The sequence below is a fragment of the Marmota monax genome, unplaced genomic scaffold, assembly GCF_021218885.2.
Source record: "Marmota monax isolate L192 unplaced genomic scaffold, Marmota_monax_Labrador192_F-V1.1 WCK01_AAM20220418_F8-fsc00007, whole genome shotgun sequence".
In the NCBI taxonomy this organism is placed as follows: domain Eukaryota; kingdom Metazoa; phylum Chordata; class Mammalia; order Rodentia; family Sciuridae; genus Marmota; species Marmota monax.
This window is the reverse complement of record NW_026692781.1, coordinates 16,553,869-16,625,957: the sequence shown is the minus strand read 5'-3', so window position 1 is coordinate 16,625,957 and position 72,089 is coordinate 16,553,869. Positions and strand designations below refer to the sequence as shown.

Below are 72,089 nucleotides of genomic sequence, written 5' to 3'. Positions count from 1 at the left end.
AACATGTTTGTGTCAAAATTGAACAGGGGCTTGTGAAAGTTTCAGTGTCAGTAATCATGGCCACTTAAAAGGTGAATGCATTAGAAAATTAGTATGATATCATTAGCAAACAAAATTAATTATACTTAGCCAAAATTCAACAATGGTTGGACTTCCTTTCTCTTCCCTGCCTTCCACACGCAATATTGTCCTAGTTCACAAATTTTAATTTGGTGCAAGGCATGCTTGACAGAATAAGTGACAGCTATAAATGTTGGAGCATATATTTATTCCAATGGCTAAAGAGTAATAAATCATATTGTCAAGTTGCAATCTAACATTTAAGTTCTATCCTTACTATGAATAAGTAGCAAAGCATTTCAATTCTCTACAAAATGAGACAAAAAGTACATTAACTTATCACAGTGGATCATTGAACTTGATAAATGTATTTTTCCTAATTCATACTTTCTCCTTTCTGTTGAGAAAAATGTCTTACCTGAATGTGTAATTTTTACATTTTACAGGTTATAGGAAAAGAAAACTGCACAACAGGATTATTACTATGTGCTAAAAGATGGCACTTGTATCTGATTGACTTGTAGAGGGCTCAAGTGAAACCTCTTTGATCTTTGGGGGCTTTTTAACTGAAAGGTTTTGGAAATCCTTTTGGCACTGGTAAAAACAGAACTGTCGAACTGTAGTAGCTGTTTATACTCGGTCAATTTTTAGCAATGGATAAGAATGTCTTTGCTGAAGCCAATTTATTAGTACATAATTGGCAATGTTGCCTTAAAGGCAAAAAGCAAATTTTTCTTTTATCAAAAATTCCCCAAATTTTTGCTAACATTCAAAGTTATATAAAAGGTCTGCATTTTCTTATTCAGCCTTTCATAGGCTGAGAAGTGGGAACCTTCTGAACATTTTTAGGTAAAAGGAATTTTTTAATGATGTAATTAATACCACATCTAGTTAGTTGGACACACACTTTCAAAGCCTAAATCCATTTGCTGAATTGTTTCTATTCAAAGACAAGAAGTGTCCATTGTGAAAAATGGATGAGTAATGCAAAAATTATTCTCAAGTGTTCTATCAGAAAAGGTACCAATGCAGGTACCGCTTTCTAATGAATTTGGGGGAAAAAACTGAAAAAACTGTACCCATCTCAAATTTGTTGAGATAGTTGTAAGAGAATATAAGGACAGTTTCTCCTAAAGTATGGTAGATTTTTAAAAAAAATTGTTTGGTTGATTGATTTTTGTTGTTGTTTTTGAGATGCTGGAGATTGAACTCAGGCACTTTACCTCTTAGCTATATCCCCATCTCCTTTTAAATTGTTATTACAAGTCAGGGTCTCTCTAAATTGCTCAGGCTAGTCTTGAATGTATGATCCTCCTGCCTCCCAAGTTCCCAGGTAGCTGGGATTAGGCGTGTGCCACCACACTGTTTTTTTTGTTTTTGTTTTTTTGTTGTTGTTGTTGTTTTATTTTTTGTTTTTAAGTTATATCAACTGCAGAATTTTTTCACAAAGTAAAAAAGCAGGTGCTGTTCAGTGTAAAGGTTCAAATAGCTTAGGGCAACAAAAAAGATATTGCAAAACTAACTGATGAATTTGCTAACTTCAGTGACTAAATACTTAAAGTTTGACATGACAATATCAACATATTTTCATGGCTTGAGATTTTATATTTCAATTTTTTCATGTAGTCTATCTAAAACAGTGTATAAAAGATATTAACTATGTAAGTTAATAAAACCATAGTTTATTGCCATTTTTGTTTTATTCACACATTTTAGGCTGGGCTATGAATTATCCCTCTCCATGTACTTAATTCTCCATTGCATCAAGCTTGGTGAGGTATAGAGTTTGCTACTCTAGGGATCCACTTCCCAAGCTGCCCCTGCACTTTTGTAGGACATGTGTCTCAGGCCAATTCAGTCACACATCACTACTTGAGATGTGAATTGGAGACTAATGATACAACTAGTCCTTGTTTGTGGCAGAGGAGGTTGTAGCCTCATCCTATTCCGAAGAGCAGCAGAGGTCCCTTGTCCAGCTCTGGCAAGCTGTGTTGTATAATGTTCTCGGGAGTGACAGTGAAGTCCTCTCTGGACAATTTCTATGGCTTAATTTGACTACTTCTGGTGGCCCAGTGTCCAAGTCTGGGATGCTAACTTTCTTGACTATTCAGTGACATGATTGTTACTATTTCATGAAAATTTCCCTTTTCTTAAATTGTCCGTTTTTGGTTTTTGCATCCTTGAGGATTGTGACAGATAAACATATATATTGGTAAAATAGGCTGTCCTTGCACATTTTTAATGCATGAGAGTCTGTTCACTCCACTGGACCCATTTTTACAAGTTATGCCATCATAGTGTTGTATCAAAGTTGTGTACTTGGTATGGTGGGATCAGTGAGAGGAAGCTGCCTTAAGTGGAAAGGGAATCACTGGATCTCCAAAAACCTGAGTTACAATCATGAATTTCCCCCATGCTCACTCAGACCTCCAAGCCTCTGAAAAATATTCCTTCTACCTCCCAAAGAATTGGAATTGACCTGGAAACACAAACTTACAAATCATTCTGGATTTCCTACTTAAAAACTATCTTCTGTAGGCTGCTCTGAGCTCTTTGCCCCACCTCCGGAGCTGCAGACCTGTACCACCATGCTGAGACAGCTGCTCAGGCTCCTGTGTAATGGGGAGGTAGGGACACTTCACCCTTCCTATAGGTGGTACTCAGCTGATGGTGGTGGAATGGAAAGGGTTGTTCATGAGCAGATTTATTTGTGTCCCCAAATAATGAATGGTTTAGTAAAGCAGCTCTTTGAGTTTGTACTCAGAGCACCTACAGGTCACTGGGGTAGTTGAATGTAGACAGGTTAAAGAACCAGCTACTACACCTTTGCAGAAACCACTAATTCTCTTCAACTCTAGGGTCCAGCTGTTGAACTCCTTAGAATACATTTTTTTCTTTTGTTCATACTCTGGTTTGAGTATGGTTTATCTCTTCCAAAGCTCAGGTTGAGGATTGGTCTCCAATGTATAGTATTGAAGCCTTTAATGTTAATGTTAATGTTTTCCTGAGGGAGTGAATTCTTGCTCTGGAATGTGACTGGTTATTGTGAGAGTGGATTATTGCCAAGTGAGCCTGGCACCTCCCCTTGGTCTCTCTTGCACACATGGTCTTCCATATGAGCCCACTTACTACTCTCATATATACTGCTACCATGTAATGTCATCTACCTTGAGACCCTCACTAGAAGCCAAGCAGATGCTTGTGCCAAGCTCTCGGACCTCTGTTTTGTTACAGTTAATACAAAGTAGACAAATATAGGATCCTGTCATTTCCTTTTGTGTTTTGGTTTTCTCTGAATCCCCCACTCCATTTGATTGAGTGGACATGGTTACACGTGTCTGAACACCAAATTCATCAGAATTTGTGTTTTTTCACCAGAAAACTGTTTGACGCTTGTTAAATCAATTGTTAGAAATGGACTCCAGAAAAGGTTTTCTTAGCACTACCCACAATGCTTATTTTGACCTTCAGCCCATGTTAGATACCTTGCTCCATTCTGAGCACCGCAAATCAAACTCAAAATGGAGCACAGAAAACTCTCTATTTCTATTAAATTATTTGTATTTTGGTGCTCTGCACTCTGATCTCTGTGTCCAGGAAAAATTTGGCTTTAAAAGTGATTGTTCACTTAAATAAAACAAAACAGTAAACCCAAGTGTCCATTAACAGATGAATGGATAACAAAATGTATACACATACAGTGGATGATTACTTATCTTAAAAAAGAAAGAAATTTTGATATATGTGATAACATAAATGAATCTGGAAGATATTATGCTAAATGAAATAAGCTATTCACAAAAGGATAGATATTTATGATTTCTCTTAAATGAGGTCTTTAGAGCAATCAAATTCATAGTGGTTACCTGGGGCATGAGAGTCTGTAAAGGGAATGGGAAGTAGTAATGAGGACAGAGTTTCAGTCGGAGAACATGAAAAAGTTCTAAAAATGGAGGGTGGAAATGTTTGCTTAGCAGTCTAAATGTACTTAATATCACAGAACTGCACACTTAAAAACAGTTAAATGGCAAATTTATATCATATGTATTTTACCAGAATAAAAAATTCTCTCTAGAAGTGAGCACCATCATTTTTCTTGTGTGTTTCGCCAGGCATTTCCCTGTGCATATATGCATGTATGTGAACATTAAAAATGTGTCTGTATATGTGTGTTAACAAAGTTCTGTAGGCAGCTTTCTTTCTTATTCTGTCTTGGACTCATTATTTTTAATTTAATACTATATACCAACTGATACTCCACCTACAGTGTATGAAAACTATTTCCCCACTTCTCAGCAATGGATATTATCAAATTTTTTAACCTCTTTCAGTTTGATGGATGAACTGAATGAGGTTGAGCATCGCCTTTATATTTGATTTGTAAGAATTTTAGGTCTACATCAAAATTAGTTTTGTCTATCAAACATTTGGGAATTTCTTAATTTATCATTTGTCTTTGTACTTTTATGTTAATTTTTTAAAATTTAATTAAAACTTTTGTGGCACTGGGGTTTGAACCTAGTGGTACTCTACCTCTGAACTATATCCCTTGCCTTTTCATTTTTTTTTTTTTTTTTTGAGATAGTGTCTTGTTAAGTTGCTGAGGCCAGACTTGAACTTGCATTCCTTCTACCTCAACCACCTGAGTAACGGGGATTTTACCACCACGCCTGTTTTTTTGTTTTTTTTGGGGGGACCAGGTATTGAACTCAGGAGCACTTGCCTACTGAGCCACATCCCCAGCTCTATTTTATATTTTATTTAGAGACAGGGTCTTGCTGAGTTGCTTAGCGCCTCACTTGCTGAGGCTGGCTTTGAACTTGTGATCCTTCTGTCTCAGCCTCTGAGTCGCTGGGATTATAGGTGTTCCCCACCACGCCTGGCCATGCCTGGTTTTATACATTGTTGTAGCCATACAGAACTTTTAAATATTTATGTAGACAAACTGTACTCAGTTTTCTAAGATTAATAAGCTTTTCATGTCATTTCAAGAACTTTGATACTTTATTCTTTGCTTTTAAATCATTGCTTATTATTTGGGGTATAAGAATGGAGGGGAAGACACTTGGCTTTTTACAAAAATTATAGTTATTCCTCAAACACTTTGTCAAGTACTCTGCTAATTGCCTTCCATTCATTATAATTATATCCATATATATTTATATATAATTGTATCCATTATAATTAGATCCACCTGAAAACAGGTGAAAAAGTGAGTTCAGAAAGTTCCAGTCATTTGCCCTGTAATACAACTGGCAATTGGTAAAGACTGGGTCCAGGCTGGAGAAACGTGGCAAAGGTCTGAATAGCTAATCTGTTCACAGAATTTATGACCAGAGAGAACCTTAGCCTTCATAGTCTGTCAATTCCTTCATTTTAGACAAGAACTGTCTCTGGAGAGGTTACACAAACAGGAGAAGCAAATTTTAAAATCTGTCTGAACTCTTGGTTCCCAGCCAGCATATGTTTTTTTTTTTTCTTCTTTTCTTCCAAAAATTTCATTCTCACACTTTCTTGAGTCAACACAAAGGGATGTGCAAGACATTTCTGACAGTGCTGCTTGGTAATTGCACTGCCAGGACCTATGTCCCTTACTGGGTGACTTAGGACTGTGCTCCTTTCACACACACAGGCTGGAGGCAGGGTGGCAAGGAGCCCAGACCACTGATATTCAACCTGGGATTGAAACCAGGACTGCTAACCTGGCATGGATGAGGGGTCAGATCTCCTTTTAAGCAAGTTTGAGATTAAGTTTTATATTTATATACATGTGATTTTTCCTGGTGGAAATAGTCCATATTGTTCATTAGATTTTAAAAATTCATGTTGCTCATTATATTTGAAACAGGGATGTGGAAAAGCTTAAGAATTGTTGAATTGTAGGATCTGTGTAAAATGTTTGTTTAATAAAAATGTTTGCCGTGGACTGGATTTCATTCAATGTGTACCCTTTCTTCTTCAAAGTTTTCTCCATTAATAACTCCCAATTAAGAAAGGCCAGAGTCTGTATTTTATCATCTGCAAATGTGTAGACATTTTAAAAGATTGCTTCTTTTTCTAGAGTTCCCTGTTTCCTTTTTCTGCAATCATTCATGTTTAAGAGGCAATGTTCTTCCAGAGTTTGAGAAAATACATGGGTGAATTGCGGGGACACAGATCCCCCCAAACATAAAATCCTAGCTGCACTGCAGCCAGAAACAGCAGCCGATAATGTCATTAGTTAGCATGGCCCAGGCTGCCACATGGAGCCTGGATGTGCTCCTTAAGCAGCTCTACTGTTTCTTTGACTAAGTAAGTTACTGGTGATCGGGGAAGAGGGAGAGCCTGCAGAACTGTTCAAAATAACAAAACTTGAAATCCATCTAGCTGTAGCCTCTATTTTGACACCCCCCCCCCCCCAGTATTTGAAATACTCACTGATGTCTTTGGGGGTGGGAAATTAACATAACTTCCTTCTCTCACAGTCTTGTCTTCCAGTCTCCTGGTGGGGCTTTGCTTTGAAATAAGAGTTGTGTGTGTGGAAAGGATTCAGGAGCAAAGCTTGAAGGCCAAGAAGAAAAGCAACCGGCCTATTTCCCATCCAAAGTGTAACCAAATACAGCTGTAACTTTAGGCCGAGGTGCTTGGGAAAATGATTTTATTATTATTATTTGTTATTTTTTAAGAAGCAAGTGTGCATTGCTAAGGAAATGGCCTAAAACCTAACGGGGGAGATCTAGCTTTGATGTTATAGTTTTAGATAATGTAAAATTTAACAAGTGAGCTGGGTATTTTTTTCCTTGAGAAAGCTCACAGTCATTTTTTTTAAGACAAAACAATTAAATGTCAACTCAGAAATACAAACCAGAGATTCCACAACATACAGAGGGTAACAATAATAATGAGCAAAAACAAGTAAAGCAACAATAAAATATCCCAAGCTGAAAAATACTATTCCCCTTTCCTTTCTACTGTCTAAATTCAGTTCAAGCAATTATTAAAGGACATCAAAATTCTCTTGTGTTTTGTCTACCTGTGGGAACTATAACAAGAATTCAGCGGAAACAGGAAATGTACAATAAATCCCACTTTTATTACTGTAAGTGGATATGTTTTATGGTGTTTGCAATAGTCACATAATTTTGGGGAGAAAATAAGTAAATTAAATTGTAAACTATGTATTACTAAATAGCCTCTGCTGAATAATAACCTGTTTTTTTGCATTTAACCCCCCTTTGTAATAGTAGCTTGTGTCTGCACTGTAGGTAGCAGTTAATCACTGTGATATTGAAATGAAGAGAAAGGAGGCATCTGACCCTGAGTATGTGAAAGGTTATATGCAATAGGGTGTCCTAGTGAGCAGATTAGACAACAAGGACATTTTATATTTTATTAGTTTGGAAAGAAAAAAGTTTGGTGACCTAAAAACTAGAAAATCTTCCAGAAATATGGTTTATTAGTTTAGCAGTCTTTCAAGAAGTCTCTAATCCATGGAGTTGGACATTAGGGAGAGGAGAGGGACATCAACTGCCCTAAATAATGCCCTCTTCTGTCTTTTGTAATCCATGCAAGAGAATGTCATCAGAGTTATCTTTTAAATACAGTCACCAGAAAGCTAACTTTTAAAAAAGAACAGAAAGAAGAAACAGTCTTATTTTCTGGCCCATAAGTCAAATTCAAGAAAATTAAAGAACAAAGAAGGATTTCCTCCAGTGAGACCTCATGTTGAAATTCTCAGCTATATGCATTTCTAATCCACGTGCTGTTTTCTAAAGACTCATGTGGTTTGAGTGAGAATGGAAAACAAGGACTCAGTAATTGCTTCTGTCTGTATGTTTCAGGTACAGCATCTATGTCTTGTATCATGTATCTGGTTGAATCCCACTTTTCTAGAGCTGAAAAAGAAAGTTTCCGTATTTATTTCTTTAAAACATTTTACATAAGAGCTGAAAAAGAAAGTTTCCATATTTATTTCTTTAAAACATTTTACATAAGTGCTGACTTTCTACAGAGACAATTTTACCAGAAACATTCAGCTCTAAGGTGATATTCCCTAGAGGAGGCAACCGTATTTCCTTCTTTGTTATTAAACGGAGAAGACAGTCTCAGATGGATAAAGCAAGAAGCAATTGGATGCCAAAACAAATTTTCCTGTTCCCTGTGCTACCCAGTCCTTGGCCTGATACACTGGATCCCATTTTGCTTGCCATATAAAGGTACTGTCTAAAATTAGATTCCTGTTTACATTGAAAATTGGAAAAATTGAAGATGTTTCCCAAAAGAATACATTAAAGTGACCATTCTTAAGTGACTTTTCAATCATGTTTCTGATGATGGGGGGTTTCATGCCCTAGAATTGGTGTGAAAAGTCAGATACACCTCAAGAAGTCCTAGGAGAGCAAAGCGGCTAGTGCAGTTGTCCCCAAGTAATTTTCAGGCCAAGACTGTAATCATCAGCTCTTGTGGCACTGGAGATTCAGCTCTGCCTGCAACAAACCCAAAGGGCACATTTGTAAAATTGGGGACTGAAAAGCATAAGCACATAAAAATATCCATAATAATTTCCTTTTTTTCTATAGTCTACTAATTGGTTTGTATATGTTATTTTTTCTCCCCTAGAGATAGTCACTTAAATGATTTTTTCATCTAATAAAGTAATACTTGCATATTGGAAAAAAACAAGCATTACTTGTTTTTATATTTTATCTTATTGAGGAAAATCCATGTTTATTCAGGAAAAATACAGAAAAACAAAACAATAAAAATGTTAAAATCATCCCAAATCTTATTATTCAGTCTTTTTAAAGTTTACTTTCCACATCTGTATGTGATAGCATGCTATATGGGATGTTATACATTTAACCATATACATATGTGTGTGTGATTGTATTAATACATATACTATAGAGTTCTATGTAGGTCTGTATCTACATTTATATCTACAATTATATCTGCATCTACTCCTACACCTATATCCTTTCTCATCTGTCTCAGTAGCTATATCCATATGTATTTACATGAGATCATATAGTACCCACGGCTTGATGGATTTTAAAAAAATTTAACAAATTACAAACATTTTCTCATGTCATTCCTTTTCCTACTGTGTGCTCTGTTTAGTCATTTTTAATGCTTTAATGCATAGTAGCCCATATACTGTATCCCAAACCCCTGCTGTTTATCAGGATAATTTCTCAGAAGTGGAGTCATGAGTTAAGACTGCAAGCTTTTCTCAGTCAGTGACACTTTGTTCTCCAGACAATCTGTTCCTGTTTCCACCTCCTCCAGCAGGGTGTCACAGGGCCTGCTTCCCCGCCTCATGCCAAACGTTGCTTTTAGTTTTTATGGACTGTTTTTTATCTGAAGAGTTCAAAGTGCTCCACAGACAGGCACTTAACCATGTCTTCTATATTAGGAAGGGGAGTGAAAAGGGTCGTTTATGCTTGATTTATTGTAGGATCCTCAATATTTGGCTGAAATAGGAAACGAAGATTAGTTGAGTGAAGAACAAGAATAGACTCTTTGGTCAGAAGACTACCCAATTAGGTTTCTTTCCTTTAGCTATATCGCCAACATTTCACTTAACTATATAATCAGAAAAAGCTGTTATTTTAGTTAAGGGTGGTATGGTTAATTTTATCCCATTGTTTAGGAATTTCATCAGTTCAGGGTTTCAAAACAAATTCTAATATGTGAGAGTTTAGTGTAGGACAACTTCTTGTTACCAGGAGAAAATGGGTTTTAGAAGAAACTTGTAAAAAGAAACCGAAATAAGGCCGGGTGCGGTGGTATACGTTTATAATCCCAGGGGCTCGGGAGGCTGAGGCAGGAGGATGGCAAGTTCAAAGCCAGCCTCCTCAAAATGGAGGCACTAAGCAACTCAGCGAGACCCTGTCTCTAAATAAAATTCAAAATAGGGCTGGGGATGCGGCTCAGTCGTCGAGTGCCCCTGAATTCATTCCCCGGTAGTCCCCCCCCCCCCCAAAGAAACTAAAATAAATTCTTCAACATCAAACTATCCTTTAAAATAGAATTAACTAATCAAAATGTAGATTAAAATTTCTGAGAATAGTTACAAAATGGGTTCTTCTAAACACAAAATACTGGAAAAAAATAGCTTTAATTTGTGGACACAACACCTTTATTTAGTTTTTATGTGGTGCTGGGAATTGAATTCAGTGCCTCATGCATGCTAGGCAAGCACTTTTCCTGAGTCACAACCCCAGCCCTTAACCTGTGGTATTTAATAGCCTCTTAAAACAAACTGTCTGCATCTAAGAGGCACTAGCATAAAAGGGGTTGCTATATAAACTATGTGATACCAATGCTACAGGTTTAAAGATAGATTTGCTCCAGGAATTACTGTGAAATGGAATAATATGCATTGGACTGATGTAGAATATCAAGGGTATATGGAAATGCAGTATGTAAAGAGAGCATTTATGATAGGATAGGTTTGGTCTGGGTAGTGGTTAGCTTCCCAGGGTCTCCTCACCCCAAAGCGATGTCTGCCCCTGTTGCCATATGCACGTTCTCTGTTCACTGTCTTCTTTAACATTCTCCTCTGTGAAATGTTCTTTTATGTTCTCTCTTATATAAATTTTAATACTTACTTGCTCTTTTTTCTCTTCTCCTTTTGGTTTGGGCCCATGGAAATTTCCATATCCTGGTCCAATGGGGGAGAAAGAACCTACTTCTAATTATGATTTCTTATATTGACTCACTTGATCTCCAGTGAAATGTTGCTATGAACAGGTAAATATATAATGGAGGGGAACCTTAGTTCAGGTTGGCCTTCAGCTTTAGGTGGTGAAAGGGAATGCTGCCCCTAGAGTGGGTGCTATTGAATGAACTGGGTCAGGGGTCTGAGAGCCCTGAACTCATATGCAGCTCCACTGTTTACCAGCTTTTTGTTATTACTGACTTACAACTGTTTTCGTGATTATTAAATAACACAATATATCTTAAGCACTTGACACAGTTTATGATACTGAAAAAAGGCTGTTTTTAGTATAATGCTGTAATAGGAGATTATTTGGGAGTCCATTAAGTATGTTGATTCTGCTAGGAGTTACTGGAGGTTACTTTTCACCCTTAAGAGTCAAGTATCAGGTGGGGCACATCGGCACAGGCTGTGATCCTAGCTACTGACAAAGGAGGCTGAAGCAGGAAGATTGCAAGTTTAAGTCCAGCCTGGCAATGTAGTGAGACTCTGTCTCATAATAAAAAATGAAAATGGCTGGGATATAGCTCAGTGGTGGAGTGCTTGCATAGTGTGCATGTGGCCTTCAGTTCAGTCCCTAATACTGAAAAGAAAAAAAGTCAAACACCATTCTACCAACTGTGCTAATTCAATGCCTTTCCAATCAATGTTATGGATTCCTGAGGAGCTTAAGATTGGGATCACCTATGGCTCCAGTCTCTCACATCTGCCAAATTATATTTGTTAAGAGATTTAAAAAAATTTTTTTTTAGTTATACATAACAGTAGAATGTATTTTGACATATCATACATACATCCCATTCTTGTGGTTGTACATGATGTGGAGTTACATTGGTCATGTATTCATATATAGGAAAGTTATGTCCTATTCATTCTACTGTTTTTCCCATTCCCATCCTCTCTGCCTTCCCCCCATTCTCCCCTGTCCAATCTAGTGAACTCCACTCCTTCCTTGCCCCTGCCTATTGTGAATCAGAATCCATATATCAGAGAGAACATTTGGCCTTTGGATTTTGGGGATTGGCTTTTTTCACTTAGCATGATAGCCTCCAGTTTCATCCATTTACTGACAAATACCATAATTTCATTCTTCTTTATGACTGAGTAATATTCCATTGTGTATATATGCCACTTTTTCTTTATGCATTCATCATTGAAGGGCACCTGGGCTGGTTCCATAGCTTAGCTATTATGAATTGAGCTGCCTTAAACATTAATGTGGCTGCATCACTTTAGTATACTGTTTTTAAGTTCTTTGGGTATATACGGTGGAGTGGGACAACTGTATATACAATTCCAAGTTTTTGGAGGAATCTCAATACTACTTTCCAGAGTAGTTGTACCAATTTGCAGTCTTACTAGGAGTGAATCATCCGTGCCAACGTTTACTGTTATTTGTATTCTTGATCATTGCCAATCTGACTGTAGTGAGAAGAAATCTCAGTGTAGTTTTAATTTGCATTTCTCTGATTGCTAGAGATGTTGAACAGTTTTTCATATATTTGTTCACCATTTTTATTACTTCTGAAGTGTCTATTCAATGCCTTTACCATTTGTTGATTTGTTTTATTTTGTGTTAGTTTTTTGAGTTATTTTTTTATTTTTATTTTTTTTTAGTTGTTGATAGACCTTTATTTTATTTATTTATTTATTTATATGTGGTGCTGAGGAACGAACCCAGTGCCTCACACATGCCAGGCAAGTGCACTACTGCTGAGTCCCAGCCCCAGCCCATTTTTTGAATTCTTTATATATCCTGGAGATTAGCGCTGTGTCTGAAGCACAAGTGACAAAGATTTTATCCTATTATGCAGGTACTCTCTTTATGTTCTTGATTGTTTCCTTTGCTGTGAAGAAGCTTTTTAGTTTGGTTCCATCCCATTTATTGATTCTTGATTTTACTTCTTGTTGAGGAAGTCAGTTCCTAAGCCAACATGATGGAGATTTGGGCCTGTTTTTCTTTCTAGCAGGTGCAGGATCTCTGGTCTAATGCCTAGTTCTTTGATCCACTTAAAGTTGAGTTTTGTGCAGAGTGAAAGATAGGGGTCTAATTTCATTTTATTGCACATGTATTTCTTCTAGTTTTCTCAGTACCATTTGTTGAAGAGGCTATCTTTTCTCCAATGTATGTTTATAGTACTTTTGTCTAGTATGAGATAACTGTATGTATGTGGATTTGTCTCTGTGTTTTCTATTCTGTACCTTTGATCTTCATGTCTGTTTTGGTGCCAATATCATGCTGTTTTGTTACTATAGCTAATTTAAGGTCTGGTATTGTGATGCCTTCTGCTTCACTTTTCTTGCTGAAGATTGTTTTGGCTATTCTGAGTCTCTTATTTTTCCAAATGAATTTCATGACTGCTGTTCTATTTCTATGAAGATCATCATCAGAAACTTAATAGGAATTGCATTAAATCTGTGTATCACTTTTGGTAGTATGGCCATTTTGACAATATTAATCCTGCCTATCCAAGAACATGGGAGATCTTTCCATCTTTTAAGGTCTTCTTTAATTCCTTTCTTTAGTGTTCATTAGCTTTTATTGTAGAGGTCTTCCTCCTCTTTTGTTAAATTAATTCCCAAATATTTTATTTTTTGAGGCTATTGTGAATGGAATACTTTTCCTTAATTTCTCTTTCAGTTGATTCATCACTGATGTATAGGAATGCAATTAATTTATGGGTGTTAATTTTATATCTTGCTACTTTGCTGATTCATTTCTGAGTTCTAGAAGTTTTCTGGTGGAGTTTTTTTTTGGGGGGGGTGTTCTTCTAAATATACAATCATGTCATCAGCAAAAAGGGATAGTGTGCTACTTCAGCCCTGTCATGTCACTCAGTAATTTTTGTTTAATTTCCATACATACAAAAATTTACTTGTAAAAAGACATTTATTTGTATGTGGAAATTTGACAGGAGTTTTAGGAAGATGGCAGGATTTATGTCATAGACATGTCGGTGTAAAAATCAAATATCCTGTATTTCCAATGTTGAAAGTGCCATGGTGAAAGTATTTTATAAAATGATACTGAATAATAATACTTAGTTCATGGGGTTGTTGTGAGGGTTAAATGAGATAAACCATGAAAAGCATTTAACAATGCCTAGCAAGAAAAGGCTAGCCATTACTCTTACTCCCTCACACTTACTTTTGTTCTCTGGCCTGTCACTGGGTGGCTTGGCCCTCCTCTCTTGCTTGTCTTTTCTTTATCTTCTGCCACACACCTTTAGCTCTGGTATCCATCTGAGGCGTTTACGAAAACATTTCCGAAACAGAAAGTTTCCTTTCCAAGAATTATGGTGCCAGCTGTTAAGAAAAAAACATCTTGTTGTCCCACTGTTTATATATTTCAAGCTCATTTGGTAAATTTATTTAAGAAAGTAAGTTGCATATACATATCCTGAATAGGGCTCAGTTTTCAGCCCTGTGTCCCAGACATTCTATCCCTGCTTGCTTCTACCCAGTTTGCTTGCTGGCCAAGTAGTATGCTCCTTATCTTTATTACAAAAGCATAGACTCCTTAGTGACAAGGCTGTGTGTAATACATTTTCTTTTGGCAAAGATACTTGCATGTAAATGCATTCAATAAGTAATAACTGATTCACTCTCTTCCATTCTCCACCATCGTAGTTTGTGTGGTCGAGTTCTTTACTTGCCATGTCTCTTCTTATGAGACTCTCAGAAGCAAATGAGTTCTGACCAATAAACATCCCACACTCTGGTGGATTCAAATGAAAACTGGTAATAAAATCAGATACAACTCAAGAAGAGACAATGGAGAAGGGGGGTGGGTTATAAGAAATTGTACATGTGATGGCACATGTATTTGTGCTGTATCAAGGTCACTTGACTTTATCCTATTAAGTTGAAAAAGTTGCCACTATTAGGACAATTGATCTATTTTATCAGGAAAATAATTGTTCTCATTCTTCTTCACTAATAGGTTGTTCTAGTAATAATTATGTTAGATCACTTGTTTGGAAGAAAAACAATTGAATAGATTGAACAATATTAGTATATTCAGTTCCTAGGAAGAAATATATATATCTATATATTGTGTGTGTGTGTGTGTGTGTGTGTGTTGGAAGAAGTGAAAACAGTTACATGGAGACCACCAGTTGGTCCAATTTATTCCACTGGAAGGAGGGCATTCTGGGAATGATTCACTGAGGTTCAGCAAGCAGCAATTCAAATGCCAAAGAGACCACTGTGGGAGTATGAGGTCTGGAAGGCATGCCAGTGTGTGTGTGTGCGTGTGTGCATGGAATGTGCATCTGCACAGCAGGAGGGGTTCTTGTGTGTCACAGAGGCAGAGGTGGCATGCTCTTTGTCTTTCTTGTGTCTACTTGAGCCATTTTTCTGTAAGGTTGGGTACATTTGGCTTATTATTATTATGATTAATGCTGGGAATTGAACTCAGGGATGCTACATCCCTAGCCCTTTTTAGTTTTTATCTTGAGACAGGGTCTCATCAATTTACTGAGGCTGGCCTTAAATTTGTCCTGTCTCAGCCTTCCCAGCCCCTGGGACTATAGGCGTGTACCACCATGCCCAGCACATTGGGGATTCTAAACAATCTTGTACATGTCCATCCTTGAGCATACTGCAGCTTAGGGCATTTCATATGAAAGAGGGCATTATAGAATTCTTAACCCTCAAAGATCTATCTTCACTATTGCTAGAACCTATGGATTCAACGTCTCTTCTGCTTTTCATCATTTTCATAAAGACAGATAAATTTGTGTTTTTCATATTTTAAACCAGATGCAAAATTCTCTCCATCCAGAATGGTAACATGTGACTGAAAGGGCTGAGTTAACAGGGCTTTTCTAGAATCTCATGCCAAGGTGGATAACCAGAACCAACTTGACCCCCACTTAGATGGAGCATAGGTCATGGATCTGCCTGCACCTTCTAGTTCAGAAGAAGTAAACAATGAAAATCAGGGGTGAAAATTTCTAATGTAGATGTGAAAATCCTTCTATACACCATAGGTAGAAAGTATGATGATGGGCTTATCAGGAAAGAAGGGTACCACCAGGCAAGCTGTCTCATTCAAAGTCAGATTGCCTCACTGACAGCCACCAGAACTATTATTATATGGGGAAAACCTGTAGGTGATTCTCTGGATTTCAAAAGGAGGTAAGAAGCTCTTCTACAGAGGAAGATGGCAATTATATCTTTGATGAGAAAATATAAGTAATATGGGAGAAATACTTAGGTTGTGTCTGGGTAGAGCAGAGGCCTTGTGCATTGGGTACCATGAAACCTGGGATGCTTAGATAGGCCACATGCCCATGTGACAAAGGAACGTAGGATTTTTCTTTAGCATGGGAAGAAATGCTTTCAAGAACAAATAAAAATAGTAGCTAACATTTGTTATGCTTTACTATGTGCCAGCCACTGTTTTAAGGGTTTATACATATTAACTTATTTACTCTTGACAATATCCGTGAAGGTCAAGTATTGTTATTATTGACATTTGGGGGTGAGGAAATCCAGGCTGACAAAGGGTAAGACCCTTGCTCAAGGTTACACAGAGAATTGGTGCCTTCTCTAATGATGGGGAGGGACAACAGCAGACTAACGGAAGACTAAAATCCTAGGAGGCCATTCCAGAGGTGAGTCAGAGGTGCAGATCTCAAGAGTACAAGTCTGAGCAGTTTTCTAACTTTGTAATCTCTCCATGTTGGCTATCCAGGTTGTTTCTCTTAATTATCCTGTAAAAATTCTCCTTATAACATGTTAGATGAAAATCACTTGGATACTTATCTTCAAAGATGGTGGATGAAATTGAGTTTGTGACCAAGAAATAAGTCAGGGAAACACTGATCTGTTGCAAAAAAGGAAGACACAGGTTTGGGCATGCACAGAAGTCTTAGTAATGATCAGAATATTCCAGGAAAGGCAGAATACGTAAATTGTAAATTGAGGAAACTGACTTAAATCTTTGCTGACGGAAGTTATGGGATATTCTTTTCTGAAGGTGTTTAGATTTTGGAATTTCTTAAGCTTTGTTTTCTAGATCTGTTTTTATGTTACCATAAAAAGGGGATGGTTTCCTGATGCATTGCCACATCACCCAAAAGATTTTATGCCAGTCACTGCCAACCTCGGCATGCTGGCTTGTAGCAGATTTTACAGAATAGAGAATAATCAATTCTCATTTAGATTACAAATACTAATAATTTGCTATGAGAACAGTATACTGTAAAGAATGAGACAGCTGGGTGGATGTGGAGGTGTGTGCCTGTAATCCCAGCTGCTTAGGGGGCTGAGGCAGGAGGGTTGTGAATTTGAGGACGACTTCAGCAACTTAGTGAGAACTTGTCTCTAAATTAAAAAAAAAAATAAAGAAGAAGTTTTTGTTTTTTTTTTTAATTTTAAAGAGGCTGGGAATGTAGCTTGGTGGTAGAGCACTTGTCTGGCATGTACAATGCCCTGGGTTTAATCCCCAGTGCTGGGGAAAATAATAATAAGGAGGAGTAGGGAGAAGAATGGTGAGGGGCATACAAAATATCCTCTGAGTCAGGAGGATCTCAGTTCAAGGCCAACCTCAGCAACTTAGGTCCTAAGCAACTTAGGGAGACCCTGTCCCGAAATTAAAAAAATAAGAAGATCTGGGAATGTGGCTCAGTTGCAAAGCATCCCTGGGTTCAACCTCTAACACCAAAAAAAAAAAAAAAATTACATGTTCCTTTGATGTGAGGCATCAGAGATCTACCCAGGTTGATCTAATTAATGATAAAGTACTAAAGAGGTATAGACACTGCAGGAAGCCAAGGTTAGGAAAGAGTCCTGAAGTTCATTCTTATGTGTCAAGGTGGTTGGAGCAGAGGCTATGTATTGGGAAACAACCTTCTGTTGCCTTGGACAGAAGAATGGTGGGCTCAGTGGAGGGGAGTGGTCAGCCCAAGACCAGGGGAAGCTATGGTAGTTAGGGAGGGAAGCATGGCCTAAGTGGTGGGACAATGTCAGGGGTCTAGTGGTCCTGGGACCTAAACTCAAAGGGCTGTTACTAAAACTTCAAAGGGTAGAACCCACTTCTTGTGCATCTTTCAAGAAATGTGTGTGGAGAATGCTGGGCACCAGACCTCTGAGAACCTTCTCATGCTGAAGATAATGATTGAGCAGCCCCCCTGACCTTCCAGAACCTTCATGAAGCTTTGGATATGAGGGGCATGGCGGCTTACTTCCAAGGTCTAACTTCTTTTTTCCTTTCATCCCACTGGAGTTGAATTTAATCTCACTAGGGAAAAGTGAAATTTTAAATTTTATATCAAAATAGTCTTTTTAAAAATAACTTCTTTATTCTTATGCGGTGCTGAGGATCAAACCCAGTGCCTCATAAGTGCTTGGCAAGCGCTCTACCACTGAGCCACAACCCCAGTCTTCGAAATATTCTTAAAGAAAAGTTGTAACACTAAAATAAAAAGGATAAATATTCTATTTAATTTTTCATTTACTCACTAATTGATTAATTCCCATAATCCACATTTTCAAACATCAAGTATATATGGTCCCATGCTGCCCATTACTCAGCCTCCCTCTTCCTGTGTCTGATTTATTTCACTTATAATACCCTCCACATCTATCCACTTTACCACAGATGACAGGATTTTATTATTTTTAAATGACAGAATAATATCCCATTATGAATATTCACCGCATTTTCTTTATCCATTCATCTGTCAGCACCTAGATTGATTCTATATCTTGGCTATTGTGAATAGTACTGCAACAAACCTGGGAGTGCAGGGATCTCCAGTCCAGTATGCTGATTTCATTTCCTTTGAATATGTGCACTCAGAAGTGGGGTAGCTGGATCATATGGTAGAACTTTTTTTTTTTCTTCAATTCTGGGGGTTGAACGTGGGTGCATTCTACCACTGAACTACAACCCCAGTTCCTTTTATTTCGAGACAGGGTCTTGCTAAATTGCCCAGGCTGTTCTCAGACATGTGATCCTCTTGCTTCAGCCTCCCAAATCCCTGGGATTATAGCTGTGCACCACATTGCCTGGCTTATTTTTAAGTTTTTGAGGAACCTCCATAGTGTTCTCCATTAATGGGTGTATTAATTTACATCTGCCACCAGTGTGTAAGAGTTCCCTTTTCCCCACAACTTCCCCACTATTTGTTATTTTATGTTTTTTTTTTTGATAATAGCTATTCTAACTGGAATCCTCATTCCAAAATGCAGTTAAATAGAAGGAACAAGTTCTGCTGGTCTATGGCACAGTTGGGATACCATCGTTCACAATAACCTAATATATATTTTAAGAAGATCTAGAAGAGAAAACCTCAAAGTCTAGAAACACACAGAAATGAGAAAGAGAAGGAAATGTTGCTCATTCTGATTTAGTTAAACATTGCATACATGTATAGAAATATCACACCGGATCCAATAAATATGTGCAGTTACTCAAAGATTCCATACTGAGGACACAGGATGGATGGAACTTGGTTCTTGCCTTCTCCAGAGGTCTTTGGTTTGTGCTTACATCATGTTATGCTATGATTGGAACACCTTCTGGCAGGAAAATGTCATTTAAGTGTGTGTCTCATCACATGCACTCTTTATAACCTCAAAGCGTGGGTTTAACTTTATTTAGCTGTTCCCTTGCACCGGTGTGCCTCAGAGCAGAAAGGAATGTCCAAACACTTTGTTAAATAAGGTCAAACTGTTCTGGTTGCAATCAGTCATGGGGCTGAAATTGTCCATGTGCTCATCCTCACAGATAGTAAGTGGCTTACAGAGAAGACTAGTGCTAAAGTGATTTAGTTTTATAATTTTATTCTAATAACAAGTGATGGTTTGCACTGGACAGGAAAGAAGCATAAGGCATTTGTTGGGATAGGTAGTTTTATGACTTTTCTGGTCAAGACATTTTTTATTCCACTGTTAAAAACATTAGATTTTCTTTGCAAAAGTAGAACATCAGAATGTATCTGAAGTGTTATAATTGCTCTAATAAAACAGATAAACCCTGTTTACACATATTTCAATGTTTACTTCATGTCTTTGCTGCCCCACAAAGCCAAAATGAAATGAATGAGTTCCAAAACTATTGCTATAATTTATCTAAATTTTTTATTTGTTTGTTTTCTTAATGTTTAGGGATATAATCCCTAAATTATCCATTTCATGTTGGGTAAGTACAGCAACATTAAATTTGGTTTAAAAAAAAACCCTCACTTTTTTTAGGAAGAAGTTGAAATTTCTAGAACATTTCAAAATTTCATACTAAGGAATCATCTATCTCTCTCACTCTCTCTCTCTCTCTCTCTCTCTCTCTCTTTCCTCCAGTGCTGGAGAATCAAACCCTGGGCCTTATGTGTGCTGGGCAACTGCTCTGCCTCTGAGATATATCCCTAGCCCCTACACTAAGAAATCTTTAATTTTGGTAGTCATTAGGTTTTGAGTTTAGGCATTTGATTTTTAATATTTGGGAAAAAACAACACTGCCTAGCATACTTTTATCAAAAATCATCAAATACACAAAACAAACTAAATTTGTGGCTCCATATGCCTGTTGAAACAAAATGGTAGTCTAGGAGAATTTTAAAGTCGATGTAATATTTTTTGGGTTTCTGGGCAATATTTCATGGGAATCAGTTATTATATAGTCTTCAATTTTAAATTAGAAAAGTATCAAATTGCAAAGAAAAGCCTGATTCTTTAAAGTTTTTCTTAGCTTACTTTATACCAGTCAATTAGATTTGAAATTTATTGCTGGACCTTTTTACTTAGAATAGAATGCCTTACTAAAGAATTGGTCTTTTGCTCATGTTTTAATAGAAAGTCAGTTGCAAAGTCTTCTTCCTTCTCGGCAAGCTGTGCCACATAGATGAAGGCCATGGTCATCACATCTTAGCTAGAGTTGATTGCATTATTCTCTCTCCTAGAGTCTATGTTAATGAGACTAGGAATCTAATTTGAATCTTATAGTGATGTAATTGTCAAATCAGGACCATCTCATCAAGAGCTAGGAGGAAGGATAGAGGTCAAGTTGATATTTAGCTGATGAAAGGGCCTGGGAAGGCTGTTTTCTTCTCCCTGCTACTACTGCAAACTGATTCCTGCCTTAGGTAGTTTCTATACATATCTCCATGTCCTGCTTTTTTTCTCCTTCCTCTTTAACTTATTATTATCAGTGATGCAATTAACACATACTTCTGATCAAATAGAGTGATTTAAGCTACAAATATTTCATAATATTTTCTATTATCACTGAAAATAGTTTTGGAAAACCCTAACATTACCAGCAAAACAACCATGCAACAAAATTCAGCTTTTTGTTCTTAACTAGTCTAATGTCTTTATGAGCATATTGATTCAGTAATAAAATTGCGTAAATTGTTTCTGTCTTTTAATGATTTAATATGCATATATAGCATTGACCTAAGAATAAGTACAGAACATAAAATAGATGAAATTTAAAGGACACATTTAACCTAATAGTCTAATGTCAATAATTAGACAAGCAAATAATCCTCCTAATAATAAAGGATTTTAAAATGCATTAATGCTAATGACCACCTTCTTTGGAGTTTTTATTTTTATTTTATTTTTGTCTAATAAATACATATGTTTTTAAATAAAAGAAATTTCAAGAGATCAATTAAGGATTCATCATATATATAATAAAGAGCTTTATTATATACACAATTAATTATATATATATAATAAACTTTATTATATATAACAAATAACTATATAACTTTATTATATATATAATAAAGAACTTTTATAAACTAATTAATGAAAATGTATAAAAAACTTGACTCTTGAAAGTGTCACCATTTTGTGACCGTACCATGTCATTGAGAAACATATTTATGCCTTGATTTGATGCTGGTTCACAAGCCCATGTGAACATGATCCAAATTCATTAATTTTATCAGTGGGGAGTTGCAAATAAAGCAAGCAGGAGGGTCTAGGTGGCAGCAAATGATAACCTGGTAAGACACATATTGAATTACAAGCAGATTCACACAGGAGCTTAGCAGTTTCCATGGATCTTGCCGCAGAATATTATACTATTTTATAGCATTAGCCACAGTACAGATTAGGTTCCTGAAGAATACTCATATTATAAAGCATGTAACACAACTTTGGCCTTATGAAAATCAATACTGTATGAAAAACATACAGTATTCCAAAAGCACCTTCCTGGATTTTCTAGGGGGCAGGGGGTTATCCAGCACATCATCTGTTCCATCTTATATTCATGTAGTGTTTAATTTCCAGGGCATTTTTATTTATAGACAGGCAAAGAACATGCAATTTGAAGGGGAAATTGGGTTATGGCAAATATGAGAAAAATAAAAATTTTGAGAGTTGAAGCCCTTATAAACAATGTATATATTCTGTCATTCTGTGACTTATTCATTCTTTGTGATTCTATTGATAAAAATAATCAATAATATTGTTAAGAACAGCATGTTGGGCCAGGCACAGTGGCACAAGTCTGTAATCCCAGTAACTCCAGAGGTTGAGGCAGGAGAATTGCAAATTTTAGGCTAACTTGGGCAATTTAACAAGACACATGTCAAAAAAATTTTTAAATTTCATTTAATTTAAGAAAAGGGAGAAAAAAAGAAAAAATAAAGAAAGAAAGGAAAAGGCTGGGAATGTAGCTCAGTGGGAAGAGTGCTCATGGATTCAATGCCAGTTCTGGAAAAAATAAAAGAGAAGGAGGGAGGGAGGCAGGGAGGGAGAGAGGGAGAAAAAGAAAGAAGGAAAGAAAGAGAAAAAAATAGTACTTTAGGATCCACCTATCCTTTTGGAATTGTATCCTTTCTGGTGATAAATTGCAAGAGGCCCTGCACAGAGGTCTCACTACTATCTGTGTCATAGAGGAACTAGACTCTAGGGTCATACAGTGGTCCCTGAGGCCAATGGGGAAAAAAAAATTAGATTCCTGGGAAATCTTGAAAGAACCCAATAAACAAATCTACCAATCTGAATGAGAAACTAATTGAAAAATAAGTCACAGCAGACAAACTGATGGATATCATTAGTAATATAAGTTCATTGGAGACTGTGGCTGTAGATACATGGCTAACAGGTTTTGCTAGCTTTTGACCTCAGGCTTAATAAGAATTAAATATGTAGGCAGGGGAGTGCTGGACCACTGTGGACCTCCCCTGCAGGCTGGACTACTCCTAGACATGAACATATGAGGCACCTGAGAAGTCTTGGCATTCTAAAGGAGAAGGCAAAGTCCAGAGAACTTTCTACACTCAAAATCTCAGGTCAGAAAAATTGCTCCTCTGCCCAGGCTCCTCCCATGTTGTTAGTCATGAGGAAAGAATGGAAATATATTCTTATTCCCCCATTGGCATAAAGTTCATCCCCAATTCCTGTCTTCCCCCCACCCTTCACCTCCTTTTATTTTCTTTGTTCTTTCTATATCTCTCTCTCCCTGCCTGGGGGCCTCATGTTGTATTGATCAGGGGAAGTCATGAGTTTTCTCTGTACTTTCTCCTAATAATTTATTGCAATCATATCTAATAACGTTAGTAATATAATAGGAATATTAGTTTCAATAATTTACAAATGGAACTATGTGATTTACATATTTTGAGATCTAAATCTGAAACAACACAAATTTTATTTCTCTATATTTAGGAAAGAAAAAGTATGTTTGCATTTAGGTTGAGAACTTGAAATGTATGAATACCTAAGGAATATTATATTTCTTAAACAACAATAACAAAAACAACAAAAAACAGAATGAGTTCATTTATCAACAGAACCTAGAAATTTGTTTTCTCAAGAAGTCCTAATAGTTAAGAGCAATCAATGGGCTATTTGGATAATTATTTCTTCTCTAAATGTGATTGAACTCTTTTCTTTATAGTTACTTGATTGCCTTTTTCATAGTCTTACTATGAATTGAGCATTACAATTTTATGGTTTTTCTGTTTGGTTCTTCTTAAATACTTTAGGGAAAATCTTAGACCATTGTGGGCTTGACCACATTCTTTAGAGAGAAACAGGCTTGAAAACAAAATGCACAACAGATGTAAAGCTTTGCAAAGTTCCCCGCCTATCTTTTCACCGTGCGTGATATTTTTAACACTAGGCTCTCCCTACTGAATTGTTGATGTGGCACGGAGTGACAGAGAGTTCTGTGAGGCCTGCACAAACCTGGCAATTGTGGTCTTACACGTACTTCTAGTTAAAACTGTTTATACCTAGAGGAGGAAATGCAATTTTCTGAAAAAAGCATGTCCATGGATGATGTGGGTGGAGAAACAAAAATAAAATGAAAACATGGACCTCTAATTTGTTGAAATGAAATATCAAATGTGTCACCTGCAGGACAAATCATTACTTCAAATGTACACAGTTAGGCTCTTACCAAGACTGACTAAATAAATGTTCACTAAATAAATGTTCACTAACATTGAAATACGTCAGTGAAATGTAACCAGTTTTTCAAAAGCAGTTTGTATGCACCATCAAGAATGCCAAGTTAATCATTTTTCACCTGCCAGTTCTTTAGAAACCTTACTTTCCACATTATGTATAGATACTGTCTGAAGAAAATAGGGAGGTATGTGGCCTGGGTAGGGCCGTGTCATCTAAACCCTTTGGAAAGGAAAAAAAAAGGTGTTTATTCTTTCTATATAACTAATTTTAAAAATATCTTTATTTTATTTATTGTTATGTGGTGCTGAGGATCGAACCCAGCACGTCGCACATGCTAGGTGAGTGCTCTACCGCTGAGCCACAACCCCAGCCCCTATAACTAAAATTTTAAGGGACTCAGTTAAGGCTTTACCAAGGTCTACACTAGAAAATTCTTTGGATTGATTCAAATATTCTTGCTGCAATATAAATAAAAGCTTAGTAAGTTAGTCTTCCCTCCATTAAGACATAGGACCAATCATTGTAGAGTTTTTTTCATCTTGTAGAGAAAACGTATTAGAATTTAAGTTTTAAGATGGTCCAGACTCTGCTTTGCTTATTGCATTTTTTCCAAAACCTAAAATTGTCTGGTTTTTAGAAGGTGAGCAGTGTTCAGTGAATGAAGGAATGCATGAATTATCTTTTCCAGGATAAAAATATTTTTAAAGCCTGCAGAAATTATGTTCCACCACTACCCAGAAGAAATTTCATTGTTTCCTCCAGATCCTGTCCAGTTTGTTTGGTCCTATTATCGACAGCATTCTGGACGTGAATAGCTATATGGTCATGCGTCAGTCACTACTGTTAGCATCATAACCACAAACATTAAAATAGAATCATATAAATAGACTCTAATGGACATTCTACATCAAGTTCTTCTAGAAAAATCTATACTCCTACAAGCCGATTGTATTTTACATACAAATTAAAAGTGTTTTAGTTTCAAAACTGGAAAGAAAGGAAATCTAATATATTCTTTACTCCTACAAAATATTTAAGGGATTCTAATTATTTTTGTTATCATTTACTAAAGAAGTGTCAAAATGTGAATCTCTGTTAAGACAGAAGATAAGTATTTATAGAGATTCTGTACTTAGCATGAATCTCATGTTTGTTTTCAAAATTTGGCTGGTTTTATATTTGTCAGGCTAATTTTCTGTCTCCATCTCCCTTCCCATCTCAGGTAGAATGAATGAGTGATATCTGTCCATGTGACTCCCTTTCCTGGTTCTTTCTCTGGGATCTAAACAAATATCATTTATTATGGATTATAATTTTCTAAAGAGTATTGGAACCTATCTCTTATAAAAGAAATAAGTAAAAGTAGGTTTAAGCAATAGTACAGTTCTCCCCTTGATGTATTCCAGAAATTTGTGTGTATTATAAAGTTGTGGTAACTATGGGGCTTGACTAGATCTTTTTACTTTAGGCTCAAGAAATTATTTATTTTTGTGTTCACTTAATAATATTTCATGTCCAGTGTAGTGGTGAATGCCTATAATCCCAGCAACTCAGGAGATTGAAACAGGAGGATCACAAGTTCAAGACCAGCCTGGGCAACTTAGTGAGATCCTACCTCAGAATAAAATAAATTAAAAATGGGATGGGATGTGGCTCTTAGTAAAACACCTCTGGGTTCAATCCCCAGTGCCAAAAATATGTATGTGTGTGGCATGCATGTATATATCTCAAAAATGCAAAAAATAAAAAGGTTATGGGGTATAGCTCAGTGATAGAGCATCCCTTGTTTCAGTCCCCTGTACCTAATAATAATAATAGTAATAATAATAATAATAATAATAATAATAATAATGCATCAGTCATATATCTGTAAAATATGAGTGTAAAATATGATTAAATATACCTTAAGAGAGAGGCGAGATATCTGCATTCACCTTTTGAGACTTATGATTAGGAAATTCTCAGTTACTAAAGTTGTTAGCGCAGAGAGAAATCCACTCTTCAGACCTGAGCTTCATTGTAATGATCCAGTTCTTTGTGATAGAAGAATGAAGAGAAAGATTGAAAAAGAGTATTATTCAGAGGCGAAGTTATTATCCAGTGATTGGGGAAATGATATGGTTGAGGGCCACCTTGAGGATCAGGACCTCAATTAGAAGGACCCTGGGGAAAACACTGCATAGGATGATTAATACTCTTGGGTTAGCAAAAAGGTCAGCTGGTCAGGATTCACAGATGGGGACAATTAGTTGATTGGTGATATAAGAGTACTAACGCTATTCCTAGAAAAGGTTCTGTTAGCAATGGGAAGATCCATATTACAATTTAATCCCTTTACATTGGCTATTTTATTTTGAAACATCTCATTTTGATCCTAGAAATTTTTCAATATCCATTTCTAACATCATTAACTTTTATTCTTCAAAACTGAGGAAAAAAATCTTAGATTAAAAAAAAATCTCCTGGGGCTGGGGATGTGGCTCAAATGGTGGCGCACTTGCCTGGAATGCACGAGGCACTGGGTTCAATCCTCAGCACAACATAAAAAAAAAATAATAAAAATAAAGATATTGTGTCCACCTAAAACTAAAAATAAATAAATATTTTAAAAAATCTCCTAAATTTAATAATCAATATAGTTGCCATTGACTGACTTCCTGACTTTGGGTAAGTGGTTCTTTTATCTCTGAGTTTTTTCTTTGAATTAAGATATAGAGGGGACTGAGGAGGGGCATGGGTGAACTATTTGGTGGAGGTTCATTCCATCATTAAGGTATTAAGGCCCCTTCTGGAACTTCTTTCAAGCTGGATCTATTCTTTTGTTACAATGGGGATAGAGTGGGGCTGTGACCCATTAGGAAAGTACATTAAGGTCAGAGGGCTAGATGATTGCATGGTGAGTGTTATTGAGGCCATTAGTACAAACTTTGAATAAATGATGGCGATATCTAGACCTTTCCCCACCCCCAAGTGTTGTTTAGCTGTTAGGTTACGTTATTAGAAATTTTGTTTCTGATAAAGAGAAAAGAAGATCAAAATCATGAATCTTTACTGCACAGGAAGAGTTTATAAGGATAAATCAAAGCTTATCATCTAGTTCAAAGGGGTGATTTATAAAGCATTGTCCTTGGACATCAGTATAAGGTTCATCTGGGAAATGTTAGAAATGTAAATTCTTAGGCCTTACTCCAACCCACTATTCAGAAACTCTGGATAGGGCCTGTCAATCTATTTTTCCAGAAGCCCTCCAGAAGATTCTGCTGCACACATGTTTGAGAACCACTGCCCTAATGCTGCAGCTGCTAGCAGGTGGGATGCTTTCATCGAATTGCTTCAAGACTGGAAAGAATAAGATCTTCCTAAAGTGGAACTAGTGGATCTAGGGAATTACTAGATCTACAGAGCATCTCAGGGAGAGGCTCCAGGCAGGGAAGTCTTCCCACTTGAAGTCTAAAGCTTCTCATTGGGCTTGACACCTTGACAACTTTGTATTCTTGGCAGGGCAGAGCCAACACCAGGCCAGTGGTATGGTTAGGGTGCAGGCTGAGACCCAGGTTCAGAGATAATCCAGTGCTTCCCTTTCACAGCTCCCTCCTGCCCATGAAACAGCATGATTATTGGAATTGTGAAGAGAGCATGGATTCAAGTATCACTCTGACATGCCCTTATCTATTTGTGAGAACTTTGGGGAACCTCCTTCCTCAGAGCCTCAGTTTCTTCATCTTTGGAATTAATATAGTCTGCAAATTTGTGTGGTTTATGTGCCTCACAGGAGGTGTGTATTCAGTAACACAAGTCTCCTTGCTCCCTGGATACCTCGGACTGATACTTGCCATAGAATGACACTGGATTCAGACCTTCTAACTGGTACATGTCCATTGCTATAGTTTGTGCTAAGAGCCAAAGCCAAATAGTAATGATGCATGGCATTCTTGGTTGAAAGGTGACGCCAGCAAGCCATTGAGATGATATGATTATGTTAAGATCTGCATTCAAATGGATATTAGACCCCTGCTGTCCACCTCAGCCTGCTACAGGACTCCTGGAGAGTTCCCATTGGTTGGGGAAGTGCAGTAGGAGGGAATTCCGGAGGAGGGATTTCCTGTTGGTGTGTGTGTCTGGAGAATGCCGCGTATGTGGGTCGGCATATTTCCCGGGAGCATACAGGGTATTGGCGGGAGTTTCAAAAATAAAGTTTGTTCCTGTTTGAGTGGCTCGTGATTTTGTGCCCAGCCAGACTGTGGCAGTTTGGATCTAGAATGTCCTCCAAAGCCCCATGTGGAGCTTGGCCTCCAACCTGTGGAGCTATTGGGAGGTGACAGAAATTTTTAAAGGATAAGGCCTACAAGAAGGAAGTTAGGTCCTTAGGTGCATACCATTAGGGCATTCCCCTGAAGGGAATGTCTTGGTCCCTCCTCCTCTTCTCTCTTTGCTTCTGGGTTGACATAAAGTGAATAGGCCTCCTCTGCCACATGCTACTGCCATGATGTACTGTGTTGTCATAGGCCCAGAGCAACAGGGCCAAGCGACCGTGGACTGGAAACTGAATGGTGAGCCAAAATAAACATTTCCTTTTTTAAAGTCCATTATCTTCAGGTATTCTGTCAGTGATTGGAAACCAACTAACACATTCACGCTCTACCATTTGTTATTTTACATATAAGCCCTGTTTGCAGGAATATAAGCACATTTATTTTTTTATTTTTAATTGAAAACTAATAAATATATATTGTAAACACAGTGTGTGTGTGTGTGTGTGTGCGCGCGCGCACGCACACCATGTTCGGGGTCAAACCCAAGGCCTCATGCATGCTAAACATGTGATCTACCACTGAGCTATACCCTCTGGTCTAGCACATTTCCTTATAGGAAAGATGTGGGCAGTCTTAAAAAACAAAATCTTAGGGTAAGTTTAAAGTTTACTTAAACAGATGAAGAAATATTAAGTTATTTAACATTAAAGGTTTACATTATTGACAAAATAAAATATTGACATTTTGAAGGGGAAGCGTAAATCAGTCAAATTTAAATTTTGGTAATACGGTATGGCTATTTCAATAACACCTAGCAGTATCTTTTCTAGACATTGCCACAGAAATCCTTGTTAGGAACGTAGATGAAATGCTAGTGGCCATGGGCATGACTCAGTCTAAGAAGACTGGTCATGATTGGGTCTGGGTATACTTCCTAAGCTTCTATAAAGCCCCAATTGACCCATAGTTCCAACTAGGTTCTAGGGGCCCTTATGTTGCAGCTCTCAGAGATTTAGGAGTACTCAGTCCTGGAAAAGACATGGATATGTCTTGTGGAGTCTTTTGCAGAGTCTTGGAATCTGGTATCCAGGAGATTTTTTTTTTTTTTTTTTTTTTTTTGCAGCACAGTATTAGTACATCAATAATTTGCTCTTGCCATCTTTTTCAAAAGTCTAATTTGCATCCTTAATTTCAAAACCTGAGTTCTAAAAGACTACTAATTGCTCTGCCCATGAAATATATAATTTAAAACTCTAATTTTCTAGCCCCTTGCATATTACCTGCAGATTTATCTAGCTGAAAATTTCAGTAGTTATAAGGAGAGGTCTAAAGCAGTTGGCTGTCTTTTCTGTAGTCCAGGTGCAGTTTTATTTAGTGATCAGTGCACTATCAGTTAAATTCTGGTTATATAAAATAAAGCATAAGAGAAACAAATTACCTACAACCCATTTCTCCAAAGTACAAGGTTTCAGTGTTCTCTTGAATTTCTCTAAATTGGGGCCTGTTGAAGGCACTCACTTCTGGGGATGAAGGTCATCTGTTTCTGGAAACTCCATGCCATATCTAACTTGTGTTTCCTTCAAGATCATATAGTGTGCTTTTCAAACTTAGGTATAACTATTATCCCCAATTGTATATTATATCTATAAGACATTTAAAAAATATTTATGATGTTGTATTTCAAATTCTATCATCCCTCATTTTTTAAAATGACTTTTTCAAAAGAAACAGAAGATGAATTGTCTTCTTTCAAAAATTGTACATGCCCTTTAGGGAAGGCAGAGCACATCTGGATAAAATAATGAAAGATAATTTTTCAAAGTAACACATTGGCAGGTATTAAGCTTTTGTAAACATGAACAATATTCAAGGAGAAACAACGAGAAAAATGAACAGACTCAGAGTACTCAGAAAGGGTACTTAGCTACCTGAAGACAATGTAGTTTATTTTAGGTTTTGATAAAGACAAACTTGGATTAAAGAAAAGTTGCAAAGGACATGTTAGATAAAAGGGAGGGTTGACTTTTGCTCAGGGCAAGGAAACCAGACTTTATTTCAGACAGTGGTAGAACCACTAAAACAATGGGCTCATTTCTTCTTACACTGTAAATTTTAAGATGAACAGGAAAACATATTTGGCAATATTATATTTATGTCTCATTACTTCTTTTTAATTTATCACAAATCAGTGCCATACTTTTAAAAATCTGGATTAACTCCCAAATATTCTAATATTGACTTTTTAAATTTTGGGGTTTTTTTCCACTAAATTTTATGTGCTCAGTCATTTTTCCCTCTAATTCATCTATATTATTTGACCTTGTTTTCTTATGTGACAATAATGGTAGGCCAGGGAAAGCTTTTTTATATTAACTAAATGACTCCCTATCTACTATCTGTTGTTGTTGTTTTCCTCTCAAGTGGAACAAACTTCCTTTTAACACATTTACTGCAGTCACAAACTGCTGTTAATGGTCATTTTAGAGATAAAAATTCCATAAACTAAAGTAAGCAGTGACATTTTATCAGTGCTGTTAAGGCAGTGCTGGGGAATGGAAACTGACATCTCACTGTGTGCTGGGAAGTGGGGACTTATTTTCTATGCATGTTATTGACAGAAATGGATGAATTAAAGCAGAGAAATATTTCAATGATGCAGAGCAAAGGTGACTTCCTGTTTTGTTTTAGGTTTTGTTACCTTCCTTTCTTAATGGAGTCTGTGTTTTCTGACATTCTGCAATCCTTTCGCTCTGTGATTTCCCATTGAAAGGGCACAGCGCCGGGGTCTCCGCAGGTCATTCCATGTAGAATGTGCTGAAAGGAAGTGGGTGGTGGGACAAGGAGGGAAAGAGGAGACTTGTTAGTGTTAGGAGCAGATCAGGAGAGATCTGTTTTCTATTTTCTCCTCCTGGATTAAAACTCATCTGGATGGGATGGAAAGGGTTATTACTACTGTCATTACCTATGTGGAGTAGTTTTCCTAGACATTTCTTTCAAGAGTTAGGCAAAATTGTTGTAAGAGTTAGGTAGTAAAGGCTGTTTTATTTCAGGGAAGGAAGGGAGGGAGGGAAGGAAGGAAAGAGAGAGAGAGAGAGAGAGAGAGAGAGAGAGAGAGAGAGAGAGAGAGATAAACTGTTTGAACAGGTTAGTTTTCCCTCCTAAAAAGCAAAACTCTAAAGTTCTAATTCTACAGAGCAAATAAAGAAGAATACAGTCACCGGTTCTTTGCTCCTGGTGATCTACTTATCATCACCCACAGCATTTCTGCTCTTTACGAAAGGCAATTTCCTTTAGTTATTCGGAACGCAGACCTCTGTGGTCTTTAGCTCTGGGTTGATAAAGCTTCGTTGCTGCTCACTAGGTGGGTGAGGGGGGTGCTGTTTTCTGCGATGTGGACATTTAGTGACTGTTTAAGCCTTCCTTCCTCAGGTCTGATCTTAGAAGAAAAGCTGAGTTGTAGTTTGCTGAAAGGAAATACTCCAGGGAGTGAGGGGCCCCGGTGGGGGTGCGGAAATTAGTGGACTCCTCCCTGGGGAATTGGAGTGGGCTCTTCAGTAAGGGGCAGGGGCTCATCTTTGGGGCTTCCCATTGCTGGACTGAGGAAGAGATGCCCGGCTCTAGTGGGCACTGCTTGGGGTTACTGCATCTTCACCGCTTGGCAATACTTCCCTCCCCATCTCCTGCAACTCAGAGACTTCTCCCCCGCACACCCTTTCCCTTCCAGTGAAGAGGAGCAGGCGTTGGAGGCTGGGACTGCCCCGGGGGCGGAGCTCCCCCACCCGTTTGGAGGTGGAAGAGTGAAGAGCTGTAGGTCCCAGCCACAGACCTCGGGGCTAGGCTCTTCGCAGCGCACACCGAAAATTGATCTTTCTCAGACTACAGGACGTAGCAAACTCCTACTGTACCCTCCTCTCCCATTAGTTTCCCCCTGTTTTCCGCCTTCCTCCCTACCCCGTCCTCCGTCTTTTATCCTCGCTTTAGAGAATTTAATGCTTCTTGCTGGCACCTTTTTGGTATCCAGCGGACGCAAAACCCCAAAGCTCCAACTACCTTAGCTGAATGTACTTTTTATTTCTTCCTCTTGTGTTCCTCTCATCTGATTGATGTGCAAATTCTGATGCTTCTGCCAGAGGGAGAGGAATAAATAGATGCTGCTGCGCCCGAAGGCTTAGACGTTTGGAAAGAGCAGCCAAAGCGGCGGGAGCGGAGCTCGGTGAAGCTCGTTGGACCCCATTGGGGGAATTTGATCCAAGGAAGCTGTGAGATTGCTGGGGGAGGAGAAGCTCCCAGATCATTGTGTCCACTTCCAGGCAACAGGAGGAGACGGCGGAGCGGACCTCTCAGCGTCCACGGTGGTGCTGCTCCCTGTCCCGTTCTGCTGGGATCATGGTCTGTGGCAGCCCAGGAAGGATGCTGCTGCTGCGAGCTGGGCTGCTCACTCTGGCTGCATTCTGTCTGCTCCAGGTGCCCGGAGCTCGGGCAGCAGCCTGTGAGCCCGTCCGCATCCCCATGTGCAAGTCCCTGCCCTGGAACATGACCAAGATGCCCAATCACCTGCACCATAGCACCCAGGCCAATGCCATACTGGCCATCGAGCAATTCGAAGGTCTGCTGGGCACACATTGCAGCCCAGATCTGCTCTTCTTCCTCTGCGCCATGTACGCACCTATCTGCACCATTGACTTTCAGCATGAGCCCATCAAGCCCTGCAAGTCTGTGTGCGAGAGGGCCAGGCAGGGCTGTGAGCCCATCCTTATCAAGTACCGCCACTCATGGCCGGAGAGCTTGGCCTGCGAGGAATTACCAGTGTACGACCGGGGCGTGTGCATCTCTCCGGAGGCCATCGTCACAGCGGATGGAGCAGGTGAGTCTGGACAATGCCCACCCTGCCCCTGCCCTGACACTCCTTGTTATTCCCCTTTATCTTCTAACTCCGTTTTTTGTTGTTGTTGTTGTTGTTGTTTGTTTTTGTTTGTTTGGTTTTTTTTTTTTGATCTTTTAATCTCTCCCTTAATCACTCCCCTAGTGAGCACCATTCTTCTTTTCAAGTTTCACCTCATCACTCTTCCAAACTGTTGCACTCTCTTTTAATAGCTTTATTTGTCTTTCTAAAGCACTATTCATTCCACTCTCATCACACTTCTGCTCCACACTGACCCTTTATTTTCTACTCTTTCCATGTGGAAGCAGCCACATTTTGTTTACTAATGCTCTTTTCTTACTTGCTTGTTTATAATCACTGAGTTTTCTTGCCTGATTCTCTTGCAGTCTCAGTCATCAGATTTCTGTGTCTAGTGTTTTAGATGATTAAGATTGTATGGAGAAAACAGAAAACTGAAAACCTCATTTGTATCTGACCATTGAAAATACAAGATAATTTCAGTAACCTTGCTCCAATCTGCAGATGTTAGTGGTGTGTGTTTGCTCAAAATCCAATTTGAGCAATTACCTTCACCTTAAATTTCCCCTTCCTTCAATGAGATGAATTGTAATTCCATTCCAGACTAAAACAGTTGTGAAACATTGCTATGCACTGCTAATTAGCTTCTGTGGCTTGCTCCAGCCATAGAGTTGGCAGACTGAAATTACTGGACTCTTTTTCACAGTCCCACATGATTTCAAGTTATTCTGTAAATGGCATATGGATTAAAGGAGTTATATTTTAAGAGTGTTATCTTCATATACTCATGTGATGTTATTTAATCTCACCTCTTATCCTGCTCTTATGCTCTGCAAATGGTTTGTCTTTAATACCTTATTCATGCTTTGTGTGTGCATCATCCACACATTCATTTCACTCTTTCTCCACCATAAAACTTTATTGTATTTCTCCATTTAATGGAATAACCACAAGTTGGTTTCTCACTAGTTTTTGGCCTAATTATGACTTTCATAACTCTAAGTCCCCCAACTAAGCCTCGTACATTAGGGTCCATTTAATTCTAATTCAATATTACTCCCTCTGGCTAACCCAAAACTCAAATTTTACTCTTCATATGCTTTAGGAATGAAAAAAAAATTTATCATACTAATGGTCCTCTTTTATATCCTCCCCAGATTAACCTTGTTTTTAGTTGACTCAGTTGTCCCATCCACATTTGTTCAATGAGTATCAACGTTTCCTTCTTATGTCTTTTAACTTGCTCAGCTTGGGTTTATTGTCCCCAGTCCATTTTTGGTTAGTAGTTCTTAGTTATCAGGGAACTGATTCAGAGAATTACTTCCTATACACATTAACATAAAGTCAGAGGGGAATGGAAAATGCTTGTATGAACAGTAAAAAACTGAAACTGAATAGAAAGATTTCAAGAACTTATTGAACCTTACTTAGTTTATCACTCTTAGAATATACATATTGTATTCTAATGTTAATCAAGAACCAAGAACTGGTTGTATAAAATAATCAGAAGAAACATTTCTTAATCTCTTTGGGGTAAAAGAGCACCCTTGAGCCTTTACACTCAGTAAAGTTAGGGGCTCTACAGACTCTGGCAGAACTCAGGGCAGTTGCTACCTGTGGTTTGCCAGGCACTTAGAATCAGTTAAATACTGGCGCTCCCCTCAGGCCAAGGACTAGGAATGAGGTGGCAATGATTCACATTGACATGTGTCCTCTCCTTAAAGGACAAGACTTGCTCTAAAAGCTGTCTTAGAGATGGACCTGGAAGGAGTGAGGTTTGGCAAGGTTAATGGCTCTCAAAAAGCATGGTCAATATGGATGGGAAGCAATTTCATTAAATGTCCCTGAGTTACCTATCACCATGGACCAAATGTAGAACAATTGCCTCATTGAAGCACTCAAATAGGACATGCATGGAAACAATTTGTCAGTCTGGGGGACCTGATTTCTGAGCTGCTTTAAAATGCCATAATATTAGTTTTGCTGTCAGCATGCTTACTAGAAAAATAAGTAGGGGTAGGTGATAGCTGGAATCATATTTTAGTAATGACATTCTCTCTGCCCAACCTTCAGTGTGAATCAAAGACTGTGGTGGCAGGAGGAAGCTAAAGGGGAGTAAAGTCTGGGAGTAGAGGGGTAGATTCTAGCCTGAAGGGTCCCCTAGCTTCCAGAGCCAGTATGTTGAAAATTACATTCCCCACATTGGGTCAAACTGTCAGACACCTGGAATTACTTAGGAACCACCACATGTGGCTGGTTTTATCTACATTGCAATATACTCCTTGGTTTAGTGGGATATGATAGTTCAAGAAGCAGATTTTTTTTCCTGCAGATATAAATAGAGCCCTGTGTCTTATGACTAGAATCTATCCAGTCAGATATAAAAACGAGGTCTCCCTGAATACAGTGGGACCACCTTTAACATTCCTTTAACACTGAGGATTTTCAGATCCTGCCAGTCATAGAGATCTGTTCCCCCATAGTATATTGTGACTCCACAAATAATCTCAGGGTACTTTACAAAGCAAAGCCTTACTGAAATAAACTAATGCTTCTTTGCTTTCAAAACACTAAGGGCAAACATACTTAATTTAGAAGGAATAGATTACATGTTGGCCATTACTAATAAATTCATATTGTTTATTCTTTCTAAGTATTTTATATTTGTTGTAGAGTAGGGCTGCATATACTTCTTTTTATCCTTTGAGAACTCAGTTCAATTTAGCCATTCAGCTAGTTTAGTACACTGTTTAGTTAAATCTTTACTATTGCACAGTGAGTAAAGAATATGGGCTTAGAGTCAGGCCAACCAGGAATTGTATATCAACTCTGCCTCATATCTGCTGTTGCTATAGGAAAATTATATGACCTCTCTGATTTAGTTTTCTTATCTATAGTTGGGGAAAAAATTTGCCCACACCCAAAGAAAATGATGAAGATTGATTTAAACAGCATGTAAAGCATTGAGCCAGTAGTTGGTACATAGTATGCCTAGAACTAATTGTTGCCGCTGTTACAATTTTTCTATTATTATTACTGTTATATCAAATTGACTGATTTTTTTCTTTCATTGTTTTTGAAATGTTAATGTTGGTAAACACAGATATTGCCTAGGACTTTTAACAATTATCTCTAGCAAGCAAACATTATACTGGGACCTAACTGGAGAAGATCTTATTTCTTCTGTGTATATGAAGTGAATAGTTCACTTTATACAAAGGGACATGGACCTCAGGCTCAAGAGCAAATCCCTTTGGGAGTAACAAGAAAGAAGAATGAGTCTGATGGGTATCTGTAAATTATAATTTATCTCAGAAATCAAGTATTTAAGAAAATTTATGGTATGATATTTCACAGCTTTTTCTACAGTACCTACAGTTGGTCATGCCAAGGTTTTTATAATCAGCCCTCAGTTATTGCTGGATTCTGTGTAGTGCTGATTTGTCCCCTAGCTCTTGCTCAACACATTCTGCAGTCCCTCTTGCCTGGTAGAGCTGCGCCAGCTTTTGCATGCGGGAACTGCTGTTTAATCATTTCTCCACTCTCTGAGGAACAGTCAGCCTTTTCTTTAGCTCTAGTCTACAAATATTTGAGGGACCAAATACCAAGAAGGAAGGCTATGAGGAGAAAAATGGAATGGAAAGGAGAAATGGAAATTTTAGATTAGGACTAGAGAAAAATCATGATTCTAAAGATCCTTCATCATGTGAAATATTCCAAGGCACCCTGTGTGGAAAAGTATCTCAGTTTTACGGCATGTGTTTTATTTAGAGTTAACTTTCTATTAGCAGTGATATGAAATGTTACATAGTGCCTAAATCATGTGTGTGTGTGTGTGTGTGTGTGTGTGTATCTGTGTATAGTGGTGCTGGGGATTGAACCCAGGGCCTTGTCCATGCGAGGCAAGCATTCTACCAACTGAGCGAGCTATATCCCCAGCCCTCCTAAATCATATTTTAATAATTGGCTTTTTAACACTCTCCTTCCCAACAAATTTTAAAAAGTTGTTCAAAGAGCAAAATTGACTATGTTATATTATATTTGGTATTTTTCTTTCTACTAGGTGTCTACAAAGAGGAGAGCAAGAGGAACCATATGGACATATAGTTTTAAATAATTAAGAATTGGCTGTATTTCTTCAATCTAGAGTTTTAGCCACTTAGTTGGAATTTCAGATTTGCCATTCATTTTGTACTTTGAACAAGTCCCTTGGCATTATCATTGATTGGGGATTATGAAGAAGAATAGAAATATTTATGTGCAGTGATTGGTAAATGGTAATGCACACTATAAATGTTTCACAACATCATCACTGGGAGAAGTTGGACCATCTCAAGAGAGGGATCATTAGCAGCAACTCTTAACATGTTCTAGGCCCTATCCTTAATTGAGTGGCAATTAAGTGGCGATGTTCCCTAAATTTTCACAACTACTACTCCCATTTTGCAGAAAATAAAGCCAAGGTATATAGAGAAGTCAAGTGACCTATCAAGTTAGGTTAGCTGTTAAGAAAAAGAGGATTCAAGCCAGAGCATGTCCTATACTGTACTTTCTCTCAGTTGTAGCCTAGTGGTAGAGCACTTGCCTAGCATGTGTGAGGCACTGGGTTCAATTTTCAGCACTACATATGAATAAATGAATAAAATAAAGGTACATCAACAATTAAAAAATATTTAAAAAAAAGAAATGCAGTTGCTAACTTTACAGAGAACTTGTGCTTTTACCCATCAGGTTGCAGTTAAAGGAATAAAGTTTTTTCTTTGTATTTTGAAAGCCCATTTGTATGTGGCTTGCGAGAAGAAAGCCCAGGGGACAACAGATGTCAACACATAGGAGATTATCACCTTGCTGCCTTGTTGAGATAGCAGAACACACATTTCAGGTTCTCTCCTCAAACCTGAGTCCCTCCATCTCAGCTTGCATCAGAGTGAAGAGTGAACTCATCCTTTCCTCACCCTCCCACATTGGTTCTTTCCTAGAATTTTCCTAGTATCATTGAGAGTACCACTGCACCTTGTTGTCTAGCTTGGGAATCAGCCTTGATTCTATTCTTTTCCTCATCCCCCACATATATTGAGTATTAAGTGTGGTTGGATCTACTCTGAGTCCAATTTCCTTCCCTTCCTCTCTAATGTCATTTTCTTAGTTTCGACCTCATCGTTTCTCATGTGGATTATGGCCATAGGATAGTAATTGGCCCTCTTATCTCCCATATTCCTCCTCCCTATTCCAACAGGACTTATCTTTCTGAAATGAAAATGTGTTTTTGAAGTCCTTTGGCCCACCTATAGCCTTCAGGATCTGACCCTTTCAACTTCATTTCTCTCTGCTTATCCTACTCTTTGCTTTAGCCATACCAGAGGAGTTCAGGGCTCCTGAAGAGCACTGTAGTGTCCTACCTCAGTACTTTTGCAGTTGTATCCTTTATCTGGAAAAACTCTCTCCACCTTCTCCAGTTCCTAAGGACACTCTGGAGAACTCTGTGACCTCCACTAGAAATCCATGGGCCATAAAATCCACTAATGATACAGAATCTACTATTTTAACTCAGGATAATTTTAATGCTAGACTTCCTAAATTTAACTTCCTAAAAGCAATGTCTAAAATTTATGATCAGAAAAATGCTCGTTTTCTCTTTACAATTCTAACAATTGACTTATAAGCATTTTTATTTATCTATTTATTTGTGGTACTGGGGGGATTAGAACCCAGGCCCTCTTATGTGCTAGGCAACTTTTTAATTATACCCTCTAAGTATAATTAAAAGTGTAGAAATATTTCATTGTGACTATGACTCTGAAAGAAGAAAAACATTCTCCTTGACTCAACTGTTTCAAAAGATTTTTCTTTTTCCATGGAAAGAGTTATTTTTCATTTTTATATAAATCTTTGAACACTAACCATTTTAAATGTGGACCAATATCATTTTAATCTATACAATAGTTTTTATGAAGATTATTTTTATGTAGACCATATTTATTTTGTCACATTATTGTTCAGGAGTAGAAAAACTATCAGCACATTATCCTAAAACTTGCATATATTTACTGAATGAAGTTTAAATAGAATAAGTCATTAAGTTAGTAATTTATGCCCAAGTTGAGCCAAATGTTTTAGAACTAGTGTTTGTTGACTGTTTATCTATCTATTTAAATTTATTTGCAGACCTCTATCTTTTCTTGGATATAGCTTTTTAAATACCAGCAGAGAGGTGGAGATGGAGCTCAGCAGTAGAGCATATGCTTAGCATATAACAGGCCCTGGGTTCATTCTCCAGCACCAGAAAAAGAAACAAAACCAGCTCCCCAGTATCAAAGGAAACAAAAAAAAACAGCTAATAATTACTAAACCTGAGAAAATAAGTCATTAATTGTAATTGTGATTGTCATTGTCCAAAGATAGTATAAACCTTTCCTTGTTTAATTTATGATGTGACCTATGAAGAAAAATGATAGAGAAAGAATGCTATTTTCTGTTAGAATAAATAGAAGCATTGAACTCATGTAGCACGGTGTTAACACAGGTGTGACTCTCTTGTATGTAGATGTGAGTTGCAGTGTCAGTGAGAATCCATGGCTAGGTACACATCTCTCAGCAGGTGCTCTGCTGGCAGTGGAATTCATCAGAGGCTGCTTTCTTAATTAGAACACCTTTATCATTAATCGGAAGACCTTTATCTTAATTCAAAGACCTTCATCTTTACCATTTTTTAGGATTATGATATCATAAAAAAATTAATGGCAATTTCTAATGTCACATTGCACTGGCTTTGAACAGGTCCTAGGCAGTAGATTTCCTTTCTGCTGAATAATTATTTGGTCTTCTGTTAATAGAAATGCCTAGCACACTTTCTGAATGTTTTCCTTAGGCACTAAAGAGTTCACTGTGTGCCAGCATAGTGTCAATTCTTTTTGTCATCAAATCACAGTGTTTGGTGAATGCCTAATGTCTGCAAAGCCTTTATTGTGATAGGATGCTCGTCATTTACAACTTTTGTGAAGTTCAACCACAAGTTACTCACTGAATCCTGAAATTTTATAAACAATTGAGGATTCAAGAGTGTCACCTTTCAATCACATCATGGAATAGATCTCATCCATATTCAATTCACAAATAAAAAACAAGCCTTACAACACTAATAAGGTTCCATTTCCTTAAAAAATCTGGCTCTTATGTAAATCAAACCTGCCACTGAATTAGATTTTGATATAGGAATTCTTGAAGTAATAACAAATATGTTATGGCTCTTTCTTTATTCTGTCACTTTCAGATTTTCCTATGGATTCTAGTAATGGCAACTGTAGAGGTGCAAGCAGCGGTGAGTACATCAGGATCTTCCTGGGTTTCATTTGTGGTCAAGCTAGTCTTTGATGTAATCTCAGTACTCAAATTTATAGAAGTTTGTGCCCTAACATTTTAACAGTTTTTAAAAGTAAAAAGAAATTATTTATATTAATTTTATTTTTAGTATTAATATATAATAAAATTGAATTTTTGGTATAGAACTTGATATACAGCAATTTTAATGAATGTATAGATTCATGAACCAACAATACAATCAGAATACAAAACAACTCCATCACTCCCTAAAAGACTCCTTTATTTTATTTTTTAAAAAATATTTTTTAGTTGTTGATGGAACTTTATTTTTTTTAAAATTTATTTATATGTAGTGCTGAGAATCAAACCCAGTGCCTCACACATGCTAGGCAAGTGCACTTCCACTAAGCCACAACCCCAGTCCAAGACTCCTTTTTTTAATCTCCCTGTATAATTAGGTTTTCCCCTAACCACTGTCAATCAGTGATACATTCACTATCATTTTGGTAATGTATTTTTGAGCTTGTCATATAAATGGTATGATAGACTGTGTGACTTTTTGAAATTGGATTTTTTCACTCAGCCTAATGCCTTTGAGAATCATTCATCTTGTTCCACGTTTCAATAATCCATTCCATTTTATTGCTGAATATTTTATTACCTTGGATGTATTACCATTTTGTTTATCCAGTCATTTCTTGAAGGGTATTTAGATGTTTCCAGCTCCTAGCAATCATTAATAGAGCTGCTATATGCATTCTTGTATAGGTTTTTGTGTGAGTATACATTTTCATTTCTTTAGGGTAAATATCTAGGTATAGGATATTTGTGTTATATGGTAAGTATACGTTTAACTTAATAATAAACTGCTCAACTGTTTCCAAAATGACTGTTAAATTTTGCACTGTAAGATTCCAGTTACTCTGTATCCTCATTAGCACTTGGTATTGTAAGCCATTTTAATAAGTGTGTAATATAGCTCAGTGTTCAATTTTCAATTCCCTAATGGTTGATGATATTGAATATCTTTTCATGGGCTAGTGTTCTGTCCACATCTGTTTTTTGTTTTGTTTTTTTTTCTGGTGAAGTGTCTGTTTAATTGTTTTACCCATTTTAAATTGAGTTTTCTAAACATCAAAAAAAATTTTTTTAAAGAGAGAGAGAACATTTTAATATTTATTTTTCAGTTTTCAGTGGACACAACATCTTTATTTTATTTTATGTGGTGCTGAGGATCGAACCCAGTGCCCCGCACATGCCAGGCGAGTGCATTACCGCTTGAGCCACATCCCCAGCCCCTAAACATCAAATTTTGAGTGGTTATTATTTTTATGCATCCAAAGAACTGTCTTTTGGTTTTTTCATTTTCTCTACTGTTTTTATATTTTCAGTTTTATTGATTTCTATTTTTTTCCTTCTACTTGCTTTGGTTTTAAGGTAGAAGCTTATATTTAATATTATTTGACACATTTCTTCTTTATTTTTCTAGTATAGTATAATGCTATAAGTATCTAAGAATGGCATTAGTTGTAGCCTATAAATGTTGATAGTTTTTTTCACTTTTCTTCAGTTCAAAATGTTTTATAATTCCTTGAGACTTCCTCTGACTCATGCATTATCTAGGATTGTGTTGGTTAATTTAATAATATTTGGGGATTTTCCTGTTACATATATTTTACTTTAAAAAATTTTTTGTGTTACTTTAAAATTCTATTATGGTCAGAGAACATTCTTTATATGATTTAGATTCTTCTAAATTTGTTTAAAGTTTATTCTAAGAATAAGGATGTGATCTATCTTGGTGAATGTGTACTTGAAAAAAGTATATTTTGCTGTTTGGTAAAATATTCTTTGAATGTCAATTCCATTCAGTTGATTAATACCTTTGTTTAATTCTTTTTTTATTGCTAGTCTCCTGTCTGCTAGATTTATTGATCACTGAGAGAGATTTATATCTCAAACATTTTTGTGTGCATTTTGATTTTCTTTTCAGTTCTGTCAGGTTTGCTTCATGTATTTTGAAGTCCTGTTATTTGGTATGCACATATTTAGTATTTCTTATGTCTTATGGTGAATTAATATTTTTAAAACATAGTGTCTCCCACCTCTGATAATTGTCTCTGCTTTAAAGCCTATTTTTGTCTGATAATAATATAAATACTCCAGCTTTCTTTTAATTAGTGTTTTCAATGTGTTTCTCTATCATTCTACTTTTAACATACCTACACATTGCTTTTTGATGAATTTATTTTTATCATTATTTTAAAAATAAATTTCTTGTAGACATCATATAGTTGGATTGTGTTTTTTTGTTGTTGATTCTTTTTTTTTTTTTTTTTTAGTCCATTCTGTTAGTCTTTGTCTTTTGATTGGTGTAATTTGACCACTTAACCTAATGTAATTATTAATATGTTTGTATTCAGGACTATCATTTTACTTGTTTTCTATTTGTTTGTTTTCTTTTTCATTCCCATTTCATTCTTTCTTTGGGGTTATTTCAATGTATTTCCCTCTTCTCTTGCACACACACTCTTGGGAGTGTGTTCATGTATAAAATCGCATGGGAAGATAATATCTTATATTATCTTATATTTTTCTTTTGACCATTAAAAAAACTTTCAACAACTTAAGAGCTTACTATCTCTTATTTCCCAATGTTCCAGGCTTCTTTCTGGTATCTTTTCTCTCCTGTCTGAGGCACTTCCCTTAGTACTTTTAGAACCGTTCTGGTGGCAATAAGCTCTCTGTTTTCCTTCACCTGAAAATGACTTCATCTCACCTTTACCTCTGAAGGATATTTTCACTGGATGTAGAATTCTGATCTGGCAATCCATTTCGCACTTTAAAATATTCTGCTCACTTCTGGTTTCAATGTTTCTTATGAGAAACTGGCAATGAATGAATCATTGTTCGTCTGCAAGTAATGCATCTGTTTTCTCTAGTTGCTTTAAAGATTTTTTCTTTGTCTTTAGTTTTTAGTAGTCATATTATGACATGCTTGGCCATTGATTTGTTTGAGTTTTTCTTTTTTAGGATTAACTGAGATTTCTGAATTTACAAATTTATAATTTTTGCCAAATTTATGAAGTATTAAAGAATTATTTTTTCAAATACCCACTTTTTATATCACACTGTGAAAGTTAGAAGACATTAGCAACACTATAAACAATATATAAAAATAATACAACATGTAAAACTACCTAGAATGAGTGCAGTGTTCCTAGGTTCAGTGTTTACTGTTCTGTTTTTAAAACTGTTTTCCTGTTCCCTGGTATAATGGGGGTGAGGAAAACAAACAACAGGCAAAACCAAAGCTCATTCTGTTTGTAAAAAAACACTACTAGAGACATATTTCTGAAAAGAGAATATAATTTGTTCACACACAGAATTTTATACTTTGGAGAAATGTAACAGCTGAGATGGATCATGATAAAGCAGGAAGTGAAGAAGGCACAAAAACACTGTAACCCACATACTGACCTCTTTCCAAAGTGTCAAGCTGTTTGTGTCTGGAATTTGGGAAAGAAATTCTTTCACTCCAATTAATTTATTCTTTGCCTCAAAGCTTAACAATTTTTTTTTCTTTTGGAGATAATGACTGTGAGCAGCTTCCAATTTGTGAGGGTTTTACTGTTGTAAATTCGCTGTCATAATAAGGAATAGACCCTCTCTATTTGTATGGCATGAAATATGGGGGAAAAATAATTCATTCCCCTTGAGTCTCTTTGTCAAAGCAGCACAGAAAATTTAGGCAGACATTGACATGATTTGATGAAAAGGTATGCTTATTAAAAGAATTTTTAAAAAATTTCCCCAGGAATTTTTTGGTATGACAATCAATTTATGAGCATTTATATTTAAAAATGAACAAATTTCTCTAGAGGAGATGTAGTTAATTTCTGACACTTATTAACTACCCAGTCATGACAAAATTATTTTTCTGAGTCTGTTTCCCAACATAAAATCAGATTGTACTGACCCCTGAGTTCCCTTCTGCAAATGCTTACTAATTCTAGAGATCAAATTAACCTGGGGTGGCTTCCGTGCTTTACTGGAAAAAAATTAGGATAGATAAACAGTATTTTTGTAATAGTACAGTAGCTTGTAACTGCAGGATTTTCTTCATGACTTTGCAGCCAGTGATACTTGTGAACAATTCTCTTTCCTCAGCAGTCCTCTCTTTCCCAGTTCTTCTCCCAGAGCCCCACATCTGTGGGCACATCCAGAGGCTCCTGTGCTTGGCCTCTCTCCCTCTCTCCTCATGATGATTTTTTGCTATCAGAGTTCATCCAGCTACACAGATCATTGTCACTTTTGTGAAGGTAGTTCTGAATCAAACTCCCAGGTAGAATACCACATTTTTCCTCCAATAAAAACTTCTCTCCAGCTATCCTACTTGTACTTTAAATATAATATATTTAATAGCTAGAGTAAGATTTTCATTAAAAATTTTTTCCTGCTGGGCATGGTGGCGCATGCCTGTAATCCCAGTGTCTCTGGAGACTGAGGCAGGAGCATCTCGAGTTCAAAGCCAGCCTCAGCAAAAGCGAGGCATTAAGCAACTCAGTGAGACCCTCTCTCTAAATGAAATACAAAATAGGGCTGGGGATGTGGCTCAGTGGTCGAGTGCCCCTGAGATCAATCCCCGGTACAAAATAAATAAATAAATAAATAAATAAGTAAATAAATAAATAAGTAAAATTTCTTCATTCAGCTCTCTTATGTATTATGTGCCACTGTCATTTTATAGATCCCCGATTCTGAAGTTTCATAGCTTTGTTTCAGTCCATTATTCTACCATTCATCAAAAATGTAATGAATGCTTGCACCAGACACATTATATACCAAGATCATGAAATGAAGGAGTAGACAGGTGGCTGGCACTTCATTTTCCTCTACCTCCTTTTTCTGTGCCTAGCTTTGATTAGACATAGGATATTCTAAAGGCTGTGGAACTCATTTTGTCTTTTTGCTGATTGATCTCTTTAGAGTATATCACAAAATGCAACACTTTAGATGCCACAATGGAAAACGATCAGAATTGCATTGATTCTTACTATATTTTGAATATTCTGAATGTCTCTTAGATATAGAAACCTTATGTTAGGTAGTTTATTTTAAAATTTCCAAAAAAATGTGAATCCTAAAGGAATAAATTAAAATTTCTTTTCTTATTAATACAGCGGTAGTCCTTTCAATCTTAAGCAATTCCCTTTTACAAAATGCAAATTACTATGAATTGAGTTCTTTATTACAATATTTGAGGTTTGTTTTTATAGCTCAGTTGAACAAATGTTACTTATGCTTTTTAAAGCCTTATTATATTGAACAGGTTCGCCAGCCAACTTCATCACATTTTCCATATACTGCTTTAATCCAAAATAAAATTTAATATGATATTTTTTGCCTTATGTAGATGTTTAGGAAATAAATATTATTTTAAACAGGTAATGAATGGCTGCTAAGTCATGGCACACTTCATTTTATAGAAAAATGAAAGGAGTATCTTATATGAATTTTTATACTAATGGTGTTCATGAAGGTTTAATTTACTTACTGTAAAATGCATAAATCTCAAGTGTATGCTACAATGAATTTTGACAAATATATAGACCCAGAACAAGATAGAGAACATACACATTGCCCTTTGAAATTTCCTTGTGCCCACTTTAGGTAAGCACAGTTCTAATTTTTATTACTATAGGTTAGTGTTATCTGATTTTCAGCTTCAAGTAAATGGAATAATATGATACATCTTTTTTGATTGGCTTCTTTTGCTTACTATAGTGTTCTTGAGATTCATCCATCTAGTTCTGTTCATAACTTCATTATGTTTATTGCATAATGATACAGGCTTTTCTGAGCATAATGCCAATGTGACATTTTAAATTCTAGCCTTTTAAGTCTTGTTCCTGATTTAATACAGTTCTTGTTTTCTTGTTCTGTAGAAATGGCAATGTATTATTCCCCATCTCCACTTCCTCATTGTGATCAGGACACTAGGGTTCTGGTATTTTGTTTTTTAATATCTAGGAGCAACAAACCCCTATTGGTTTTCCATAAACTGTACAATTGATGACTTCTAATTCTGGGACAAGAGAATGTGATTGGTCCTAGGGGTATAATCTAGAGATGTTTTTCATCTCCTTCTTTCTAGAAGGATGGTGGAACTAACCTTCTAGAAGGCCAATTGGTAAATTCATGCTCCATTTAAGGTCTATCAGAACATCCTGAACTTTTCCATTTAGTCTTATGCTAACTTCATAATCCTAATTTCAGGCATCCCACTCTTTGCCTACGACCTCTTTTTATTCCAGTTCATTGACTCTGATACCATCACTACTATTTTTCTCCCAGCTCCATTAAGACGACCTATCCATCAACAACCACTTATTATCTGTTGAATTCCTGGCCTCCTGTCTGCTTGAGATTTCACTGTCTATGGTAATAATCATCCTCTTGAAAACACCATCAACTCCCTTTCTTCTCTTCCTCTGTTATACTTACCAGGCAAATTCCCAACTCTAGTTGCTGGAAATCACTCATCTGGGGTGACTGACAACCAACATTGCCCAGTAATTCTATCTACTGGAAAACTGGTCTTTCCTAATAACTGCTTCATATTTTGTCCCTTCACATCACCACCTCCTGCGTCTCAGTCTCACATTCCTCCTGGCTGATGACTTCACTTCATCTTGCAATGAGAAGGTAAGAGCTGTTGGGAGAAACTCTCTTATCCTCCACCAACAAATTTATAGCCCTGTCAGTATCGGTGCCCCTCTCTCCTTTTTCTCATGTAGTGGATGAAGTGTCCTGGCTTTCAAAGTCTTATTGTCCCTTTTGCTGAGAATCCTGTCATCTCCTTGCCAATTAAACTCAATGGGCCCTTTTATTTCTGAACTAATTTGAGCTTTGAGGGTCATTTAACACGGAGGACTGCCCTCCTTTTCCCTTAGAACTCCCTCTTTTTTTCAGCTTTCCTGACTCCACAGCCTCCCTTGTTTCCTCCCACATCATTGGATGCTCCTCCTCAGTCTCCTTTTTGGCTTTTCCTTCTCTATCTTATGTATATATCAAGACGTACTTCCTGCCTGGGTGAATATAACTCATTTTTTAAGCTTAAATATTATTTCCTCTGAAGCCAGTTTAGGTTAAGTCATTTGTTCTCATTACATATATACATTGTACTTTTCTTCATAGCACATATCATCCATGACAGTAAGTTGTTTTGTGTGTAATTACTTGTTCCATGTTTGTATCCTCTTCTGGATTGTCTGCATTGCCCATCAGGTGTTCCACAGGACTATTATAGAGTCTGGAATATAGCAGATCCCCAATCAATATTGGTAGAGGGCATGAATGAATGTGCAGTTGACTAAGAGGGTTCAACAAATGTGAGTGCTCTTTCTCTTTACCATCTCACATTTACAGAATGTTGAATATCTCAAGGTGACAGAGTCAGAGGACATTTCTTTTTATATTTTATTTTTTCATAGTTGTAGATGGACAGCATGCCTTTATTATTATTATTTTTTAAATGCAGTGTCAAGGATCGAACCCAGTGCCCCACACATGCTAGGCACGTGCTCTGCCACTGAGCTACAGCCCCAGCTCGAGGACGTTTCTGTAGAGGAAAGACAATTTCATGATTGATGATGTTAATAGATGTTTAAAATTACCTATGTACATGCTCATAGACACTTCTTTTAGCCAGGTAAAAACCATAAATCTGAATTTCAACTAGGTCAGAGTTAAGGATATAGATCTTCAAATCATGAAAAAATTTATTTTATGTATCATTTAAAATTTTCTGTTGTCTGCCCCTAAGTTTCTTAAAATGGAGGGAGAGAGGAAAAGTGGGTCTCAGGAGTCAGGTGTCAGGATATAAAACATACAGCGTATTTGGCACAAATTAATATTACTTGAACTCTGATCTGATTAGAAAGTTTAGTCTTGGGAGTTAAAGTGGAAATTTAACACAAATAGAATAGTATCCACCTCCTGCTTTTTGAAAACAAATCTTTAGTTCGGATTTCATATCATTTCTTAGAAAAATTAGAAAAAAATATTCACTCAAAGATAGTTTTCTGAAGTCATGGTACATGAAAGATCATAGGACTTTTGGAATCTGGTGAAGTTAATTATAGTCTTACAGCTTTGGATGAGACCCCAAATAGTTCAATCCAAACAAAGGTCAGGGCTTGTTGGAAAATTATATTATAATGAAGCACTAACTCAAACAAGTTTGTGTTAAATAGTGAAATATCAAAATTCATAATTTCTTCTGGTACTTGGAATTCCTTAGAGCTCATAAAACTGTGTCAAAAATACTACTATTCTCATACATTTTTCAATAAATAACTCTATTATATATCAAACTAAAAAATAAAGGATATGTTCATTTTCCTCTCTGAACTAATAATTTAATTATTAGAAACTCACTTTGGAGAGGGAAGTTGCTCATTGCTCTCACACTGCAGGATGCTGGGGGGCGCTTCCCAAGTTGCAAACCAAGTTCTAGGAGGTGCAGGGCATGTTAACTTCTCAAGTTTGTACTAGGGGAATAAAGTCATGTTTGTACTAGAATAATAAGCAGGCCTCAGGTTCAGTAATAGAGAAATAGCAGAGCATTAATTCTAGGAGAGTGACTGAAAGAATCGAATGAGAGGAGTGCAGGAATGTGAGGAAGCACTTGCCCAGGTCAATGGCCCATCATAGCCCATGGTTGCTATTGGGATGTAGCCCTGCACACTGTCCCGTGATTCAGGATATTGCGCTTAATTCAAGGCTTCCAGGTAAATGAACTGCTGATATTAAAACTTTACTCAAATTTGGAGATCTTTATCTTCACTTGGTCTAATTTTTTTTAATCAAAGCTGCTCCTTCAACTTTTTAAATATATATTTTTTCTGTTAGATAAAACACTGGGGCAGACTCTTTATTTCCTTCATATGCGTTTCTTTTCAACAGTGAACCATAAGAAAATCATGTCTAATGGTTTTGTGCAAAGTTCAGTAAATATTAGATTTTATTTTGCCAGTATAGAAAACCAAACTTGAAAACTGTATGCCATTGGGAAGCTGGCAGAGGAAGACTACAAGCAATTAAACTAGTGACAAGAGTGATGCTAGGGCCCAATAAAATGTCCAACTATCAGGAAATCATCTATTAGTAGCAAAGAAAAAGAAACCATTGCTTTGATTTAGGGTGATGGGCACAAAAAATATAATAAGTATTTCATGCAATGTCTCCTTCCATGACTTTGCAATTTCCTAGTTTTAAGGCTTTTGTAAATAGTATGGATGTTTGTAAACACAAATTAAAAGAGGGATAATGTTTCCTATTCATTGACTAAGATACACTTTTCATGAATATGTTTGTGTTGAGTAAGCATAAATAATGAAAGGAAGTTCTTTCACATGTGAAGCTTATGAATATAAAATTCTACTTCTCCTCATTACTCTGTTAATTTATTGAGTTATTAGTTACCTTTGACTAGACAGATGTTTGCTTATAGCAATAGCTAGGAATTGGGGCATATCTACATGCGTTATGGCACTTTTTCCTCAGAGACCAGCTGGGGTAAAAAGTGCTTTGCAGATGAGCAAATTGTGGTCCCAAGAATAAATTGCTTAGCTCATCAGCTATTAGGTAATAGTCTAATTATGTATATGTAATTGTATACATAGTTTCTTGAAATCTTATTAAGTCAGATTTAATTATAATATAATTAAAATTCTTTATCTGCCTGGGAAGTTTTATGGAATACATTTGTTTATGCTTTAAGCAAAGTTATATGGGTAACATCAAATTAGATTCAATTCAGTGACAGTTGCTATTTTTTTCAAATGTTTTTTATTAGAATATCAGCAAATTTCTGAAGAATTACAAATGTGTAGATAATTTATCTACATGTATTATTATTATTATATTAACATATTTTTGCGTGCTGGGGATTGCACTCAGGGCCTTGCACTTGTTAGGCAAGTGCTCTGTTACTGAGTTATACCCCCAGCTCCTGTAGATATTATATTTAATATTTATTTATTTATTTATTTATTTATTCATTTAAAAATAAAAGTTCATATCAATATGAGGATAAATCAAAGACAAGAGCATTTATTTCTTCATAAATATTCTAACATTAAGGATCTCTCTCTTTAAAAATGTATAACAGCATAACATTTTATATAAAATAAATCAACTGTATAAGAAGCTAAGAGCTAGATAGCCTTCCATTTTCTTTGAAATGGGAATATAAACAGTTTGTTAATAAGAGTTATTTTTGCAGTAGTCTTCCTCAAAATAGCAACAAGCACTGATATCACCCATTGTTTATTTAGCTGAGATTGTTAATGACAGAAATCTCGCATTAAAAATTCCCTATGGAACAAGGCAGGAAGGTGCCTTGTGTAACACTGAGAAATTCCCAATTCTCTTATGGAGGAACACTAGTTGCTGCTGTGACCTGTCTCTAGAGGAGAAACTTATTTCTAGGACTTGAAACTGACAGAAATCATGCTACTCCTCTGGGGACTGCTGTCACTTATTTACCGATTCAAAGGACATAAAATTTGTTTGGATTAGAAAATACAATAGCCAGCAGTCAACAAAAATGTCAGCCTTTCATTGTTCTCATGCTAACATACATACTTTTAATTTTTAAATTAAATTAAATTGAATTAAATAATTAATTAATTTTTGGAACTGGGGGTCGAGCCCAGGGGTGCTTTACCCCTGAGCTATATCCACAGAACTTTTTATGTTTTATTTTGAAACAGGGTCTTGCTAAATTGCTGAGGTTGGCCTCGAACTTGCAGTCTTCCTGCCTCAGCTCCCGAGTCACTGGGATTATAGGTGTGCATCACCACACCTGATCATAAAACACGTTTTAAACAAAACTATTTTGTTAGGTACTTTTCTCTGATTCATGTGTTCTTTTTCCCCCCTTTTCTGTGTTAAAATAGAGGAAACTGATAGCATTTAATTTTTAATGGATCTTTCTCTGTGGTGCTATTTATAAAAGACTACATATAATCAAATATTTTCTGAGGTAATTACAGCTATGGTAAGGCTAACTTCATGGTGACTCATACTTTCTAGGTTTGTGTGTTATTTTCCATTTTTATGTTTCTAGGTCTGTGTATTACTTTCCATTTTTATGTTGCTATTGCTAATAATTTACCATGTTTATGGGGTATATTTCTTAGCTAAGTAATCTCTTCTATAAAATGTATAAAAATCTACTCTGCATGATGTTAAATGATCTAAAGATAAAACATTTTGAGATAATTATAACTTTTTTTTTATATTCATCTGTCCAACATAAAGTGTGTTCGGGTCATGCTTTAAGCAATTATGTGCCAGATATTTTTAAAATATGGAATTTCTGTTTTCAAAATATGTACATAGTGATTTCCTCCAAAAAGTGTAAAGATACTATTGCATGTAATGGCATCTGTTCTACCTGTGTGAGGGCTCATTTAGTTCACGGGGTTGTGGCAATACCTGCTTATCTTCCCAAGTAGGTTTCAGATCTGGGATGTAATATTTGGAAGAGTGGTGTGTAATCTGTAAAATATGTATAAACATCAGGTAATATTCCACAGGCATAGGCCAGCAAACTGAGTATATGTAGAGAATTGCTCTCAGCGGGCATCCATTCTACTTGCATAAGCATTGAACATGTCTTTTTCAGGATTTGGGTCCTGCTTATCTCATGCATGGGGATGAACAGTGTTTTCTCAGGATTTGGATAGTTGGTTAGAGAGTGGTAATTTAAGAATATACAGACATTGAATAAGAGGCTATATTGATAGAAGTAACAGGTGCATATTTCCAGGAAAAAGAGAGACAGAGTTGCAAAGAACCTTTTTACCACTGAAGTCATATGTAGTGTTACCAAAAAATATGAGTAAATAAAACTAATATGGAACATTTGCTTATAATTAAAATGTGTTTTTCAGAACGCTGCAAATGTAAGCCTATTAGAGCTACACAGAAGACCTATTTCCGGAACAATTACAACTATGGTAAGGCTAACTTCATGGGTGACTCATAAGCTACTTTCTACGTCTGTGTGTGTGTGTGTGTGTGTGTGTGGTGTGTGTGTGTGCATGCTTACACACATGAAAATAAGTAGAGTGGTTTAAAGAAAAAGGGTTAAAAGCAAATTAAGAAGGACAACTTTAAGAACATAGTCTCCCTGCTTCAACCAATGTCTCACATGGGCAAAGTTCTTGACAAATGCTCAACTTTGAGCATATCAGGCAGTGTTGCTGGAACCTTGCAGAAGTTTTAAAATGGATGGGTTTTTCTGTACCTGGGAAGTAGAGGAGGATCTTAGCTCCTGTTTGGAGCTGCATGGGCCATCCGTTGTGCTCCACAGGGGTGAACAGAAGAGCACTTTGATGCACCAGGAAGGGTTAAGGTCAAACGTGGTTCTTCAGTCTGTCCCGTGGAAAACACTGGGATAGACCAGTGGAAATAACGCTTGGAAATAATACTTACTAGGTGTTGTTGATATTCAGTAAATTTTATGTTTTGTTATCAAGCTTGACCTAAAAATGTGACATTCAGGTAAACTAATATCAATCAAAGAGCTACCAACACAAATGTATCTGAGTACTTTGAAGGTTGAAGAAACCTTTTGTCTCTGTATCAGGGACTGTGCTGGATGGTTTCCAAATACTCACTTGTTTGTTTTTCTCAACTCCAAATGAAAAATAATACTGTTCTCATTTTATCAATGACTAGTACACCTAAGTTTTTCCTTCATCAATTATTCGTAATGGATTTTTGTGTTCTCATAAGGTATTTTTAAACGTGATTTTTGTACTGACGTTCTTTGGTGTCATAAATATTACCAACATATTTACAAGGAGAAATTACTAGAGTTTTCCAGTTGATAAAATATGGGACTAATTAATGTTTACCGAATTCCTTTGGCATTGTGTTTTTCTTTTTTTTTTTTTTTTTAGAACAGGTTGAGAATATCCCTTATCCAAAATACCTAGGACTAGAAATATTTTAGGTTATAGTTTTTTTTTTTGAGATTTTAGAGTACTTGCATATGTTTAATGAGATATCTTGGGAATGGGACCCAAATCTAAACACAAAATTTATTTATATCTTATATATACCTATATTCACTGCCTAAAGGTAATTTTATATATTTTTTAATGTACCTGCATTTTGACTGTGACTTGTCACATGAGGTCAGGTGTGCACTTTTGAACTTCTAGTGTTGCATTGATGCTCAAAAAGTTTTGGGGATTTTTGGATTAGGAATGCTCACTCAGCCTGTATCTGTAAAACTGATAAAGGTTGAGTTACTTAATCTGTCTGCAGTCAACTATTGATGCTAAGTCAATGAGTAAACACGGTAATTAACAGACTCTTAACATGAACATTATTTTTAAAATGAGAGTCTTCTTGTGTTTATGTGTTCTATTTTCAAGGACATAGGATATATAGAGCAGATTTACTTCTATACTTTTGCAACTTGGAAAGAGGGAAATGGGTAAGACTCTAAAGTAAACTTTGATATCTTCAGAAATACTATGTATTAAGAAGAACAAAGCTGAAAATTCTCAGTCTAGTTAAATCTCTTTAAAATAAATGCACTTAGTTTCTGAAAGTTTCCTTCAGTGAAATCAATTTTTACTTTTTTGGTTTATTACTCATCTTAAGTGGATGGCTTTTCCTAGCTGGTGATGGACACTTTCCAAGGTTAGAAGGTTATGTTTATCTAAGAAGTCGAATGCCTGACTGCTTATCTGAAGACCTTCCCTGTGTGAATTGATGTGAAAAGCCTCAAGGAAAAGGGAGATCTTAATTTTTAGACTAGCTTTTTAAAATTGAAAAATGCTATATGAACGTTTAAGTATAGTTACAATAAAAATAAAAATATAATTTTATATCAGGGAAATATCGTCAGTTCCATTTTACTTATAATTTTTTACTTTATCCAACTTCTTGGTGTGAAATGTTTGATGCTACTATCTTTGTTAAAAGTTAAAATACTAGTTGTTACAAATCCCTGGAAAGAGAAGACTCTGGACAAGGTAGCTGTATGAATGTCATAAAATGAAATGGGATATGGATCGTGATTTTAAAAGAGGAAATAACTTTTTTCAGAATCAATCAATAACCAGACCGTCCATAGTGTGAGGATTATCATTTGTCTGAGACTTACAAATTTGAGGGGCAAGGCAGGTGCTCCAATGATTGAATAGAAGGAAAAACTCTGAAAAGGAAATACATTTTTACTTTCAAAATATGTTGATTTTTATTTTGTATATTTGCTTCTGTCCAAATAGGCATAGGAGCAATTGGTAACTCAGACAAAACTGCTGCTTCATTCAGATTAATTCAGTTACAAACTCTTGAGTTTTAACAAAATTACTTGAATAATAAAGTAGGTCTTGTAGAGAGATATTTATTTTGGAGCGGGTACATGTGCTAAAAATTTCTAATGAAAATAGTAGACACACTGGGTAAATAAATCATTAGCTTGAGAACATTTGCACAGTTCACTAATCTCTAATGGTTGATGGATGCTATGAAGCACATTCGTATAAGCCAGGACACAGAAACATGTCTGCGAGCTGGGGTTAATAATTTATCGTCTGATTCTCTCAAACGACATTTCAAAAAGGGCAATCTTATCTCCCGTTAAAATTCAGAATCAAGAGGACACAAATAGAAAGGTTACTTGCAAATCAAACCAGGCAGGGGCAGTTAGGCAGTTTTATTTTGTTTGCTTTAAATTCTCATACTGAGGCAACTAAATCTCTGAAGGTTGAAATAAGATTTCATTCTAAAGTATTTTAGAAATTGTTCAGTACTTTAATTTCTATCAGATGTAGGCTGTATTGGTAGAATATTAAGTTTCTGTGATGGAGTTGGAACATTGATGGAGAAATGGTTTATTAGCTGGCTTTATATCTGTGTGGATTACTTTTTCCAATCCCTTATCGTCTTGAGCACTTAAAACTCATGGGAAGGTCCTCAGATGAAAGAAGTTTGCAGATTGATTGCAGACCAAGAAGCTTTCAAAATGTATATTCATTTGGATAGATTCTGTTCTCCACTATAAAACATCCGTGGACATTGAAGTAGAGCAATGAGGACCCCTGAGCAAATGCTACTGACCTCTTACTAATTGACATTTTTTACCTATTTCTTGCTTTATTTATTTATTTTGGTACCAGGAATTGAACCCAAAGGTGCTTAACCATTGAGCTAAATCCCCAGCCCACTTTTTATTTTCATGTTGAGACAGGGTCTTGCTAAGTTACTTAGGGTCCTGCTAAGTTGTCGAGGCTGGCTTTGAACTTGTGAACATCTTGCCTCAGCCTCCTGAGTTGCTGGGATTATAAGTATGTGCCACTGTGCCTGACTTTTCTTGCGTTTTTAAAAAACCTTTTTGTTAGAAAACTTATTTACCAGAAGTAGGAATCTAAAGAATTTGGCTCTTTCAAAGGAGAACTACTGAAAACTGGCAGAACTGTGCTTTCTTCTTCTTCTTCTTCTTCTTCTTCTTCTTCTTCTTCTTCTTCTTATTCTTATTCTTATTCTTATTCTTATTATTATTTAGTGGTGCTGGGGATATAATCCAGAGCCTCATACATGTTAGGCAAGTGCTCTATCACTGAGGTTCATCCCCAGCTCCTGTGCTTTCTAGGTTCTAAGTCAACTACTTTGATTTTACATCTGAAGGCAATTTGTCTTCACATTGAGCAGGGAAGCTGACTCTTGAAAGTGGAGGTCCAGTGCCTGTGCCTCTATTGTGAGAGGTAGATTGATGCAATTGGCATATTAGAAAGGACCCCACAATACACCATGGGGAGGAGTACTAGAGCATCTGAATTCTGAGCAGATAGATGCAGGAAACAAGGTCTAGCCATGACGACTTTTTATTCAAGAAGAAAATTTAGTATGCTTAAAGGGGAGCATAAAAGATAATATGCATTGAAACAAAGGAAGAGTGACCTAAGATAAAAGGATGAAAAGATTGATGAACGAATTTGGGAACACTATTAAACAAGACAGCTTATAACACTAAAAAGACTCTCAACGAGAAACCTATTAATAGGCCCTGCAGCAGAAGCAAAGCATGGTGAATAGAGGTCTTTACATGTGGTGAAATTAATATAGTTTAGATTCTTGTTGGCAGCATTTAGGATTGCATATATGTATACACGCATATCTAAAATTAAACTTTTGGGGAAAATTGTATCAGATTATTCACTCAACCTTTGATTATCTAATTGGATTTTTCAAAATGAAACACACACACATATGCATAATACATGCAAATATTCACATACACACAAATTAGAAGGGGATGGGGCTGAGCACTTGGAGGGTAGGCATGTTATTTAGTTTATCACTCACTCTAGGCTCAGGCAAAATCTCTCTCCAAACTCTGAGCATCAATTGGATAAGAATTGGCTGGAAAGAAGCCTCATTGTCTGTTTTGAATAGGGCGCTTGTGTATTATGAAACAGCACATCAGCTTTGTTGTCCTCTATCACAGTCATCAGGGCTAAGGTCAAAGAGGTCAAGACCAAGTGCCATGATGTGACTGCAGTGGTGGAGGTGAAGGAGGTTCTCAAGTCGTCTCTGGTGAACATCCCAAGGGACACCATCAACCTTCACACCAGTTCTGGCTGCCTGTGTCCTCCACTTACTGTCAATGAGGAGTACATCATCATGGGCTATGAAGATGAGGAGCGCTCCAGGTAACTCACACCTTGGGGTTCAGAATAATGTCTTTGCTTACCCTACCCTCTGAGTTTCTTTTTAGAGACCTTACTGTGGCATCCTTACCTTAGGACTTTTTGTCTTCTTGGATATTACAGAAAGGTTGTAACTGGATCCCTGAATTTCATATATTGGATAGCAAAGTTTGTGCATGCAATTTATGGGTGGGCATTTTTCTTCTGGAGACAGGAATCCTAGCTTTGTTTTTAACCATGACTCCCAAAAGGTTAACAATTACTGTCCTCAAACTGGGTTCTCCTATTCTAGTATAAACATATGTAGTCATTTTTGGCACTAGATTCCTTATGTTTTTTAAAAGCATGCTTTACTTTTTCAAAAATGGTTGCTTGTTTAAAAAAAACACAGGTTACTTTTGGTGGAAGGCTCTATAGCTGAGAAGTGGAAGGATCGACTTGGCAAAAAAGTTAAGGTAAGCCTATATTTCATGTTCAAAGTATTACAGTGTACAGAAAATAAAAGTAGAAAACCAGCCACCTGTCACAACCACATGAGAATATTAAAACTTTAAAATATAATATATAAAATGTGTGTGTGTACATATAATTTCTAAGAACTGAGTTTGCCAGCTTGTCTTTAATATCTCTTTCATTTAAGGAATGAGCTCCCTGTATATCAGAGATCAAACTATAGTTGCCACAACGACTCGTAAGTCAAGCTTTCGTTAGTTCATTTCTGGTAGGGAGGCTCCACATTATCATTAGGACCCCAGGCACCTGATTGCTTAATGCTTTGCCATGTTTTTAGGGTGCTGCTTTCATCCTCACAGTTATCTGGGGGTTACAAGATGGCTTCTGTGCCTCCAGCATCACATTTCATTTCAGGTAGAAAGAAAGGAGAGGTAAAAAGGGATTTCCCAGAGCTTCAGCAACTTTTTCTTAGGACTTTTGGTCAGAAGTGAGTATATATATCCATTTCCTAGCTGCAAGAGAGGCTAGGATTTTTTCCCCCTTTAGGTGTAAGCCTTCCTTGGGCAAATTATGGTTCTGTAAGAAGGGAAAATAAATGGTGGTAGGAAAATACCAAAGTTGTCCAATGCACAGACAATAATTCCTATACACAAGGTTTAGCCTGAATCATCTGCCTGCCTGACCAAAGTAGGTCTTTTCAACAGTACTGTAGCTTTATTTTTAATCCAAGGATTCTTAGATTCTGGAATTGGTATAAAGAAAAATGAAGTAGGAAATTACTTCATTATAGAAGATTTCATTTCTTCTTACTGTACTAAGCAGATCTGTTTCAAAGAAAGGAATGTGGGGGGTGATACATAGGGGGTCAAAGAATCTCAAAGGATATGTGTTAGAGTGGGGGTGGGGGGTGGGAATTGTACCAAACATAATACATCCTCTTCCTTCTGCAAGTCTGAAGGCTTGGGAAACGTTTACAGAGTAAGTTAAACACCCCTGGGCAGTTGATCTTATACATCTGGCACTCGGCATAGCAGACACATTTGAATTTAAGTGACCTACAAAAAAATGTAGAGGGCACTCTTTTGCAGGGAGAAACTATCACTGGTTAAGTTCCCTTTTCTCCACATATTTGTCAAAGAGAGGTGCACTCCAAGTGCAGACTTATCACCATTCTAGGCTTATGTCTCTCTTCAGTTAGTTTGGTGTTTACTAAAGAAGTGGCTCTTCTTCAGCATGTTGGAATTTCTTCCTGTCCTTTTAATTTGGTTTTCTGCCTGCTAATGCAGAACAGGAATTTGTCCTAAATTCCTGTACTGGTTGGAAGGGCTTTCAACATCTCTGCTGCAGGGCGAGTAAGGAGCCTCACTGCTGCCCTTGTCCACAGGACGCCTGGCTTGTCTGTCCCTTCTCTTAGTAAGGGGACAATGTGTTTACCTTGCTTGCCATGGGGAACTCTGTGAGTACAGAGTTATTGTGAGATCATTTATGTTCACAGTCTGGATTTAAACATACTAATGGAAGAAGTAAACCAATAACTTGAACCATTTTTTATTTGTATGTACTTAATAGGGGCCAAAGTGTTTGAGTGGAAAGTCTCTTTGACCAGAATTATTGAGATCCCTATTTTAGTTGACCAGTCAACTTGAGACTATACAAAATAGTCTTATGGAGGATATTAGATTTTTATTTAATCAAAGTTGCCCTTTTCAGCTGATGTCTTCTCTATAGGTGGGTGGATTAAGTATTTTTAAAAGAAGTTTTTAGGGTTTTTTCCATCCAAATGATTGGTTTACCTAAGTCTCTGTTATAGCAGATTGTTCAAATCAAGATATTTGGATTGCCTTGGGGAGTTGTGATCAGAATTTTTTTTTTAAATATGGAAACTATAAGATAGTGGAGTAAAATATTCTGAAAAGAAGACTTATTTTCAGTAATAGAAAAATAGTAATAGCTAAGTTAGTATGTGCTATCTCTAGATATTTTTAGTCAATTTTCAGAACAATCATAAATAGGTTCTATTATTAATTTCAGTGTAGAAATGATGGAAATGAGGTTCATTAAATTAAAAAAAAACTTTGCATTGTAAGTAAGTGGGGGAGTGAGGATTTGAACTTGAGCCATCTGATCATTGCTTCTTGCTACTTAATGTGTGATCCTTAGACCAGCAACATAGGCATCACCTCAGAGAGTATTAGATATGATGACCTTGAGCCCCATCCCAGACCTACTAAATAAGAATGTACCTTTTTTTTTTTGTTTTTTTGTGTGTGTGTGTGTGTGTGTGTATGCTGAGGATTGAACTCAGGTCCTCACTCATGCTAGGCAAGAGCTCTACTGCTGAACTACATCCCTAGCCCAAGATCCTGAGGTGATTTCTGTGTTCATCAAAGTTTGAGAAATATATCTGTAGTCCTTATTCACCACCTACATTCTCAAACATAACTTCCATTTAATTTCTTGCATTATATGTAAACATTTTTGGCACTGTTAGTAAATGTGAAAGTGGTTATTAAAACATTGCAATTCTTGCTTTATAAAACAGAATGAAGTCTAGCACAATAACTCACAGTAATCCCAGTTACTTGGGAGGCTGCAGCCAGGGGATCACAAGTTCAAGGCCAGCCTGGGCAATTGTCTCAAAATAAAAAATAATTAAAAGAGCTAGGGATGTATTTCCGTGATAGAGCACACCAAGTTCAATCCCTACAACCACAAAACAGACCAAAGAAATTAAAGAAGGGCAGGATCTTGTCTGTTTTATATGTTGCAGTTGGTAGACATTGTTTAGAAAAATATTTTAGAGACACCATCCCTCCATATTTTTAATTGCTCACATCAAACAGGTTTTATTTATTTATTTATTTTTGGTACTAGGGATTAAACCCAGGATTGCTTAACCACTGAACAACATTCCCAGTCCTTTTTATTTAAATATATTTTTTAGTTGTAGTTGGACACAATACCTTTATTTTATTTATTTATTTTTATGTGGTGCTGAGGATCGAACCCGTCCTTGCATCTGCTAGGTGAGCACCCTACCACTAAGCCACAATCCTAGTCCCCACTCCCAGTCCTTTTTATTTCTTATTTTGAGGCAGGGTCTTGCTAAATTATTTAGGGCATCCCTAAGTTGCTGAGGCAGGCTTTGAACTTGGGATCCTCCTGTCTCAACTTCCTGAGTCACTGGGATTACAGATGTGTGCCACCATGCCCAGTTCAAACAGGTTTTAAAAGTCTATACTGTTATGTTTTCTTTAGAGAAGAAGATGAAAAATAACCCCTCCTACAAATTCTGTATATAAATCTTCCATTTGTATGTCACCTCAAGAAATACTCACAGATACTGGTAGATATTTGCATCACCATTTATAAATATGGAAATTTTAATTTTAAGCTTTGATATGAAAGTATTATTAAACATATTATCAATGCCCAACTTTATTATTTTTAAAATCTGAGCACTATGTTCATAGAGTACAGTTCCATTATTACCCTGGGATATGGATTTTATACTTTTGGGAAAGTAGCAAAGTGCTTTAGAGATCTGACCTGGCATTCTTATCTCATTGTTAAAAGTCATAGAAATAGTGACCCTGGTGATAGGTGCATATGACTTATTTTCGCTTTTAAATTTCACAGCGCTGGGATATGAAGCTCCGTCATCTTGGACTGAGTAAAAGTGACTCTAGCATTAGTGATTCCACTCAGAATCAGAAGTCTGGCAGGAACTCTAACCCCCGGCAAGCTCGCAACTAAATCCTGAAATACGAAGAGTAACATCAGTGGACTTCCTATTGAGACTCGAATTGCTGGGCTAGCAAAGGAAAATTGCACTATTGCACGTCACATTCTATTGTTTACTACAAAAATAATGTGGTAACTGGTATTACTTTTATTTTCTGTTTTTCTCCCCCACTCACCTCTTTAATGGCTTGGGGTTAGATCCTTAAATATATTACATTACCTATTTTAGCAATCACGAAAAAACTTTTTTGGGGGGCAATAACAATAAATTAAACATGTTGATACTAGGGCCCCTTTGCCGGAGTTCCCAGATGTTAATTTCATGTTCTGCACCCAGATTGGAAAAACAAAATTGGCTGTAAGGAGAGATTTCCGCTATATTCAGAAAGCTAGATATGGTTAAAACATTCTCTTCTGATCTAATTATAGCCTTATTTTTGTCTGCCATTTGGGCATTTTCCTCATGCTTAGAAAGTTCTAAAGGTTTATAAAGGTAAAATGGCAGTTTGAAATCAAATGCCACACAAGTACAGGCAAACCAATCAAGCACCAGGAAGCATTTATGAGGAAATGACACACAGATGAATTATTTCCAAGATTGGCAGGAAGCAAAAAAAAAAAAAAAAAAAAAATAGTGCCAGGAGCCAAGGAAAGAACATTTTGCCTGATTAAGAAGCACAATTGAAACCAGTAGCCATTGGGGCGTTAATAGTAGCATTCTTCTTTTGGCAATATATTTGATTTGTTCATGAGTATATTAATCAGCATTAGGGAAGTGGATTATAACTAGGCATCTGCTTGTTATCACCATAGTTTTGTTTAATTTGCTTCCTTCTAAATAAGCCCGTTGGTGGAAGTGTCCCCACCCTTCTTTCATAATAAATTGGATTTAATGTATTGACCAGGAAAAGAAAGTATGTACACATGCACACCAGGATATTCCTTTAAAAAGGCATGTTGCTCTATAAAATGCTGTAGTTTACAGGACAGTGAAATGTGCAAAAATTTCTTTATCTTTTTTTCTTGGTGTGTGTGTATCTGTGTGTACGCGTGTGTCTATGCACTCACATACCCAAGCAGATCTAAAGTATAGGACTGTGTACAGGCCTGACATTATCATTTAGATTTGTGCTGTTTAATGCTCAATTGAAAATGTTTAATAAAGGAATCATAGTTGTCAGGAAAGATTATTCTGACATTGGAACCAAGTCTACATTCTCATTACCCAAGCTGCAGTGAGACCCCCAGGGACCATGGGAAACAAATGATGTTTTTAACTTCCTCCATCAGGGTTCCTTAGAGCATGTGCCATCACTTGAAAGTCTCTTTGCTTGCAGTTTACACGTGTGATATTAGTAGAACCAAATTTCTAAGCTATGGTGTGCTGAAAATAAAACTTATGAAGCAAATGGTGCTGTCTTTCCATTTTTGATAGACTCCAACCAACAACAACTTCTCTAACCCCAAAAGAAAGAGTTCTCACCATTGCCTGTAGGAGGACTGAGTAGGCTTTTTGGCTATCAAATGGTTGCTTTCAGCTAATTTTGCTGTCTGCTCTTTGGACTATATTCTCTGATGCTAGGGCAGGGGCATCTCTTTCTAGATGTTGCTGTCATAACCTTAAGGTATGTTTGGGTGTCACAGGGTAGTGATGAAATCCAAAGTGGGGAACTGAACCTCAGAATTGCTCTTCCTGGTATTTGTGCCTCAACTTGAGCTTCTAGGACTGAAGAATTCTATCTTCCTTCCCCCTTTCCTTTTTTCCTTCCTTCTTTCATTCTTTTTTTTGTGTGTGTGTGTGTGTGTGTGCTGGGGATTGAACTGAGTTTTGCCTTGAACATACTAGGCAAGTAGACCTACACCCACAGCCCAATGATGAAGCAGTTTAATGTGCAATGAATATTGGAGACATTTCCAGCAACTGCAGTCTTTTTTTTTTTTTGATAAGGGAGGGTTATAATTAGTTTCTGTATAGGAATTTAACACAATTGATGCTTAATGCATATACAGTTATGATAAGTATTAACAAGAGAGGGACAGATTCTTAGCAGTGTTTTTGCCATATCCATTTTCATATTCTGTGTTGAAGATACTTGGTTTTGCTGCAGTTTGAATAAAGTCCATGTGGTTTTTCAGTTTGATAGGTACAGTATCTTCAGTAATGAACTACATGCAGATCCCTTTGGGAGATAGCGTGATTTTATCCTGATACATATCTTTCAGACTGCAGAGTCAGGTCTACTCTGAAGTTTCTATAGTGCAAAGACATCTCATTAGTGCCTCTCTACAGGCTTCTCTTGCAGATACTCACTGCAAGAAAGTCATTAAAGGTTTAATATACATACATCCTTCTCAGTAATATTGAGATCTATAAAATCAATTATAATTTCTTAGAAAATTTTGTTTTTCTTTAGTCAAATAGCAACAACAACAATAAAGTCAGATGCATGCTGAATAAACTGATACAAATTGGGAACAAACACAAGATTCTCTTTTCCTCCGATGTGAGTATTTGACTGTGTCACATACAGTGTAATCTGACTTGCTACCATACATTTCACTGAGCATTTGGGGATGGGGTGGGACAAACCCATGTCCTTCCACATCTGTTATCTATTAAGAAGGCAAATACAAAACTTGCAACCACTGTGAGTAAATAGCACTAGTTATTGCCTTCTCCAAGAAATTACTCGCTATTAGATTTCAACAAGCAAAATTATTTTTAAAAGTATTTCAAGACTGATACTTATTTAGCTCTATGAATTTTAATATTTTAGTACACACAAGCATTCAAGAAGATAGTACAAATGAAGTAAATCAGAGATTTCTAATACTGTGCTACTGAAACCTGCCCTATAGAATTAAAAGTATTGTTCCCAACTGTATCAATAAAACAAAAGCAATACAGTCATACCTTCCGTAGTGATTTCTTAGGGGTAATGACATCTAACAGTGGCCACTCTACACAAAACACTCGCACACATGTTATTTATTCCTTGAATGTTTGTGAAGTAGACATTATTATTCACATTTTATAGATGAGAAAATTGAGGATTCAGAACTTCAGAGATATGTATATCTGGGCCTTAAACTCTTAATCTTATTTCCCAAGTTATATGGCTCCCAGCATTGCAGTTGCCTATGAAAAGGTGAATGCAGTGGACTGGGGACATAGCACAGAGGAAGAGCCCTTACTTAGCATGCCCGAGGTCCTGGGCACCACAAACAACAACCAAATAAACAACAACAACAAAAGGAAATGTGTCCTAACACTGAAACAACGTGTAAGTCATGTAGTAGCTACTTATGTTTATTTCTTAAGCTGATATCTATTGACCGTATGTTGGAAAGTCTGCATGACAGAATTAGAACTCTTAATCCCAAATACTGTCACGTCACTTCTTCAGTTGTCCTCCCCGACAAAATCAAATTTTCCATGGAATTATTCCAGAACAGGATGTTCAGATGAGCAAACAAATTCTTTTAATATTAATAGTTTGGAGATATGTGATTCTCAGCAAAAAAAAAAAAAAAAAAAGGTATGTTCTAATTTCTTTTTTCCCTTGAAGTTGGAGAAAAGTATGAAGTTAACAGTGCTCAACAAGGCCTGGAGGGAAGTTGAATGGCGCTTTCCATTGGGAACTCCCATTTCTCACTTTCAGATCATTTTCTTTATCCCACCCCACTAGAGTCCCCCATGGATCCCACAATCCAGAAAGAGAGCTATTCTACATGACCTAATTCCCCTTGCTTTTCTTTCATTAAGTGTTTTTTTTTATGACAGGAATTCAACATGTTGTTGCAAGATAACTAAAGGTGTTCTCCTTTGGGTAAAGTGCAAATGTCATCATGTGTCTACTTTGGTGGGTGTTGAGAACTCAGATGGCCTATGAGGGAGGAAAGGATGTGATGTGCTCAGCAAAGTTTGACCAGAAGGAAAGGATCTGTGGACTGTAGAGGATACTGATGCAGAAATGAAAGAAAATAAAAGAGCTTTCCTCTAACCACAGGAATGTGGAAGGCACGACCACACTTCCAAGTAGCCATCACCATGCCCCCTGCATGCTCAGCCACATGAATTGGGATTGATGTTAGGAGGGCAGGGCTGGACTTGGGGCATCAGCAAACACAGGTCAGGGGTGATGTGTGAAGCACAGGATAGCTCTATGAAACGGGGAACAAAGTATTTTTTGTTCATACTGAATGACAAAGCTAATAAGTGAAGTTGATCGGATTTTCTCTAATGTCTTTATTTCTACATTATATGGTGGTTCTGGGGGAAATCTTCAAAGAGTAGGATTTGAAGTGAGTAATTATAAGCCTAGGAGAACTTGGCAAAAGAAGAGATCAAGATGAACAGAATTCTTACTGAAAAACTTACCTCATGACCTATAACTTAAGTCATATATCAAAGCTTTAAAGAGGAACAAGAAACTCAGATAACATACCCACAAAGATGGTACTGTCCTGGCTTCATGCATTCATTTTTTTCTTCCCTGGCTATTCACCCCTATTCTGCAAATTAAATCAAACACTTGCCTGCAGTAAGTATATACAGTATTATTAGAAAGTCAAGCATGAAGCAAATAGAAGAAACGGTCTAACGTTCTTTAAATCCATGGATCAACATCATGAAGCTCATCCTGATTTCCTTTGGAGTCCCAGCTCAAGCAGTCTCACCGTGAGTCTCATCTCACCTCTCAACACCTAGAAATCCAATTGCCCATATTCCTTTTTCCTTGGAATGGCACTTTGAGACATTCAATCATGAAGACCCTCTTACTTCACGTTGAGAAGGACTTCAAAGGTGAGACACCTGGATTCAAATTTCCACTGTGTGTCTCACTGGATGTTTAGTCTCCTCTCTGAGTTTCAGTATGAGAGATGACTGGAGTGGAGGCTGTTGAGCAGAGCCTGGAGCATGATCGATGCTTAGTATCAGGATTATCCTACCTGTTACTCCAGAACACTCTCTGTGAGGTACACCGTTCCTCAACAGTGCTCTACAGATGCTTACCAAGCCTGGAAGGAAATGTGGCTTCCAAGAAATCCTACTCCCTACCCTGTTCTCTTCCTTCCATGTATAAGAGGCCAGACTCAACTAACTTAAATTCAAGCTGAAGACTGAATTTCATACTCTTTTTTTTTTTGCAGAGCTGGGGATTGAATCCAGGGCCATGTGCATGCGAGGCAAGCAATCTACCGACTGAGCTGAGCTATCTCCCCAGCCCGAATTTCATACTTTTTCTTTAGTAAGAGAAGTGTGCTTAGAAAGTTGCATGACCAGGAGACTGGATGAATACGTATTCAATTTTTAAAGAGATAAGATGTTGAAAAACGACACAGTATTCAATTCTACAAATATTTCTATCACTGATACGAATTGATGTTTTATTCTGAATGTTTTGAATTATCTTGGTAACCAAAGAACCAAAAGACTTCTCCATCTACTTTAAAAAACAGAAGGTGGTAAACCTATAGGAAGTTTAATACTTCATGTTATTTCTATAGAGATGTCCACTTCCAGGTTAATTCAATTAATCCTTGATTTAGGTGGATGGAGTTTTAATATTTTACTATTATTCATTGTAAGCCATAGTTTGTTTTGCTTGCTTTGGCTTTTTATGTGAAATAATTTTCTCTTAATTTTATTTGTAAATGTTTGGCTCCCCAGAAAAGTTGTCATTGGTAGTTGACGTCAGCAAGGACAAGCCACTTGGAAAGATGTGTGTTCTCAATAAGTGTTGAATTTTTGTCAGAGGAGCTTCTTGGCGTTTTTCATTTCCTAGGGAGTTGCCGAAGTACTAAAATTCTATTGAGACAAAGTGTTTATGTTTCAAAAGAGCAGGCCCCGAATTCCAGGCTATACACTGAGGCTTCTCAAAACAGAGGCAGATTTTACTGAAACTAGGAAATAAGGTTAACTCATAAAGGGCTTGAACTAGCCTATATTAGAAAAACAGGCAATAACCAAGGAGTCAGCTAAAAGGAAACAACATATAGGTTGTTCTATAGGGTCCCCTAGTAAATATTCAAGGTTTTGTAGGTCATACAGTCTGTTGCAACTACTCACCTCTGAGTAGTTGAGACTCAAAAATAGACATTGATGATATGTGCATGACTGAGCTTGGCTAAGTTACAATAAAACTTACAGAAATAGGTGGTGGGCTGGATTTGGCAGATGAACTGTAGATTTCCTCCCTGAAGTCTAATTGAATGCTTATTTTTTGAATGATTTTATTTTTTGGACTTAATGAAATTGTTGGTTTTGGTGGCATAGAAACTTCACTACTAAACAAAAGGTTGGGTTTGTGCTGATATAGGACTTTGAAGTCTTACCATTAGAGATTCAGTTTTTTTAACCAAAACATTGTTCATTTCACAAGTCTGCTTAAAATTAAGTTCTTATGAAATTTATTGAGTCATGACTTCCTTAGTATTGATTAGCTTATTAAGAAACTGGAGCTGAAAGGAAACCTGGAATCTTCATGCGGGTTACCAGTTATGTAAAGCAGAGAAAAAGGGATTAAAAAGGGAGAAAGCATAAACATTGAGATTACGACCTCCAACTTGAACAGTTATCCTGAGGATCCGATGGTCAACCAATCATCTTTTTTTCCTGCAAAGGCATATTCCTTAGGAATACTATGTTGGTTTTTCATAATCTTGGTTCCTACACATGCATTCAAGAAACACCTATTTTGTTACAAGAATTGAAGGAAAGAAGTGAAATAGGAGACTCCATCAGCACACACATATACACACACACAAAAAAAATCCACATATGATAGAATCTAAGAAGAAACAAAGACAAAGGAGAAAATTCTTTGAAAGTATGGTCTCATTTCTGTCTTTCCCTCTCTCCCATTATTCTAGTCCTATGTATTGAAATGTGGCCCTTGTGCTCATTATCATTTATTTTTAAAGCGGGCATTTGAGGGGTGGTAAAAAATTATCAATAGAGTTGGAAGTTTTTATTTTTAAAAACCTTTTTTACTTTTTGCTGTTTCCTTAATTTTTTTACTTAAGTTACTAAAACAAAACAAAACAAAAAAACACCAAAAACTTTGGGAAGTGTTGCTTGAGCACTGAAACCTACTTGTGTGTTTAACCCATTCACCATGAGCTTGATTTACAACTGCTTTTCTTGCTTGATGAATCCCATATGCCCTGTAATTTAAACATCTTAATGTGCTCTCACTGGAGTGCCTTTTTATTTGAATGTGAATTGATTCTGAAACTGCTCCCAATCAGAAGTTTGAGGTATTGTAACTTAGAGTTGAATATGGTCATACCAAGGTTCAGTCTGCAAGGGATGGGATTGAAGTTCAATTGCTGTCATAATTAACCTAGCTCAGGTTACTTTAACTGTAAAATATTCTTTTAAGCTAACTGTTTAACCTGCACAAATAAATGAATGGCATAGACTCTGAACCACTCAACAAATGAAATGAAGTTTGTTCATACAAATGCAAAAGAAACTGGAGTTCATTACTGAATTTGTGCAGCTTTTCTTTATTATTATTATTATTATTACTTTGATGAATTTTTAATGGAAGGCAAACAAAATTTTTTGTGGCATTCTAGATCTGAAATTGCACTAATTCTTACCTATTTCAGGTAAAAACAAATACAAACCATGTAATAGAGTGGTTTATCCATTCAAAAAGAGTACACTAGAAGACATCTAATGTCCTCCATTTGTAGATAATTCTAGGGTTTAATAACAATTCCTGCTATAAAATTACACTGCATGTTTTAGCATAAAGTGTCAAATTACAAAAAAATATTTACCTATGATGTGAAGGTTATCTTCTCAAGTCATTTTTCCAACACTTTACTCTTCAATAACCAATTTGAAAGTATTTCACACTTAGCTTGAATATTATCTTAGTAAGTCCTACTAAAATTCCTACAAGTCCTAGTTTTCTTCTTCACATTCAGGAAGAAGCAAGTTAGCTCCAAATGTGCTGAGGTGAATGTGTCAGCTCTCCTTGGAGAGGGGCTGGGCTTTTTGCCAGAGAGTGGGAAATGTCTCGCAGTGATGAGACCAAGCTGACTTACAAACGTACGAATAAACAAGGGAACAGGTGCATAAATACGCAGGAAAGATTAGACCTGAGCAGGGGAAAGTCCAGAACTTCACAGAGGATGCTGGCATCCTGGCCCAGTCTGGTGTCATCATAGCCAGGAACCATGCTGAAGAAGCACTCTACCCCTGAATCAGAGGATGGTGATTTTGAGCCAGGTAACTAGGCCCAACACTGTTGGATAACTGCCTTTTTTTTTTTTTTTTTTTTTTAAATCTCAGAAAATAGGTGTAGCCTTAAAATTCCTGAGCCTTGGGGTAGATAGAGAGGGAATAATAACTGTTTTCTCTGCACCTGGAATTTTGCCATGCTGTAGGTTGCTTCTCATCATGGGAGAAAGAAAACAAAAGCAAAACTGCTTCAATGATGTACAAATTTCAAATTTTAAAACAGTTCTTTACATTTTTCTTGCACGGCTAATTTCAAAGGACGCTTCATCATTCAGTAATTCTATGACAAATATTTACCAAATGCTACTGTGCCAGACGCTATGGTTAGTGATGGGTGGTCCTGCAGTATCTGCCCTGCTGGAATGCACAGGCTAATGGAAGAGGCAGACCACATGCAAGTGACAAACTGGGATGTTCTAGGAAGGATAAACAGGAGGCAGTCACAGAGAGGGTGGAGGAGGAGCGGAGAGAAAACCAGCTTCACAAGGGTAGTCACTAAATTAGAAACGTGAAGTTCATATGTATAAAGCTTAGGGTTCTTCACTTGTTCTGGCCCCTTCAGAGGCCCTGGGTTTTTCTGTGACCATGGGTTTTTGCATAATTTGCAAATATAAGATTTTTTTTAAAAAAATATTTTTCCATAAAAATCTTTCTCTCAAATTATCTACACTTCAGGCTTTACACAGCTTGGGTTCACACTTGGAACTTCTCTAAGGAAAGCACATTTCAATTAATTCCAATAGGACAAGGGGAAGCTCGCCATGCTTGATGTGGTGACAGCAGTTCAGGAGGTCTGAGGGGCCACTGGAAAATTGTGAAGTTGGTAATTGCCTAGTCAACTGGAGAGGCTATGAATGGAGTTGATGGGAAATTGGGAGAAAGGTAGGAGACATGCTGAAGAAAGTGGCAGGGGTGATACATAGGATCACAGGAGCCATACTAAGGAGTTGGTTTGCATGAAAGTGATGGGTGAAATCTGCCGCAGTCTGGCTGGGCACAAATGCCGCAGTCTGGCTGGGCACACAATCACGAGCCACCACACAGCTTGTAGATTCAAACAGCAACTCTTTATTCCCGAACTCACACCAGCCGTCTACAATCACGTTCTGGGGAAATCCACGTTCTCTTCCCAAATCCTCCTTCTCTCCCAAATTCACCTCCACTGGGCTTCTATCTCCAAAATATACTGTCTGAATCCCGTGAGAACTCAAGGGGAACTCAGGCAGCAGGATACGCCCTATTCCCAGCAGGAATAATCTTAAACCTTAAACCTGGAACCTAAACTGGGAACGCCCTAAACAAGATTATCTTAAAACCGGGAACACCCTAATCTGCCTTGGTCCTTGAGCAAGGTCACGTACATTCAATGTCACTGCAACATGGGGTACGCTGGCAAGGAAATTGTCATACCTACTTGGCTAATGGCTCCCAGCATCTCCCCCCTTCTGATTAATTAAACAACAAGCAATGTGGCTTAAGGACCGTGCCTGGTAGGTTGTCCAATTCAACATATGGTTCTTACCCGTCATGGGAAAACTGACCTTTAGGCGTCAGCCTCCTGTCTTAGGTTGATACCACTGCAATTGAATCATACCCGTCACTGACTACCGGTCCAGCATACAGCCATTGGCCCCCAAATTTTAGACCATCACTAGCAGAAGGGAGGAGGATACAGAAATGCCACGACACCAAGCCAATTGACGGCTCCTTGGGAAAAATTGCATCACTGGTGACACCATCAGCAAAGATATGTCAGCACTACCACAATTAACATGGGGTGCGCTGGCAAGGAAATAAAAATTGCATCACTAGTGACACCATCAGCAAAGATATGCCAGCATTACCACAATTCGCTGCACCAAACGATAGTTACATAGTCCAGGCAAGTTCTGCAAGCAGTTCAAAGCAGAGGAATCTATCAATATGTCCATTTCCTCCCAAAATCCGTTTCCTCCCAAAGTAAGTTGACTCTTTGATTGAGCATTACTTGTTGAGTTCTTCACCGGCACTGGGATGGAGATAGGAATTCTGGCAATGATGCTAAAGAGACATTATCCTGGGTGAAATCTCCATTGCAATGTTTAAAAACTCCACAGTCAAAAAATAAAACTGATCAGAAAAACATTAACCTAGGTTTGTATGAGCTCAAAAAATAAAAATAGAACCTTATGATGTGGAAAAATGCAATAATAAAATAGCTATTGAAAAAAGCATCCTGGTTAATCACTGTCGCAGATGTAAGAATGGCCAAGCTGGAGTTCTGGATATC

The 72,089-nt window shown here is 36.9% G+C and overlaps 1 protein-coding gene across 1 annotated transcript; it reads left to right on the top strand.

Annotated features, from left to right (window-relative positions):
* Positions 1-32,196: 32,196 nt before the first annotated feature.
* Positions 32,197-62,969, top strand: Frzb (frizzled related protein). Its single transcript, XM_046447599.2, has 6 exons — positions 32,197-33,262; positions 40,569-40,616; positions 52,585-52,650; positions 57,162-57,366; positions 57,755-57,818; positions 61,456-62,969. Exons 1-6 carry the CDS (start codon positions 32,785-32,787, stop codon positions 61,570-61,572), a joined length of 978 nt encoding a protein of 325 aa, XP_046303555.1. The 5' UTR covers positions 32,197-32,784; the 3' UTR covers positions 61,573-62,969.
* The last annotated feature ends 9,120 nt before the right edge of the window (positions 62,970-72,089 follow it).

Bases quoted from the DNA above. Each gene is read 5' to 3' on its own strand.
- Frzb (XM_046447599.2), top strand. From the start codon at position 32,785: ATGGTCTGTGGCAGCCCAGGAAGGATGCTGCTGCTGCGAGCTGGGCTG. The intron at 33,263-40,568 runs GTGAGTCTGGAC...TGTCACTTTCAG, and splicing joins CGTCACAGCGGATGGAGCAG to ATTTTCCTATGGATTCTAGT. The intron at 40,617-52,584 runs GTGAGTACATCA...TGTGTTTTTCAG, and splicing joins CTGTAGAGGTGCAAGCAGCG to AACGCTGCAAATGTAAGCCT.